Source organism: Crassostrea angulata, chromosome 2 (assembly GCF_025612915.1).
Source record: "Crassostrea angulata isolate pt1a10 chromosome 2, ASM2561291v2, whole genome shotgun sequence".
NCBI classification, from domain to species: Eukaryota; Metazoa; Mollusca; class Bivalvia; order Ostreida; family Ostreidae; genus Magallana; species Magallana angulata.
Window position 1 is genome coordinate 35638078 of NC_069112.1, and position 72089 is coordinate 35710166.

At 32.0% G+C, this 72089-nt stretch overlaps 1 protein-coding gene and 1 long non-coding RNA gene across 3 annotated transcripts; both read right to left on the bottom strand.

The window, feature by feature from the left end:
* Nucleotides 1-20331: 20331 nt before the first annotated feature.
* Nucleotides 20332-31028, bottom strand: LOC128173774 (receptor-type tyrosine-protein phosphatase epsilon-like). Of its 2 annotated transcripts, XM_052839441.1 has the most exons (20): nt 30827-31027; nt 30105-30356; nt 29830-29967; nt 27934-28049; nt 27486-27598; nt 27081-27157; nt 25547-25851; nt 25099-25186; nt 24580-24677; nt 24357-24488; nt 23653-23801; nt 22968-23103; nt 22598-22741; nt 22334-22421; nt 22113-22186; nt 21895-22029; nt 21640-21759; nt 21205-21350; nt 20708-20843; nt 20332-20523 (listed from the first exon to the last, which is right to left on the bottom strand). In XM_052839441.1, the coding sequence occupies exons 1-20, from the start codon at nt 30927-30929 to the stop codon at nt 20467-20469; spliced, it is 2607 nt and encodes an 868-aa protein (XP_052695401.1). In that variant the 5' UTR covers nt 30930-31027; the 3' UTR covers nt 20332-20466. The 2 variants fall into 2 exon arrangements, 1 of the variants encoding a protein (XP_052695401.1); XR_008242562.1 differs by lacking the exons at nt 20332-20523; nt 20708-20843; nt 21205-21350; nt 22113-22186 and adding exons at nt 24765-24801; nt 24900-24964 and having other exon boundaries at nt 30827-31028.
* An 18052-nt stretch (nt 31029-49080) lies between these two features.
* Nucleotides 49081-52923, bottom strand: LOC128173799 (uncharacterized). The gene is made up of 4 exons (XR_008242569.1): nt 52866-52923; nt 51393-51465; nt 49826-50053; nt 49081-49322 (listed from the first exon to the last, which is right to left on the bottom strand). It is a non-coding gene; the product is annotated as an uncharacterized LOC128173799 (long non-coding RNA).
* Nucleotides 52924-72089: the final 19166 nt, after the last annotated feature.

A 72089-nucleotide genomic window follows, 5' to 3' on the forward strand; every position in this document is an offset into this window, starting at 1 on the left:
TTTGAGCAGTGGGGAAAAGAAAACAAGAAGTTCGTTTTAACAAGAGCGTGCACAGAAGTAGAAGAACTCTGTAGAAAACAGAATTTGGTGATTGTTACTGGTCATTCTGGAGCAGGAAAGACGGCCATCATTCACCATATTGCTCTTAAATACAGAATTGAAGGATGGACTGTAAAGCCAGTAGCTGAACTGAATGAAATTATACATAGTATGAATTCAACAAAAGACCAAGATGACAACGGAACCCTTTTTGTATTAAATGATCCGATTGGTAAAGAGTCACTTGATGTTCTACAATTTAATTCATGGACACGACACGAGGAACATTCAGAAGCGTGTTTAAAGAAAGTCAAACTTATGGTTTCGTGTAGAAAATATATTCTGATGGATCCCAGAGTAAAAGGGGTTCTTACAAATAAGACAAACATAATAAATATTAGTACTGATCAACTCAAAATGAGTAACAATGAGAAAAGAGAAGTATGGGATATGCATTCATGCAATAAAAACATTTCTGAGGAAGAGTTGGAGGAAATATGTCAAACTGAAGCTTATTTTCCTTTATTATGCAAATTATATTCTACCAATGAAAATAAGCAAAACAACATTTTGAGATTTTTCAAAGTGCCCGTGGTGGTATTTGAAGAGGAAATTAGAGATTTCAGAAATTCATGTAAAGAAAAGTACTGTGCTTTAATTCTTCTTGTACTGTTTGGTAATACTTTTTGCGTAGACGTTGTACGGGAAAGCGAACAAATGAAAAAACAATTTAAAGTTGCTTTGGAACTCTGTGGAATGATTGAAAACACCTCGCTTTATGTTATAAAGGACACCCTTAAATCTCTAGAGGGATGTTTTGTCAAGAAAATTGGCGACACATATCATTTCTATCATGATTTTGTTATGGAAGTCACAGCTTACGTGTTTGGACAAGACTATCCGGTAGAAACGATTAAATATGCAGACATCAGTTTTCTCAGAAAAAGAGTCAAAATAAGAGCTAGTAGCAACGGTAATGACCAGTTTACCATATACCTAAGCGATCAACACATACATTATCTCGGAAAAAGACTTTTTAAAGATGTTTTTACAGAACATCTTCTAGATGTTGTATTTAACCCTTGTTTAAAAAATAAGAAAATATTTTGCTTATTTATACAAGAGTTAGATCGTCAACCAGAGAAAATTAAAATGTCATTTGAAAAAAAAAAAATTCAATTTGATAGTGAGAAATTCAATCAGACTTCAAAACATCTTTTCTTTTCTAAACTTGTCTTTCTGAACACAAACGAGGGAATATCACCTTTTTTAGCTTTGGTAGTATTTCGACATACACATATCTTTCTACACTGCTTACATGTTCTGAACAAAATGCAAGTAAGTATCAATCTAAATGACTATTTTTCTGCTGTGTGTTGTAATGGGTCATTTGATATATTTGCCATGATTTCGCAGGATTGTGTGAAAAAATTGAAATCAGTTAAATGGGTGTCATTTTATCCGATTCATATTGTATCCGTATTTCATAATTATGAAATTTTGCGCGAGCTGATTCGTGTTGGTGTCGATGTGAATTTAAAAACTGACCAAGATGACTATTGGACTCCCTTAACACTAGCAGCTGCAAACAATACAGAGGAAAATGATGCACGTCAAACCTGTGAATCAAGTCAATCGAGGCGCGATTCTACCATTAAACTGTTACTGGAAAATGGGGCTAGCGTTAATATATGTACAAAAAACGGCGTCAGCCCTTTATTTACAGCCTGTTTAAACGGATATGATAGCACTGTGGAACTTCTACTAAACAATCGAGCAGATATTTATATATGTTCAAAAAACAGCAAAAATTCGCTGCACGCAGCCTGTGGAAACGGACATTATAGAACTGTCAAAATGTTGTTGAATTATGGAGCAGATATTAATATGTGCATGGAAAATAGATTGAGTCCTCTTTTGCTAGCATGTCTTAGAGGACATGAAAACACTGTTCAAGTTTTGTTGGAGAATGGGGCAGACGCTAATTTTTGTGATGAAGACGGAGTAAGTCCTCTTTATCTTGCTTGTGAAACAGGATTAGAAACAATTGCAAATCTAATTCTCGTAAGTGGAGCAGACATTAATATATGCAAAGAAAACGGAGCTCGTCCTTTTCATATGGCTTGTCAAATGGGGCATGACAAAATTGTACAACTCTTACTGGAAAATGGAACAGACATAAATGCATGCATGGAACACCAGACAAGCCCTTTCTATTTAGCTTGCCAATTCGGACATGATAAAACTGTACAACTTCTATTGAGTGATGGAGCAGATATTTTTTCATGCACAAAAGAAGGATATAGTCCGCTTCATATTGCTTGTAAAAATGGGCATACAAACATTGTACTGATTCTACTGACCAATGGGTTAGATATTAATTCGTGCAATAGAAAAGGATGTAGTCCTCTTTATTTGGCTTGTGATGCAGGGCATCATGCTACCGTACAACTATTACTGAGTCATGGAGCAGACATTGATTTATATAATAATGATGGAGCCACCCCTCTTTATATAGCTTGTCAGAACGGACATACTAAAATCGTTAAGCTTTTGCTAAGTAATAAAGCAGACTTAAACTTATGGATCCATGAAGGAGGTAGTCCTTTACATATAGCCTGTCATAATGGACACGCCGACATCGCTAAATTATTACTACAAAATGGAGCCGAAATTAATTCCCAAGGAGAAACCAGTGTCAGTCCAGTTTGTGTTGCTTGTTTTCATGGTCATGATAACATTGCGCAAATTTTACTCGATTATGATGCAGACATAAATCTATGTTCAGAACTCGGAATAAGTCCTCTTTTTTATGCTTGTAAAAACGGACATGAAAAAGTTGTGCAACTTTTACTAACAAATGGAGCAGATATAAATTTATGTACGAAAATGGGAGTAAGTCCTCTTTTTATTGCTTGTCAAATGGGATATGAACACATTTCACAGGTTTTATTAAATAGTAGAGCTGACATTAATTTATGCATGGAAAACGGAGCCAGTCCTCTTCATATAGCGTGTCAAGAGGGACACGAAACCATTTTACAAATGCTGCTGAATCACCGAGCAGACATTAATTTAATCATGGAAAATGGAGCGAGTCCTCTTTTTATAGCTTGCAATAGCCAAAGAAATAGCAGTGTTCAACTTTTACTAAAGAATGGAGCAGACATTAATTTATGTACACTAGGAGAATATAGCCCTCTTCTGATTGCGTGTAAAAATGGATATGACAGCACAACTCAAATTCTACTCGAACATGGAGCCGGCATTAATTCATGCCAGAGAAACGGAACAAGTCCTCTTTTTTTGGCGAGTGCAAATGGATACGAACGAACTGTTCAAATTCTATTAAATAATGGAGCAAACATTAATGCATGCAAAAGCAACGGGGTCAGTCCTCTTTTCGTCGCTTGTATAAACGGGCATGAGAGTATTGTTGAACTTTTACTCGAAAACGGAGCCGACATTAATTTAAGCCCAGACCATGGTGCTGGTCCTCTCTTTACAGCATGTTGTAAAGGTTACTATGGTATTGTACGGCTTTTATTGCGCTTTAAAGCAGACATAAACTTATGTGATGAAAATGGAAGTGCTCTTCATGATGCTGTATTGCATTCGCATGAGCGTATTGTACAACTGCTACTAACGAATGGAGCAGACACTAACTTATGCATGACCAATGGAGCTGGTCCTCTCCATGTAGCTTCTCAAAACGGTAATCTTTGCATTGTTAACTATTTATTGAGTCATCAAGCAGACATTAATTTGTGCATGGAACATGGGGTCAGTCCCCTCTTCATTGCTTGTTTAAACGGAAAAGATAGAGTTGTTGAACTTTTTTTGAGAAATGAAGCAGATATTAATTTATGCACTGACACTGGAGGCAGTCCGTTAATAATTGCTTGTCAAAATGGACATGAGCGCACTGTGGAAATTTTACTTCAATTCGGAGCAGACACAAATCTTCATACAAAATACGGGGCTAGTCCTCTATGTGTTGCTTTTGCTTTCAGATATTGCAAAATAGTGAAAATGTTATTAGACAGAGGCGCAGATACTAGCATCGCAAATTTGTTTTGCTTCGACTTTGTATTGTCAGATTGTTTTGATAAAGATATTACAAGCAAGTTTCTGCTGCAACCAAACGCCATTTTTGATAACCTTTATGATCCCGATTCCTTTTTTTCCCTTTTTGTGTTTAGCAAAGTGGCAAACACAATAGAATGTTGTCGATTCTAACTCACACGCGTTTGCTGTAAAAATATTAATTATCGGTTGCAATAAGGCGGTAGGTCATATGATTTGAAAATAGAATGGGTTTGCATTTTTGAAATGTTATTTTTCAAAATTAAACAACATACTGAAAATCATTGCTTTCCTTTACGTAACTGTCGAGAAATATATAATTTTGTCAGTATTTCAAATTATCTTACTTTAACGTTAGTAAGGATAAACACACTTTATCATATATCTATTATATTTGTTCTGAATCAAAATCACGCCTCTTTAAAACTAATGACGTAAAACACAATAACAAACGTTTGATTTTTAGCACATTTTAAAAATATTTCTTTTTAAAATGACTTTGTGTTACATGTACACGTTTTGGGTTTTTTTAATTCATAAAGATAGAATTGTTCATATATTTTGTCTTTGAAGGGCAAAAAACAAATGTATTATCATAATAGCGAAAAACCAGATCTCGTTCGGTCCGATGATCCGCATCTGGCAACTTATATATATTTTCGAATCTTAACCCATAGGAGATCATCATTCAATCAAAATGTGTTTATGATTTCTTGTTTACTTTTTTGTAAAAGAAAAAAAAATAGAATCGGAAATATTCATTGAAGATTGAAATTTTATAACCGTAAACATAATAAGGTGTTTAAAAAGTGTTATTAATATTGTTTTTAGCTCACCAAGGCGAAGTCGGGGGAAACTTATGTTATATCCCGGCGTCAGCGCCCGGTCCTCGTTAAAGTTTTTGTTGAAGGTCCTTTATCTAAGTTCTTATTTGTCCTATTTTTTAAAATAAACATGAATTGATTATTCATATGGACCTATTAATAGACTTGAAAGACTTGCATGCTGAATATTGGCCATGGATTGCAGATACTAGAGAAGGTTAATTAAGGTTCTTCACACACCTGGCAATAAGTTCTTCCTACAAGCCCATTCTTCAAAATTACTTAAAGATATGGATTTTTAGTATGTGTTCGAATTACTCTTTGGGGAAAAATCACTTTTTTCAATTTTACCGCTATTTATGAAAATGATAATCTCTGCAGTATTCGAACTCGGGACCTGCAGGTTGGTTGACCGAAGCAATACCTACTGCGCCACAGAGATGTACTTTAAAGTGTGGGGGTATAAACTGTTTAACAATGCGCTTTAATCGCCATGTTGTGACGTTATGTCATAAGAAGTAGAAGTCACAGGGTGTCAAGGATCCTTAAGATTTTTAGAGCTGGTTCAATCTTTTGAGCAGGTGCCCTCTGGTGATTATATCTGAATTATTACTGGTCCTAACTTCACCAAACTTGCATAGATGATGCATCTTATGATACTGACAGCTGACGGGCTTGCATGCTGCATCTGATTCCTAGGATGCTGGAGGAGGTTTTGGTGGGTTTTTTTTAAACAGGTCATGTGTTTTATAGAAAAAAAGCACTTTTTCAATCTTCCATAGTTGATTAAACTATAACATAAATGAATCGCAGAGGTATCTTTAGATGCAGAGCCTGATCTCTATTATCAAGGATGCTGAAAAATATTATCTTAGTTATTACTGGTCCTAATTTCATCATATTTGCATAAATTGCGCGTCTTATGATACTGATGCACCTGCCTGGCTTGAATGCTAAATCTGAGCCAAAAGTTTTGGATGCTGGAGAAGGTAAAGGTTTTAAGAGCTGGTTAATTTTTTTTGGAGCAGGTACCCTCTGATAATTATATATTTGCTATTATTGGTCCTAATTTCGCTTAAATTCCATGGATGATGCGTCTTGCAATACTGATGTTCCCGACATGCTTGAATGGTAAATATTAGCCATATGTTTCGGATGCTGGATGAGGTTTAGTTTTTAGAACAGTTTTCATGTTATTAGATAAAAGTGATGTATTATTTTAAACTTCCGTTGTTGATTTAACTATAATATAAATGAATAGCAGAAGTGACTTTAGATGCAGAACCTGATTTTCATTATCAAGGATGCTAACAAAATCTCTATCTCACTAAAACTTGCTTGTTAGAATTGTTAAATGATGTAACATGATTCCTATGATATAGTATTGTATGATATGAAACAATATTGTTTTACATAGTTAAATACTACAAGTTATTTGAAACTATATGAAATGTATCAATTTTTTGTACATTCTGAAATAGTTTTGATTGTTGATATTGTTATTGAATATGTTGATACAATATTGTATAATATGATATTGTATTTTTTTTAAAATTGCAATATGTAATATTGAATTATATAATGCGATAAAGTATAATATATGACATCGTATCATATTATATGATATTGTTTAATATAATATTAGTTTATATGATATATTATTATATCACATGCTGTTGTATTATATGTTTTTCGTTTTATAGTTTATTGAGATGGTTGACGGTTTGTTATTGTCATTTTTCATGATTTTGTAATAATTGATACTGTATAATACACTGTTTGATACGATATTGTATAATGTGATATTGCATTGTATAGTATATTACCATATCACATGATATTGCGTCTTATGACATGATACAATGTTGTATCAAAATATATTGTGTTATGTGATACAATACCATACTATATATCACATATGATACAATATCATGCAAAAGAATATGATATAATATTATACAATATTATACAGTCCCTGAAACCTTTTACTTTCTCATTTTTTCGTACGTTCATCGGAGATTAACTTTCACTCTCCGCTCCGCTCCGTTCGCACTCACTTTGCGTTCACAAAGCGTTTACTGTTTATTCATCGTTCACTTATCGTTCAGTCCATTTTCATTCATTTTCATTCGGAACTCCAAAATGAAAGGATTAGTCTTTGCGACTTACAGCAAAAAGATAGCAGAACCCGTGCGTAAAGATGCAAGGAAACTTATATTACACCTAAAACATCATATAATAAAAATTTAATCCGTAGATTCTTCTTCAGGTCCGTTTGTTGTTGTTTTTTATGACATAATACAGCGATAAATTACTACACAAATAATACAACTGATATATGTTAAGACATCAGTCGTTAAACAGCAGAAGAACTTTATCACAAACTATTCGGCACATATATAGATAAACAAAAGTATAAAAAAGAAACGGGCGTTGTATTTTTGGACTTCTCACGAATGATAAAAAATGTAATCGCTCATTTGGTTATTGAAGTAAAAATTTACACTCTGCGTACAATTTAATATATCCGATGCACTTGTATTCAAGTTACCTCGTTTTAAAGATTTTCGGTTTCATATATCAATAAGACATTTTTATTAATACATTAGTCGATTATTCGTTGATAAAATTAGTATTGTCTTAAGTTTGGTTTCATTAAACTGTTATTTCTAAACATAAATGGTTTTATATTAGATATAAAAAAGATACATATTATTTGTAGGATATATGATAGGATAGGATTGTTTTGTTAAATTTCACGATAGCAGCACAGTGCATTTTAGTTCATTAACTACCGACGAAATACAATGTAATGATAACCCCCAAGGCACTCCGAATAAAGCGCTCATCTTGCTTTCACATATCATTCACCGTGCGTTCATCGTTCACTTTTCGCACTGCGTTCGTTCATCGTTCACCGTTCATTAACTTTCACCAAACCCGTTCGCTCAAAGTGCGCGCACTGTACGCTCAGAGTGCGCTCGCCGCTCACTCACCTTTCAAGTGGGAAAGTAGAACGTTTCTGGGATTTACCATGCGTTTTGTTGTATGATATTGTATCATATAATACTTTGTTGGATCATCTAGTATCATGTGATCAAATACAATAATGTATAACACGATACAATGTCATATCATTTTTTAACAATAATATATTTTATTAATTATTTATTACAATATTAATGTGTAATACATGATATATATTGTAAGTATCATAGGATGTAATATAGTATTTTATATAATTGTATTGATGAAAACCATGAATTTAAATTGTCTTATTAGAGTATATTTTCAAAAAAATACTGATTTTAATTAGCAGTGTCTGATGTGAGGTGTAATTTTCTCGTATTTACTATTTCTCTCTTCGATAATTTATACGTTTTTACGAAAATAGCTCACGCAACGATACTATAGTGCATTTCCTTTTTTAGCTGAACGCTGTTGTAAATAAAAAAAAAAATTGAGTCAAGGATCCAAATGACATAAATTTGAAGCTGACACTACTTTTATTTCTGTATCGTGATTTTTTGAAGTTTGAATAACTTTTTGATACATATAATATTAAAGAAAGATATAAGACAAGTGTGAACGTGTCACTCAATGTGTTGATTTGATTTTGTTAAAGTAGTGAAGTCGGGCATGCTATAGGTGTTTAATAACAATTATAGAAAGAATTTCAAGTTTACAACTTTTATTTCTATCGACCTTTAATTTTAAAAAAAAACAAATTGTTAAGGTTACTTATTACTTTTGAGGAAAATTGTTTATTTTATTGATTGAAATAAAAATAACGTCACTTATTTCATATGAAATGATGCGTAGATTGGTTACAAGCACGTCGGACATTTAGTACCAACATTTTAATAACTTTTTATAACCAACAAAACTATATTGATATTCATATGACGCAATTAATATATGTCATCGCAATTACGGCATCATATGATTCGTTCGGTGTTTATGTTTTTAAATAAAACACTAACAGCCGCTGAACGGATTCTAAAAATTAAAGAAAAAGGCAGAAAAGAGTGCAACAAACAACAGAATGGAGAAAAAGAGTAAAAGAAAAAAATTAAAACTCGAAAATTGACAGTGGATTTAAACTTAGTCTATACTCTGTCCCAAGATATTTTGGATTCACGTTTGGCTTAATTGTTTGATATCTATAAATACCAGGATTCAAACGATGTTCATTCAAAAGTATCATCAATTTCCAAGATTTCTCAGTCGAAACGCCCCTGTTAGCTTATCAAGAATTCGTTATTTCAAATTCAATTTGTTAAAACAGATTTCAAAATTTGAAATAACGAATTTAGCGAATTTGTTATAACAGATTAAATTCGTTTTAACGAATTCCTAAAATTTGTTAGTACAAATTTAATTCGTTATAATTCGTTATTTTTTTTCTTTCAAATTTTTAAATCTGTTTTAACAAATTAAATTTGAAGTTGGTATTTAGGAACTGTTATATATATAGAATAGATAAGCAATTTCCAAAAATCAATGCTGTCAATCAATGAGCATGCTGATTTTTTAACACAAAACTGCATTTTTCAATTCATTACATCAACAAACCGTGAGATTACGCCATACTTTAAAAGAAAGATGAATTCCACACCGGTCTGGTAAAGAATTGATGTAAGAGTAAGAAATCATTCTTTGGGTATTATGAGGTGATAATATTGGACGCCCCGACTGATATTATACATTAAAGCCCGAATGGCTTTTTAAAAGATAGACGACGCTCCGACCGAATTATCACCTAATGATATTCAAAGAATGATGCCTTATTACTTATATTGATATTACTTCCAAATTTTACACTTCAAAACAATATTTTAAAACAACTGCTTTTTATGCATAGCACAGCTATGTATTATTACGCAACGCCGCCAAAAGCGTTTTTTGGTAATGTTGTAGGACACGCCCATTTTGTGTCGCTCATTTTTTGGGAAATTATTGGGCGATAGGTTTCGAAATTAATTCGTAATGTTATCACAGTCAAAGACACTTGGAAATATAAATATAATGTTCAAGCAATATGGGTTGCAATTTTCATTCTGAACTTTTTTTTTAAACGAAAATGTTATTTTTTACTAAAATGACAAAAAATATCATGTTTTTTTTTTAAATTTTTGTGGCAAACGCCAATAAGAAATATAAACTGAAGCAAGATTGAATTATTGTCGTCCTTTACAAAAACTAAATTGCTATATATTCCTTAGAAGAGAAATCTTTCTTCTGACAAAAATCAGTGATTTTTTCAACTCTTTTTTATCGTAAAAGTTTAAGTTACATGCATACTAGCAGGCTTTTGCAGCAAAAATACAGCCCATATTGCTTTAAATTTAACGTAACCAGGCATTTTAACCAGGGTGTGCGCATGCGTGAACCAACTTTCCGTTGGGATCGGTAATTGTTTGGGAGGAATTTGATAGCCTCTTGGAGGAACATCAAGCTGATATATGTGGAAAAAAGAGAAGGAACACGCGATTATTATATCATATAGTCATTAAAAGTTATTTGAATTTTATGTACGTTTGGTTTACATTAAAGAGGTTAATTGAATATTTGAGAGAATAATAAAAGCAATATTATAGGAAAACAATAGACACGTAGCTTCAAAAGGGGATAGGATGGCAAGGAGACAGGGAGAGGCCTGCCCCCTTTTTTTTCTTACATCAAACATTTTCTTAAACTTACACATAAAGAAGAAAATTAACAAACAGTCCCCCCCCCCCCACCCCGCTTTTTCGAAGCATGTAAATAATTGAAGTGAAGAGGATGAAATAAAAAGTAAAATTGAAGTTTAAGGTACACTGACCTTTCTATAGCTACCCCAACTGTGTCTTTGATTTTTGAATTTTTGAAAAAAAAATGTGTATGTCAAGAGTTTTTAGGCTATCTCCTTCTCCACCCCCTTTTTTTAATTTTTTACGATGCCACCTGTCTGAACAAAATATCACGGTTTCCTGAAATATACCAGTAAGAAAGAATTAGGTTTATATATAAACCAATATTATCCTGAGCATTGTACCATTCACCAGAAGAATACCTTATTGTTTTTGCTTTGTTTCTTTTTCATTATTATTTTTTTCCCCAATTTTTACATGGGTATTTTGTGTTCTGTCGTTCTCCTAAACTACAAGCAATATTAAGCTCAAACTTCTACGGTTGGTAAGGAAAAGATTGAACTTTTGCACGATTGTTGTCTTATATGCCTAGCACTACTGGCGCTAAAGCTCGCTAAGGCTAAACAAATTGAGGTTAAAAAGCGTCGTGAATTTTTGTACGTTTCTTTCTTTATCTCTTTTCTGGAAAATATTTTGTTAAAACATGTAATGTAAAAAAAAGTTTAAATTTACAAGACCTTTCAGCTGATATAAGAAAAAGAGGACTGGTCCCTCAAATTAGGAACCTAAAGGGCTCTAAAGTCTTTTACTCATAGCTCTTTACTGAGGGTTATTTTGTTATAAACTATATAAGCAGATATGTTTATCTTACAGTTATGAAGCCCAACAGTATTATGATTTTCTCATGTGTTCCGTAAGAAGGGGTTTTTAGGGGTCAAAAGTTAAAAATGTTGATCACCTATATCTCAAAAAGAAAAATATTTTCAAAAATGCAGTATCCAAGAAAAGATGCTTAAAAGGTTAAACTTAACAACATGCAACCTTCAAAATTTGGTTCAGCGGCCCCAATAAGGAGAAAAGTGAACTGCCCCTGAAACATTCTTTTTCAAATATCTCAAGCATGGTAACGAATTTCTAAACAATTTTTGAACAAAATGTCTTTAAAATCAAGTGACGTTTTACTTGATACCAAGAAAAAGGGGTTGGCCCCTAATATTAAGGACCTAAAGGGATCTAAATCTTTACTCATAGCTCTTTACTGAGGGATATTTTGTCATAAACTATAGAAACAAATATGTTTATCTTACATTTATGAAGCCCAACAGTATAACAAATCTCATATGTTACGTAATTAGGGGTTTTTAGGGGTCAGAAGTCGAAAACTTTGATCAACTATATCTCTAAAAGGAAAATATTTTGAAACGCAGTATAAAAAAAGATGCATTAAATGATGTACTTAACAACATGCAACCTTCAAAATTTGGTTCAGTGGCCCCAATAAGGAGATTCGGGACCGGCCCATAAAAGGTTTTTTTTCTCAGATATATCAAGAAGGGTGACGAATTTTTAAACACCTGTTGAACAAAGCTCTTACACCTGAAACAAAATAGTACCTGACCCTTAGATTGTAAAATCTGTTTTCTTGTTTTAAATCATGTTTAGCTGTTAAATAGCAAAATCAAGATCGAACATAAATCTCAAGTTCCAAAATTCAGACGGAAGACCTCCTCGTTTCTCGCAACGAGATCATGTCTAGTTAGTTTTGTTTTTCTTTTCGTTTCAGGGGTTATTGGGGAGGGGTTGGAGTGGTCAGGACACTCCTTGTAAATCTATCCTTGCATCTCACCAAGGTTTGTATACCCATCACCATGGTCAGAGTACATATTACCTGGGTCAGTACTTATGACCAGGGTCTGTATACGCATAACCAGAGTCAGTTTCCCCATCACCAAGACGCCAGGATCTCAATATCTATCACCAGGGTCAGTATACGTATAATCAAAGTATTTGTTCCCATCACCAAGTTCTCAATGCTTATCACCAAGGTCAGTGTACGTATCACCAAGGTCTAAATGCCTATCACCAGGGTCTGTTTACTTGTATTTATTAATAGGGTCAGAGTGCACATCACCAGGATCTCTATATCCATATTAAGAATCAGTATACCCATGACCAGGGTCAGTTTACCTATAATCAAGGTAAGTGTACGTAACACAAGGGTATGTACATGTATACACATAACCAGAGTCAGTAGACCAATCACCAGGGCTTCAATACCTATCACAAAAATAGGCATTGAGACCCTGGTCATGGGCACTCTGGAGTTATGTATACCGATCTTGGTTGTACGCATTGAGACTCTGGTGATGGTTCTACTGACTTGGTGAATGGAACGTAGACCCTGGTGATACGTGCACTGACCCTGGAAATAGATATAGACATCCTGATAATCGTTAAACTGACCCAAGTAATGGATATCATAGGCGTCGGAACCCGGGGGGGGGGGGGCTGGGGGTGGGGGCTTAGCCCCCCAACTTGTTTTGCTAAGTTAGACCTATTCATAAGGCACATAGCAGAATAGAAGAATAGAGGGTTCAGCCCCCCCGCCCACCACTTGTTTCCGCAGGAAACATAATTGGTTCATAATGTACGTTTGAAAGATTGAAAATTGAAGTCAAAAACATACCACCCCCCCCCCCCCCCCCCGATTAGGAAGTTCGTTATTTTTGAAAAAAAGAAAATTTGGTAGGGAAGATTTTTTTTATTGGAACCATAGTTATACCCCCCCCCCCCCATCTACGGATAAGGTTTTTCATGAATGGGGAGGGGGGGTGTTATGGCCGGAAAGATTTTTTGTTTTGTAAGGATAGGATTACACCCCCCTCCCCACGGATTAGATTTTCATGATTTTGGGAATTAGGTTTTCTTCTCTCAATATTTCTGAGGATCAGTCTAGCTACCCCCCCCCCCCCACACACACACACACACTTTCAATTTGCTTCCGACGCCAGTGGGTATACAGTATCTGGTGATACGTATATTGACCCTGGTAATACATACAGCCATCGTGATAATCGTAATACTGACCAAGGTTATGGGTATACAGACCCTAAGGTAACCTACACTGACCCCGGTGATACCTACACTGATCCTGATGATACGAACACTGGCCCAATCTATTGACATTACTGGCTCTAAAAACCCCTGTCCGTACGAAAATCTACTGTCTTCCCCTGTCACCCCATGTGTTTCACTGTCATCCCCTATGCGCCACTGTAAGCCCCTGTCACCCCCTTTGCACCCCTGTCATCCCTTGTAAGCCACTGTATACCCATGTGCATGTCCCTGACATCCCCTGTACGATCTTAAACTGCTCGTTAAGTAAATAAATAGCTTTTAATTAATTCGGATTATTTAATAGTTCAGTAACTCATAATATACATTTATCAATCAAATAAAACTTGCTTTGTATTTTTATGATATGAGAAAAAAAACCCAAGGTATTTGTGTAATTGATATGTGTTTTTCTTCATGATATAAGTTGTTTGTGAATTGTTTACATACAAGCAACAGTGGATTTGAATCTGTTCTTCTTGATATTTTCCGGGCGTTTTCCTATCTCGCAGGTATGATAAGGCAACTCACAGCGATCAAATTCCTCTGATCGATATGACGTCACAATAAGCAGCATGATGTCATATTTTACTCAGAAACATGTCGATTTTTACTTTATCTCTGGTTTAAATGATAAAAACTACAGACATAAAATATCACTAGAAACTCTTCTAACTGAATATATATTCGATTTCTCTCTATTACGTATAATTATCATTGATGACGTCACAAGCATGTTTAAAAGAGGAGATCATGTCGGGAGACAAATTATCGGAATGCAGTGTAAACAATGCCAAAATAAGACTTATTTAATACAGATACCTAAGATTTAGATGAGTGTCAGTTAGAATATTATCAGGATAATACAGGCATGGATATTTTGTTTAATCAGCGAGTGTTATAAGGTAAGCGGATCGACATTTATATGGCTCGACCAGCCTTTCCTCTGTCAGTGTGTACAAAAAATGGCAAAAGTTTAACACTACCCCGGATATAGGAAAGATGATTTTGGTAAATATCAAGGGTATATGACCTAAACTACCTGAAAAGTGCTGCTAGAATCGTGTGCTTTGTGGTTTTAAACGAAAAATACGTAGTATTTTCAATAAAATTTTAGAAGTTGAGAGGGTTTCCGATAAATATTAACAATATTTCTTTTATGCGATGTACAATAGGATTCTAGCAGTAATACTAATAAACATGAACTAATTGCCAATCGAATTATTGTAGCAAACATACAAATGAACTTCGGGGTAGTGTTACACTTTTTGATTTTTTGTTAAGGTAAAAAAGTGATCTATTTTTAACTGTCACGAGATACCATGGCACGGCAGCTTCAAAGGTTGAGTCGATTCCGAAGTAGAAAAATAATATCTTGGTGAACTCCTTAATATCCCGCGCTGTTTTCATAAAAATAAACATTTTTTAAATTGATCATAATTTTGACGGTCATTAAACTCTGAGTTGCCTTAACCTACCCGCGTCACACGAATGTCTTGGTCCACACAACAAGGTCTATCGTAAATTGTAACCAATTAGTACCAACTATTTTCAATTAATCATAAATGCTTTAACATGATTTTATTATTTTACAGAAGATTTTCTTTTATGCCTTGTTTTCATATATACTACTACTTTATATTATTCATAAATATGTAAGATAAAGCTAGATCATATGTAAAAGTCTTGTTGTTTCGTTGTCCAAATTCAGAAGGTTATGTCAGTTATAAACTGAATCATGATGTACGCAACCAATATTTTCCCAAATTTCATCGAATTAATTTTATCTTCCCCTTTCCCCTAAAGAAGCATTTCTTCCAAAAATAGGCTGACAAATTCCGGCCTAGGTTTATATAACCTATGAATAATATTTTCTTCATCTAATATTTATGTATCTTGTGTCATGCAATATTCAAAATGTTTTAGGAAGCAAAAATGTAAAAGAGAAATGCACAGTAATTATATACATTTTACATACATAATATTCTTTTTTAAAACCGTCGTCTTCGTTTTCCGATTTTTCGTCAATCATTTTTTTCTAATCTGTTTTCTAAAGTAGTTTCTTTTGGATCCAATTGGTTTTCGTGCATTATGATATACCCATTTATATCCGGCTGATTTTGAAGTTTACTATGTGGTGTGTTTATCGATTCGAATAAATCTTCGTGATCATCTGTTTCCTTATTGTTATCAAATGTAGATAAATTCAGCATTGTGTTTGAAGAAGCTAAAAAAGAGAGAAAAAAAGGTATCATATACTTAGAGATTTGAGTAATGTCAGATATTTTCACTCGCTGCTTTTCTCCAAGTAATCAATGATCTTAATATACTCACTGTATCTAAGAGTACTGTTTGTAATACCAATTACTTCGTGCTTGCTGTTCCTACATTTGTCACAACAATATATTAATTAAGATATTGTATTAAGAGCATTAATTTGATAGCGATACTAAAAGAATAATACAAGTGTAATAAAATATGAGTTTGATTTATTATCTTTGCCTAACAAAACATGATTAATAAGCAAAAACATGTACCTTCTATAGAGCATTAAGACGAAAAAAGCAAAGCTTAAAAGAACGCCAACCGTGGTTATTCCAATGGATAATGAAACCATTTGCTGTGTTTCCGACCAAAATTGCAAAATATTTACAATTTCTTTTATTAAGCATGTTTATGTAAACAACAATATAATAAGTAAATTTCTCAAAGTATTTAATTTTATGCCAAATTTATATATTATAAGATAACTTCATTGAAAAGAAATCACATATCTTTTCATTCAAAAATATCACACATCATTAAAAAAAAGTACCGTTCGATAGGAAATACATTTTCCAGTTTCCGGATGACACATTTGATTAACGCAAATTTCATCACATTTTTGTGTGCAATTGATTCCATAAAAAGTGTTCCTGCAAGCTGCAAACAAGAAAACGTGTAAATATGAAATGAGGCGTGTCGATAAAATAATGTTGATGATGTTTTATGACAGAGTTGACAGTTGTATTGGTAAATATTTCTTATGAGATAATTTTAGGATTTTATTATCTATTAAATATGCCTCACCATTCCAATATATTTGAATTCCATATCTATTTTGCATGTAAAGTGTCTATAAAGATACTGTAGTTACAACACCGTAATACACATAGAGTAATTTAACGTTAAATGATGAGTTGTATTATGACGTCACAAACCATGAACACTGTTAAAGTGTAATTAAGTTTGTCTGCACGATTTCTTATAATGAGGACGTAATAGAAACTGTAATCGTATTTAAACATTTAGAATAAGCAATTGCAGATTCAGTGTTCATCATTGGACCCTGAGATAATTAGATGTACCAGATCAATTATATGATGTACAAGAAAGGGAATATAAGTACACACATTGTACATATACATGTATCATAATGCTATCTTATTTATAAGGCTCAAATTATTTTTTGAAAGGGTTGTACAATTTAGTCGATCAAAATCAAATTATCTATCTATCGATCGATCGATCGATCGATCTATCTATCTATCTATCTATCTATCTATCTATCTATCTATCTATCTATCTATCTATCTATCTATCTATCTATCTATCTATCTATTTTTGTATGTCTGTCTTTCTGTTTTAACATCTGGATTTCATAGTGTATTTGTCTGTTTAACAGTTATAAGAATCTTTGGACAGACTTTAATATAGTATGTCGAACAGACACCATCCACAGAATGATCATAAATACCTGAAATTAATTTTACTAGGATCCAAATGACGTTAAACAAATCCTTTATGATGCATGTTCTTATCTACTTAATGAAACGAAGGGACAGTAAATACTATATGAAATTCTAAATAATCACACTGATACCCTCAAAAGCATGATAATGTAAAAATCACATATGTTATTTAATTGTACAGGTAAACGTTAGAGAACACTCACCATATACCTCAACCTCACACAAATCGCTGTAAGCAAGACGTGAATAAGTGCCTTCTAACATGTCGTTGTAGTAAATGACATATTGTCCATACATAGGGCAGGTTGTGGTAAACACAGCAGGTATGGTATCTTCTGTAAAGCTGTTGTCCTTAAAGCATAAGGTCCCATGCAATCTATCTGTTGTATTACACACATACACAGAGAATCCCAGAAAATGGATTGTGAAGGTATTTGAAGAACCTGTATCAGAAAAAATGATATTTTCACTACTAATAAATGAAAAGTTTGGAATTTTGAAATATTAAAAAAAAGTAAAAAGGTTACAAAATGAAAAAAAAGTAGGAAAAAAAGAAAAAAAACATCCAAACAACTAAATTATAATCTCTCTGAAGAAATTTATGAGCTGAAAAAACCTTTAAACAAATTCAGGTATATCTGTGATTTTTTTTTAAATATCAAATTTACGGACCTATGAAGCTTCCACAGAGCTACATGACACATTTTTTTGTTTTGGTTTCTTATAAATGTCATTTCTTTTTGCAGTTTCTTTATTTTACATATTCCTACATCGATTTTTTTATCTTATTCGGCATATATAAAGTCTTAAAAAATAAAGAGAAAAACGAAATTTTAAATGTTTTATTATGTCATTTCGTTTGTAATTAAATTCAAATCAATTAATCAACCCTGCAGTAAAAAAGTAATTTTACCCCGTGTTCTATTATCTGTCATAAAATAGATGGTGATGTGATGAATGCTGTGTACTCTTGTTAGGTTCACCCACCAGGTGGCGGCTTGATTGCCATTTGAAAATGAACACTGACCACCATCCCAACTCAGGTCTGATCTTCGACCATCAACAGCGTTACTGGCGTGGAATTTGTCGTCTGTGCCGTTTTTTGATATGTAAGGGAACTGTTGGTATGCTGGTTTGTTGAGCGCAACATTAACTGTCAATACATTACATACTCAGAGCGCTATTATTCCAAATTGGAAAAAAATTAAATAGTTTTCGATTAATATTACATATAATGACAAATACGTTTTGTATATATGGGTTTAACTTAGAATATCTTTGAAATACATATGCTCCAAAATTGATCTCATACATTTATTCGATGCAAATAAAATGAAAAATATTTTTTTTTAAGTTCAAGATTTACTGCTGTAAGTTTAAAAAAAAAAATTTCTTGTAAAATATAATAGTGTACATAAAAATAAGGAAAGCACTGAAAACTCAACCTGTAAGACGTTTCAAAAACAAAATCAATCATATTAAAATGTTTTTGACCAACTGTGTTTTAAATTTTTTTAAGGTTGCAGAGATAAATTTTGGAAAACATTACAGCCGACTACATTTGAACTTAGAGTGACATATATTTTTATGAACCCCCCTTTCTTTGGATTCTGAGGTTTGTGGGATTCATGTAAGTCATCCTAAACATGAACTTTGAATGTTATTTAATCATATACATCACTTATTTTTAAACGTTGCATCGTGACCCATTATTTATATACATGTAACCAGCTGGTCCAACTAATATTTCATGAGAAAATACTCAGAATGTGATCTAAAGGCAAAACTATTTTTAAAAAATAAAAACATGCAAAATATGTGAGTATTGCATTTCAACTTGAAATTTGCAATTGAACTTACCATAAGATTGTGCCACTGCAAACTGACAGCAACACACAGTAAAGATGTAAATATACCACAGAATATACCCAGAATGTAGGAGCATACTCGCTGAATGATCACATATGACCTACGTTCTTCTAAAAACACACAATATAATGAGGGCGTATAAAATCTCCTAATTTAGTTGTTCACCAGGAACTCCGATGAACAAGGAACATTTTTTTTTCAATGTTACGCAAAATAAATATTGAGTATAGGCAAAGCCATTTGCAAGCACTAGTGCACGGAAACAGATTAGAACTATTTAATATAATACTTTTTTTTTTAAATATTTAAATGCTTTATTCTATTCGTTTTTTAGACAAGTAAAGTATGAGAATAAAATGTTTGTTAAATAACTATTTAGTAGGTATGATAAGGAAGTATATTTTTTTAACTAACTTCCTAAATAATTGGATAAAATTAAAAGTGTGACTAAACGTTGGTGTTGTGGTTATTTTCAGAATGTTACCGGAACTGTTTTTCCCGGAAGAGTGCCGTACTACAAATAACATTGAACGGCCCCATCCTTAAATTTGCAATTAAAAAGGTTTTCTTTCTTCTTTTATTATCAATAAAAATAGCATTGACTAAAAAAATTAATAACAAGACAAAAGAAAAATAAAACATTAAGTATTTACTACAAGTATATAAATGCATGTGTTAGAATGTTATTATGAATTTTTTTGATTTTATATAACTCGAAGAAACAGATTAAAGGAGCGGGAATGGCATAGTATTTGTTCTGTTTGTACATGTAGCCACAAACAAAGACACAAAAAAAGAGTTCATAAAAATATATCAAACTCATTCTAAACACAAATTAACATCTCTCTCGAGTTAATATAAATAATTGCATAAAAAGAGTTCATTACAATAATGAAATAACATGCATGGCTTGATTGCAATAGCATTAAGGTAGACAATCTATTAATAATAAATCATCACAAAAAAAAAAAAAAAAAAAAAAAAAAAAAACACATGCATTTATCATGAACACTAGTAAAGTGAAATCTAACTGTTTACAACACAAATTTAGAGTTCATTTGCCTTTAATGTTTGTCTTAACAAAATTAAAAAAAAAAACGATAGCTATTGGTCTCTGAGTACATGTAACTACTTGTATCAGTAGCACATGACTGGTTGTGTATGGTATGTTCACTTGTTTTTATCTAAAAATCTCATCAAAGCGTCGTGTACCATGGTGTAATCATCCTGCAAGTAAATGAATTTATGACAGAAACGCTGACTCTTTGTGAAATGGTAAACATAATTCATAATAAAGTGATAAATTGTGTAGATACGTGTATTAATATTATCTCTAATGAAATATTTATCACGTGTATAAAATTTTAAGAAAACAGTGAATAAAAATACAATCTGTAACAGACTCATTTACCAAGGTTGAGCACAGTTCAGGACGTCTAGTTTGTAGGAGTCTGACAACAGAGAACACGTCTATCTCCTCGTCCATTGTCAGTTGTTGTATCAGGTTGTATACAGCACAGAACACGCCACACAGAGCGGCACCATCCCTTAGAGTAAATGAGAAAATGTAATTGTAACGATATTGTTATAATTTCATCAGATCAGCAGTGTATCGGATATTGTGACAGAAGCTTTAATGATATGATACAAATAAATTACTGTACAAATAAAAAGGCTTATCGATTGGATTATTTTTGCATTTGTAACAATGAGGAAAACCTGTTCATCAGACACTTTGTGGACAAATCAATTCTAAAGCATACCTTTCTAATTAGATTTATACAGATTTGGCATTTTTGGTGAATACAGAAACAAAAATTCATTTTTGACCCATTGGTATACAATTTACTCAATTAGGGATGAAGATAACACTCATCAATACATTATACATCATATATCGCGCATTACCTGCTGACGACAATGACCGGGTTGTCTGCTTTAACGTTCTGTACAAAGGATACTAAGCCAAGAATTTGTGATGTCGTCTGAGGATTGTCCTGTGAAAGGATGCTATTTGGGTCAATTATTTCAACCACCCAAACTTCATCACTGGACTGGTAAAAAATAGGGGATATTAATATAAATTATCTGAATATACCCACACTGAGAAGGCTGGAGGAGCACCAATTCCCCTTTCAATTTTATATATGATATGTTTAGCTTCAATATTTTATTGAGTAAATGAAATTACTAATATATGTGCTATGCAATTTATTTAGATATCTTTCTCTATGACACAGATAAGTGCTTCTGCAGGAAATGTATAAAGTCATAAAGAAAAAATACCTACGCAATCAGGCCCTCTTAAAAATGTTCAAAAAAGAAAGAAAAGTTGCATGTTACCTTTTCTTTGGAAATTTCAAGTTTCCTGCATTTGAATCCCGTTGGCAATTCTTGTTGTTGTTTAATTGTGTAAGGTGACACAGTTTTAGATTCTGTTGCAGTCGGTAGCCACTCATTTGCCTAATAGACACAGCAGATAAGTCGATTTTGCACCATAAAATCGAATATGATTATTCAATTTCTGGGCAGATGTAACTTTTAGGTAAACGACAAGGGAAACAAAATTAGATAATTGATGTTATAAAATTTTCTTACGAACTCTACATGGCAGAGAGGATCCATGCAAACAACTACTTTAGATTCATAATCGGTAATCAGTCGTATAAAGTCAACAGAATCTCCTGTGGTCGGATAATGGGTGGCGATAAACGCGTTCTGACAGGTTAAAGACTACAAGAGAAAAATAATTGTTTAGTATCATATTAAAATTTATGTTTGCTAATTTCATTTTTAGGGTTTGTTAAAAAACTTACGGGCAAGAATATTGCGTTAATGTAGTTTCCACGTTTTGGAACACTTGAAGGCAAGAACACTACGTATTTGTCAACTAAAGCATAAAAATGGTATCAAATGTACATTTTTAGAAAGCTATTAATAAAACAAAAGAGTAATAATTTATAAATGATGTGAATACTCTTTTTTATTACATCAAAATAAAAGAACCAGTTTCTTTTTACATAACAGTTTTACTTACGAGGGAGAATCGACGTTGATAATGATTTGTACTGCAATGCCATTTTGAAATCGTTTTCTGAGTACTGATGTCGAATCGACAGAAGCCTCTATAAAACGTTACAGAAACTCGTTTAAGATGTATTGCTTTTAAAAAAAACTCTTATTGTTTAAATAGATAGATGCTGTCATATTCGAATGATTTAAAAAAAAAAACTAACTATGATTGTTTGTCGAATTTTTTTTTTTTTTTGCAAAATAACAAAAAGCGTATTTATTCACCCACCTGAAACTCTTCTCGTAATGATGACACATATGCAGGATAATTACTTTTTGCCGATTGTGATTTTAGGTAGTCATTTCTTGTATGAACGTCAACAGGGGCTTTAAACATTTCGTGCAGAGTCAGAAATATTGTCTTGTATTGTTCCTGTAAGCAAAGTATACTGTTTTAAAAAAAAAATAATGAGAAAAAAGTTTCATGGATTATTTTTTAAAGATCCCAGAAAATAGGTTTATAGATATTGTTTAATATGCTCATAATTTCACACATACACAATATACTTAAGAAGATTTATAACGTTTCTATCCGCAAAGATGTAGAACAGAACAAATGTTTTAAATGATATACACAACAATGAAAAGGTTATGTTTACATAAGTTTGGACCATATTCATTCTCTTTTCTCGCATTTTCCTCACGTATTCTGCAATGTTAATTTTGGATTTTTGTTGGCCCTCTTCGTATAAAGCATCAATCGCTATAAAGGTTCCTGTTCTTCCAATTCCAGCACTACATTGATATAAAAAATATAATATTCGATAGAAGTACATTTGGTGCACAAACGTCAAGCACAGAATATAGGTATGTCATTATGTTATTGATTTGAACATATTTTATTGCATTATATATTGCAATGGGATTGAGCACAAGTTATAAAAACTTAAATCGCCCTCTCCCATTATTCTATTGAATATGTATATAAAAGAAAATAGGTTTCCCTAAAACATTTTTAATACAGACCCTTGTCCATTTGGAGGATAAGATTGAATATAGTACGTGCTAAGTTATTGTATTCGTCATATTTGGGCAATTTTAAACAAAACTACACAAACCCGATGAATGGGTTCTATTGAAATCAACTAAGGAGAAAACTTGCAATATTTTGTCAGAGACAGATTATTTTTTACCCAAATCAAAGGAACAAAAGCAAGAAGGGGGCGTTTTCCGAAGAAAACTTTAAATTAAATTAGGTTAGAACTAGGACGTATTTAAAAATGTCAAGCAATTAAGCACATGTGCTGAAAAGATATCTTCGAAATAAATATAAACAGGAATTACCTGCAGTGGACTAAAGTTGGAACTTTTAACTGGCCTAATTTTGTTCTTGTTACGTGGTTGTGGAACATCAAGAGACAAAGCGGATCGGGTGTACCGTGATCCGGCCAGGCTGTGTAATGATACTGTGTAATTGTTCTACTCTCATTCTGCTAAATATATCAATTAAGACACATATAAACTAGTACATGTAATTACAACATATACAGACTCATCGCCTTCTTAGGAAATGTTCTAAAGAATCTCCGCTATATTCAATTAATCTTACATTAAAAATATTTCTGAAAGTAATTGTTTGTATTTTGAATTTTTCATATATATATATATATATATATATATATATATATATATATATATATATATATATATATATATATATATATATATATATAGATTCATAATGAATGATTCAAAATTTACACCTGATCTTATTATTCATTATACGTTGAAGGTTTAGCAAAAGATTGCATGTATCCAGAATAAGGAACCATCTCTACTTTGCTTCAACAAAACGTTTACATAAATTTTGCACTCTCTACAATTTGTGAATAACTGTTTAAATTGCCTTAAGAACAATTATTATAAAACTTTGACGAACCTATGCCATACTATAAAAAAGTTTATCAGTTTCCCTTTAGTTACTATACAATGAGAGAGTCCCATTTTGAGATATTAAGGTAACGTTATAAGGAAGTTGGTAAACGAACCTCCTCGTTATATGTCAATCGCAGTTTACGGATGCTGTAACAAGCATAGTGTCGCTCTGTATCTGTATGTAATGTGAACATGTCACAGACCATGGTTTCTTCTAAATCTGGCCAATATTGGAAACATTTTGACTATGAAAAAAAAAGACAATTATAAACAACACATCACTTTCATAGTTGATATTTAACAGAAAAAGGCATAAAATGAATAATAACTATTTACCTTTGGTCCTTCCATCAGATTTGTAAGCATGACAATTTGTTCAACATGTTCTTGCCAAACCATTAACCAAAAGTCTCCAACAGTGTTTTGAGTTGGGCCTTTTAAAAAAGATACCCTTTTATTTCACGAGAGAAAATGTTCATTCTATTTTAAGTATTACATTAGTATCAGGAATAAAAATTCACCTTGTGTTGCGATGTAGCGATTTTCTTGGCAAAAACCCTGATAAAGAAGTGATTATGAAACATTTATAAATATACATAGCAGTTTTCAGCATTAATATAAGTAGTTTATGAATTTCATTATTAGATTATACTTACATCAATATAGTTAGCATTGATGTAGTCTGACTCTTTGTTTGCCAATTTTATCCTTGAATGATCATCTGCAAGTTTCAGTATTAAAAAAATATTTTTTATATTTCCTCTTGTGTTATTTTTGTTTACTGTTTAAACATTTTACCATCAGTATAGTTCATGTTTATTGATGTTATCTATTTAAAATACAGTTGATACTTACAGGGAAATGTCGTTTTGAATCTGTTCTTTGTGATATTTTCAGGAAGTTTTCCTATCTCACAGGGATACCTCTCGCCATATAATAAAGTCTATAGGTATATATAAAGAAAATAGAAAATAAGTTTGATCTATATCTGTGTGAAATGTATAAATATAAAAATTTGAAAACAAATTACTCATAGTCTCTTACTATAAATCTAATTCATGATATTGAAACGAAATAACCTGTAACCAAGTTTACTAAAAAGCCATTGGTAGTAGTATTGACATAAACATTGAATGTTGGTATCATTTTTAAGATACTTTATTTTGAGATTATGTTTCATTACATACTGGACACTCATTTTACACAATTCTTTGTTTCAAAATTTCATATATGTTCTGCATTTAAGCGGTTCTTATGAGTTAAATGCCTTATAGAAGTGCACTATTCTTACACAATTACATACCGAATAATTCTTTTTAAAACAGTCGTCTTCATTCCTTGAGTTTTCCTCAATGACATTTCCCAAGTTATCTACTGCAATATCGGGTATTGGTTTCTCATTTATATACAAATCTCCATACGGGTTTTCATCGTGTATTTTTTCACCAATATCGACATCTTCACCACTTAGATCAATGCTCTGGCTAAAGTTCTTTGTGTCTTCACCGTGTGTACTAAGTGATTTTGAAAACTCAGGCTGAGCAAGACTATCTTCTATGTCATTGTTTACACGTGTGTGAGACGAATATAACCTGGAGTTTGGAAACGCTTAAAAAAATTAAATAAAACGTTGAAGAAACGAGAAGACAAAATATGTATAGCTTATTTGAAAAAAGCAATGGTTCATTAATATGCTAACTGTTTCGCTACTCTAAGAATTTATTCATTATCAGTTCAAAACTGCAAACAAATACATCAAGGTTATTTTAAAAGGAAATATACCGTTACCTTGTTAATGGTTTGTTCGTATTGTAATCATATTATTACTACCTATTTGGCTTGTTACTGACTGACTACGAAAATATATCGGATTGATCAATTTCATGAATTTATGTAGATTGGCCATACGTGTACATCTCGTAAAATTTTAAGAGTCGAACCATTCAAAACTTTTATTTTACTTTTACTTTTAAAATATTCGATGCACTCTCTATTCCATTTCAATGTCTTTGTCGTACTTATTTTAAAAGTTTTCTCTTTTTCTTCCGTAGAGGTTTGGCAAGTTTCTGACGCTGCCATTCTATTTTGCTCGAGAAACAAGTAAATGATGTATTTTTAAAAGCCAACTACCCTAATTTAAAAGTCACTTCTAAGGAAGTATGCGTAAATACTCCAAACAAAAGAAACGTGTATGAAACGCGGTTTCTTATTTTAAAAACGTACAATGTTGAGATAGGTATGTGAAACGTCCGCCATATTAGGAAATATAACATTTCTCCAGCCGGAAATAAAAATATATTTGGCACACTCGGGATTTTTTAAATCAACATAAGTGTGCCATTTTCGTCCGAAGGAAAACAAGTGTACAAAAAGCAGATTCTTATTTAATCTAACACTGACATAACAGTTACAAGTGTATCATTTAACTGAATTTGCACATTAGGCACAATCATTTTAACTGAATTTGCACATTAGGCACAATCGATACTTTGTTTTATGATTTAAATTAGGTAAAGTTAAATAGAGACATTCTGATCGTAGTACGGTTTATTCACAAGATGAAACTCTGCCATTCAGTCGACTGAATTATAACTAATGGTCTGGAAAGATGACTGAATGACATAGGTATGTCATTCAGCCACATTTCAGTTACCTTTCATTTAACTGAATGGCAGAGATTCATCCTGTGATTGATTGCGTATTATATCGCATTTTATCGTCTTTTGTTGGAATTGGTGAGGTGCAAGGAATGTGGGGCCAAAAATACCAAACGAAATTTTTAAAACCAAATTTCATTTTCATTATATAAATTATTCTTGAAATTAAAAACCGCTTACTATTCTTCGTTGTTGACTCGGTTTTCTTTTCTTTTCTTCGTTTTGTTTCTTCCTGCTCTCCCCTAGTAGTTTTTGTTCTGATAAACAGACATAATGAATCATCGATAAGTCTTAAACGTTCGCCAATTGTAAAATATTTGCTTTTATACCCGAGATTCTAGCAGTTAAACTCAATTACAAAAAATTTATTGAATTCCAAATATAGAAAAGTAAAGAGTATGGTTGAATAAGTCGATTCTTAATATGGCTCAATAAAAACAATTCCTTTACAATGAACAAGGAAACAAATTTCAAAAGAATGGGGGAGGGGGATTATAAATAATTTACAAATCAGTTAAAATAAGTTGTAATATACTATGAGATATCAATACCTCTCAAAATGCCATTAGCCATGTAAAAACATACCTCTTGTACAGAACTATTGCAACAATGGCAATTATTATAATGATAACTGCCGCTACGATACCACAAGCTATGAAAATAATGCTAGGCCCAATTTTCTCAGTATCGCTAGTTGTCTGTGATGATTGAAAAAGAGGGAATAATAATGTTGTTTACTATAGCACAATTAAATCAATGTAGACATTAAGATCATTGTTTACTTTATATGACTGTTAAAATTATATCGGTTTACGGCATGACATCAATTAACCATTAAATATAAATACAGCCTGAAACTCGCTTGGTTTTGCTTGATTTTTTGAAGTTTAAATTTCCACACTTATTTGTGTCTCAATTTAGTTTCTGTCAACTATTTGCACGTTAATTTTTTTCGGCAATCAAATAAAGTTATGAATAAATAAATAAATCAAACAAAATAGTTTAAATATACAAATACATAAAATAAATTTACCAGGATCGATTTATTGGTAATATTGATTTTTGAAAAGCAGTTTCCGGTTCTTTGATGACAGGACTGGTTTACACAGTCTGTGTCGCATGGATCTGTGCAGTCATTGTCTTTACAAGCTGCAAAAATTGAATGACATAGAGAATTTGTTTTATAAAACGTAGTTTTTAGATACACAGGTTGTTATTTTTAACCAGTTAACTTTAGATTTAATCATTTTTTTTCAACAAAAGGCTTTGCTAATACAGTTAAACTCGGTTATAGGGAAGTCCTAGGGACCAATGGATTTTCTTCGTTATATATGTAATTAGTTATATCCGAATAACTAATTCGTAATATTAACTGTAGCGAATTTACTATATGCATGTTTTCTATCGGATTGTAAACCGAAGAATTTATCTGAAAAAAAAATGCATCCAAACTATTATGGTAATTGGTTGTATAAACTGTTTTTTAACTGTAAATCATTCGTTTTAAAAGTGTAAAATCGTTATTATTCATCTTTTCGAAATTCAAAATCAGTTCGCTATATCCGCAAATTCGTTAAATCCGAATTCGTTATAACCGTAAAATTTGCAAAGATTTCTGAAATATTTTTAACCGGGGACTCAAAAAAACTTCGCTGTATCTGAGAATTCGCTATATCCGTGTTCCTATTAAACGAGTTTAACTGTATGTGTATGAATCTCAGGCTCCGATTAAACTAAAATGCGTTTGTTGCATATTAAATACACGTTATAAAATATGTTTAGTCATTCTTATTCAAATTTTAAGAGTAATTTAAAACTTTAAAACGAGTAATAATATTGTTTATCTATTTGATGTATCATCGGCACTGCAGGGAGGTATTTATAGGTCCTGGGAACAGTCGGATCAAGCTCTTAGAAATAAAATCTCTAGAACCATAAACAGATATATTTTTTAAAAAAGCCTAAAAAAAGTTTTTATAAACATTTATAAGTATCAAGTCCTTAAAACTTAAAGAGGTAACATACATTGTTACATTTTGTTTCATAAGGTTTGATTGTGCGTTGGATCTCTTCTATTTAAAATCATGTTTAGACAAGAAAATTAATTGAATCGTATGCATCAGCTTTGCTTCTTTTACATTTATAACTTCTGTATTTTTAATCACCGATCTAACTATTAAAATTTATTTGGCTTTAGCTAATTAATGCATACGATTCCAAACTGGCTGTGACAATAATTGTGCATTCGACAAAACCATAATAATGTCTAATTAGTATTTATATGTTCTAATGATGAGTAAATAAGCTAGTCTTGTCAATCAACGCCTTTTTCTTTGTTATCAATCGTAAGGAAATGAAGACGTCGGGCTAACGTTATATTGAAATTACAAGGTTTTGCGAAATCTTTTCAATCTTTAAGGTTGTTTTGCAAAAAATGGGCGTTAACACATATTGATTACTTACTATGAATTGATTCAAAATTATCTATTCTGTTATTGTGTTGAGTAAAATTAAGTTCGTTTAAATCGTTTAAAAGTTTGAATGATAGTTCTGAAATGGGTTTTCTGAATAGGATATGCAATTTGCAATATATTTCATTGAAATGGCGTTGCTCAATTTTATTAGCGACACTGTGTTTGAAATACATTAAGTTATTACATTATAACATTGACATTATGATCACGAAGACGAATCTAAAAAAAATTTAGAAATAAAATTTTGAAACCTATGGATCTCGCAGACAAATGTTCATGATAGGTTTTCTCACAATCAGTAAACCCGCGAGCTACCTTAAGATTATACTTTCCTGATCAGAATGAGGAAAAGGTATTGCTGATCTAATAATTACTGAAGACAGTTTTTGAATATTTGAGAATAATGGCCGCGGCATCTTATGTAGTAGAATAGTGCATCAACCGCGTTTACTTACCCTGGTCACAAAGTGGTTCCTGATATCCGAGAATACATTTGAGGCAGTGACCTGTGTTAATGTCACATCGTCCCTCCTGACAGTTTTTTGCACATCTATTTTTGCCGATCTCTTCGTTGTGTATTGACACATTGCAGCCTAAAATACAGAAACAAAATATAAACAAAATCGTGTTATTCAGTTCCTGTCAAATAAGTAGTAAAAAGGGTGATAATTCTTAAAAATGACGCATTGTTGTTATTAATAAAACAGGAATTCCCGTGCATTAAGCTTACCATAAACCTCCACTTCACACAGTTCGTTGTAGGCATACTTTGAGTAGAAAACAGGATATGTGATATTCTCTCTACGTTCATTGTAGTAGATGACGTAGCGTCCGGACACAGAACAGTTGATGCTTATGTCCTCAATTATCATTTCTTGTTTTGTTTGCTTTTCATGAAAACAGAGATGTCCGGTGTCCTTTGAAGTTGTGTTGGAAACGTACAAATAAAATCCAGCCATCCTTCTAGCAAATACCGTTGGCACTTAATAAATAAATATGTACGTTCAAATACGAAAAATCGTTAACAAAAAAAAAAGAACAACTTGAAGTCCATTTGAAATATTTCTTTTTTGATGCTTTTTAGCTATCTGTTGGAAATCGTTCAACCCCTACACACATTTGTGTTTTACAAAATACTTTTTCTTCGATTGTTACGTACGCACACATGGATACAGTTTCTATCGAATATTTGAATTACATATTGAAAAAAAAATATATTAAGGTAAAAATAAGAAGTTAACATAGTAAGCGAAAGGTTAAATACACTGACATGTAATCATAAAATAAAAAAGATATGTTCGTTCGAAGAATAAAATTATCTAGAATAAAGAAAACATAGTAATATTGTATAGAATTACATTATGGTTTAAACGTATAGAAACCACTAAATAGACCTTATAAAGCAGTAATTAATAAAGATATATTTTTTCTAAAATAAAGATTTAATCATACTTGGCTGATTATCAGTTATATAGTAGATGTTGATATGGCTGATGCTGAACACATTCCCCAGGTCCACTCTCCACTCAGCTGTATGTTGATCATCTGCTGACATTGTACATTGATGTCCACCAAGGGAACGATCAGTGTATGAACCATCCACTGCATTATCGCCACTATAGTAATTAGGATCAGACCACGGATGTTCTTGCCAGGTAGGTTTTCCAAGTGCTATATTTTCTTTAAAGAAATAGTGTACTAAAATGAACACAAGAGGGAATTTGAAAAACAATAACACCTTAGTCAATATGTCGTTATAAGTTTGTTTATATTCATGTCTTGCATTAATATCATTACTTATATAATAACACTCAAGGGAATGACACTTAAATACAAGAGGCCCATGGGGCCACATCGCTCACCTGAGCAACAATGGGCGTTCAAAAGATATTGTGCCATATGGTCCCTCGGTAGAATAACAAAAAATAAATATTGTTAAGTATTCGAATTTTACACCTATTTTTGCAAACACGTAATCTTTGACATTTTACCTTCATGAAATACTATTTTTTACCAGAATAAGAAATTCCAACGCAAGATATAAAACTAAACATTTGGTAGGGGTACACTGTTAAGTTGTCAACTTCCAATTCCCTATATTTTCGTTCTGCCCCCCCCCCCCCCTCCCCCCACTTTGTAAAGCGATCAAAATATATGAGAGCATATAGGTACATTTTTTTCATCAACTACTTACTTGGTATTGTATTTTTTAAAAAATATAATACTTATTGTATTTTATTTAAAAAATCCTACATGTATAGATGTGAAGAAGAAAAATGTTCCTCAATGTGCTCAATTCCTCAAATTAAAAACATTCAAAAATTTAATGTCTTCTCCATTATAATTAAATGACTGTTATTTACCTCGCGTACAAACCAGGATAATTTTCTGCTGTGATATTTTCTTAGGAATAGCGATAATTATTTTATCCCTGCAACAGAAATGTGTCAGAACTATGGAAACTGTTTTAAAGATGTCGTTTTTATTTACTCGTGTCTGGAAAAATATCAAAATTGATGTATTTCACATTATTTATTGTATAAAGAGGGGGCCCCAGAGAGTAGGTATATACAGAATATCATTCTTTTATTTTGTTTGTACAAGTATTTAACATACTCTAATTCATATAGAATTTCTAATGTTCAACCAAAATTTCAGCGTCAATCGTAGAATTATAAGCAAGATACAGAGCTCACAGTTCCCCTAGGGTTGAGTCATATTTTGTTCACACGAGTTTATTACATTCAGCTTAAGATTTTTAACTTGGTATTTTCTATTCAGCATTTAAAATGGAAAAAAAAGAATGGCCTAAGATTTTCAATTCTTTTATTCACTCAAGACCAGTTCACTGGTATATGAGGTTCAAAATCAGTTTATACAAATGTACACAAACACAGTCAAGGATCACATGTACAGTAGGAGTAATAATGACGAAAAAAGGTTAAGTTTACAATACAATAAGTTTTTAAAGTTGGTTTCTGGAAGAACAGACTGAACATTTTCTTAATAAATATTTACAATTTTTTTACTTTTTTAATCTTTAGTTTTTAAGATCTGTGTACAAACATAGAATTGTGAGCAAATCTCTGTATCTTGCTTAAGATTCGAAGCTTAACACTCAACTATGGTTAGTAAATAAAAATTGTAAACAATTAAGCACAAGAAACATGCACTATAACAAATAAAGAACACAATTTAGTTTTTCGAAATGAATCATATATATACATTTATATACCTACATATTTCCGTCAGCGATATCAAACTCTATATAAACTGAATAAACTCGAGAAAATGCCAAGCATCTCAACAAAACTTATTGCATTAATCTACCATTACGCAAAAGATAATGCCGAATTACCGATAGAATGAATTGTATTTCAGTACATTTTTGAAACATCAGATTTTGCATAATTTGCGCAGGTAAACAGTTAACTGTTTGATTTACCGAAGTCTCTGTTTGAATTGATACGTAAAAATCACGAAATACAGACGAGAGTTCCCAGGTTACAAAGCATAATGAAAACGAAAATCAGAACAAGCTAACACCAATGTCATGTGTGAAAACTGTCAACGCATTGAATTATTTAGCCTCAATTTACTTCACAAAATCGGCACCACTATATTTTGCATGAATCAAAAAAAAACTCCCTTCATACGCGAACTGTTGAATAACAAGCAAATTCATCATAGTCAGATCGACCCTTTTTCGTCTAATGTCATGGCTGCTTTAAACAGAGAACCTCGTTTTAGAAGTATGGAATACGAGTCTTGGTAAAATGGGTATGCAAACCCTGCCCGTGGCAAAATATAAGCCGGGGCAGATCGGCAATCGTCAATTCCAAGTACGCATTATTTTACAGCGATAATAAATATTGGTGGCAGGGGATAGTTTTTTTGGTCGAGGAAATGTGAGGCAGATAGTGCTCATATATGAGATTTAATTTTTCAGTGGATTTTTAAATTTGCTAAAATTGGTTTGGATGCAGGGGACACATGGTCCCAACTCTTGAGAATTTTTAAACATTTCAGAATAAAACAAGTACAACTTACATATAGCACTATAAAGAACAGCCAGGGACGGTCTCAAAATTTTCTGAAAAATTGCCCTTTTTTCACATTTTCACGGGTCCAGAACCACGCTTCAGTCCCGAGCAACTGCCATAAACTACAATAGGATTTGTAGCTTAATGTATACCCATGCAAATAATCACCAATTGATGGGGGGTCAATCACCTTCTTTTCGAGTGACATTTCGTGTTCTGAACCCACCCTACTTTTCAAGCACAAAACCGAAAGTGAAAATGTTGGCCTCAGTTTCGCATTTTTATTCCATATCTGATGAAAAGTGCTACCAGTATTAAAGTGTCATATATCAATGAAATTGGCATGAGCTCCTCTATCCACAAAATGAATGCAATAAATATTCTACCAATTTATACCCCTCAAATAACCAGCCAAACCCCAGGTTCTCCCTTTATTTCAAAATTTTGACCGGGTCTTTCCTTCGAAACTATCCCCTGCCACCTATTACTGGTCCATCAAATATCCTGAAATTTTAATGAGATTGGCAGATTAATAACTGCTAATCTTTTGATTTGCCCAGGCCAAGTCTTGCCTACCCATTTTACTGGATGCCGAACACGCCTTTCCTTTATTATTATTTTCGTAATAACTCTAAGTAGTTCTTGAGAAGAAGATTTTTAAAAATGCACCCCCCTTTTTCAAGGTTTCAAGTTTCAAGGTTTTCTCCGCTTTGAATACAGATCGGACTTTTATTTCTGCAATTTATATTTGCCATTCCATAAGGATGCTTTGTGCTAAATTTGGTTGAAATTGGATAAGCGGTTTTAGAGAAGAAGTTCAAAATGTAAAAAGTTTACAGACGGACGGACGGACGGACAGACAGACGGACGACGGACAAAAGGTGATCAGAAAAGCTCACTTGAACTTTCAGCTCAGGTGAGCTAAAAACCACATTAAGACATTAATAATGTTTTCAACAAATACTCGAGTAATGTAATAATAAAAATGTCTTAATAAATATATAAAACCGAAAATCTTTAGAACGAGGTAACTTAAATACCTGTGCATCGGAAATATTAAATCGTACACGGAGCATACACTGTTACGGAAATAAAAAAAAAAACTAGATACGATCTCGTTACGAGTAACGAGTAGGTCTTCCGTTCAATTTTTAAACGATAGCATTAAAATATCAATGAAATTTCAGAATTCCCCTCAACCACTCCCTTTCAGAAAATGTAAACGATTGTCATTATCCTTTAAAATGCTTTACAAAGAGTTTTGCTTTTTCTCATACAGAACATTAAAGATGTAAGATTTTTGTCCCCTAAAATCCCTAATTACGTCATGAATGGGTTTGGAAATGATTTTTACAAACTGATATTGTTACGATCAATAACTTTGTTCCTACAATGCATTACAAAATCTGTATCGTTTTTAAGTTATCTGTAATAGAGTTTACGACAGTCCTGGCCCCAAAATAAAGGGGCCAGCCCCTTTTTCTTGAGTTCATTCGAAAGGTCTCACGAATTATAACATTTTTTGTTCTTACACTTATCTAGAATTGTTGTTCATTTTATAATTACAAATGATAGAATATTTTAGGGGCCAGCCCTCTAGATCTTTAATGGGGACAGACATTGGTGTTTTGATTAATGGAATCGATTAGAATCATCAATACAGATATTTTCTCTTCTACAATGATTAACAAAATATGTCTCCTTCTCTAGATATATTGCGTCAAAGCTTTAGTACTTTGGCCAATAAAAATCCATAATTACGTAATAAATGGACGTGGCAATGATTTTTCTGATAGATAATGTAACGATCAACAACTTTGCTTCTATAATGCATTACAAAATCTTTATCGTTTTTACGTTATCTGTAATAGAGTTTACGAGTGTCTTGGCCCCTAATTTAAGGGGCCAGCCCCTTTCTCTTGAGTTCAGTCGAAAGGTCTCACGAATAATAACATTTTTTGTTCTTACACCTATCTAAAATTGTTTTTCATTTTTGAGATACAAATGATTGAATATTTTAGGGGCCAGCCCTATAGATCCTTAATGGGGACAGACAATTGTGTTTAGATTAGTGGAATTGATTATTTTTATTAAGACAGCCATTTTCTCTTCTACAATACTTAAGAAAATATGTTTCCTTCTCTAGTTATATCGTGATAAAATTTTAAGTACTCTGGCCCCTAAAAAACCCTAATTACGTCATAAATGGGCGTGGCAATGATTTTTCCTGATATATATTGTTACGATCAACAACTTTGCTTCTATAATGCATTACAAAATCTTTATCATTTTTAAGCTATTTCTCATAGAGTTTACGAGTGTCTTGGCCCCTAATTTAAGGGGCCAGCCCCTTTTTTTGATTTTGTTGAAAAGAACTTTTGATTTTCTACCACTTTTGTTATATATGACTTAACAAAATACCAACTGATAAAAAGATACAGATCAAAACGTATAAAAATTTTGGATAAAAATTCGTACCCATTTTTCGTGCCCAGGCGAGCTCAAAGAAATGGCGCCACTGGCGTAAAACAAAATTATAGTGCATAATTTCAGACTATAGACTACATATCCTGAAAATTTCATAATCATATCTCTGATAGTTTCTGAGATCAGCTCTGCACAAAATAGGTCGTAAAAACTACAACATGGCCGATAAATCGGTACCGGAAGTGACGACAACAAAAATTTCAAAAACATATAAAATTCAGATCATGACTCCTCATCTCTGAAAAAATGAATGAAATCGGCTGAATAGTTTTCGAGAAATCGCGTGCACAAAATTTGGAAAAAAAATAATAATAATAACTAGATACGATCTTGTTACGAGTAACGAGTAGGTCTTCCGTTCAATTTTTAAACGATACGATTAAAATATAAATGAAATTTCAAATTTCCCCCTCAACCACTCCCTTTCAGATGATGCATACGATTGTCAATATCCCTTGAAATGCTTAACAAAGAGTTTTGCGTTTTCACATACAGCACATTTAAGGTTTAAGATTTTAGTCCCCTAAAATCCCTAATTACGTTATTAATTGGTTTAGAAATTCGTTTTACAAAGTGATATTGTTACGACCAACAACTTTGTTTCTATTATGCATTACATAATCTTTATCGTTTTTAAGTTATTTGTAATAGACTTTACGAGTATCTTGGCCCCTAATTTAAGGGGCCAGTCCTATTTTCTTGAGTTCATTTGAACGGTCTCACGAATACTAACATTTTTTGTTCTTACACTTATCTAGAATTGTTGTTCATTTTTTAGATACAAATGATTGAATATTTTAGGGGCCAGCCCTCTAGATCCTTAATGGGGACAGACATTGGTGTTTTGATTAATGGAATCGATTAAAATCATCAATGCAAGCATTTTCTCTTCAACAATGCTTAACAAAATATGTCTATTTTTCTAGATAAATTGTGTCAAAGTTTTAGTACTTTGGCCCCTAAAAATCCCTAATTACGTAATGAATGGGCGTAGCAACGATCTTGCCTGAGAGATATTGTTACGGTCAACAACTTTGCTTCTATAATGCATTACAAAATCTTTATCGTTTTGAAATTATTTGTAATAGAGTTTATGAGTGTCTTGGCCCCTAATTTAAGGGGCCAGCCCCTATTTCTTGATTTTGTTGGAAAGGACTTTTGATTATCTACCACTTTTGTTATATATGTTTAAACAAAATATAATCTCATAAAAAGATACAGATCAAAACGTATGAAAAATTTGATTCGAAATTCGTACCCAATTTTCGAGCCTATGCGAGCTCCTAGAAATGGCGCCACTGGCGCTAAAAAACTACATTGTGCACAACTTTAACCTATGGTCTACCTATCCTGAAAATTTCATATTCCTATCTCTGATAGTCTTTGAGTTTATGTCTGCACAAAATGGGTCGTAAAAACTGACAAAATCGGCCGTAAATAGGAACCGGAAGTGCCGATTTCAAAATTTCAAAAAACTTCTAGAATTATGACCACTGGCAATCATCTGTGAAAAAATGGTCGAAATCGGCCGAATAGTTTTCGAGATATCGCGTGCACAAAATTTTGGGAAAAAAATAATAATAACTAGATACGATCTCGTTACGAGTAACGAGTAGGTCTTCCGTTCAATTTTTAAACGATACGATTAAAATATCAATGGAATTTTCAGAACCCCCCCCCCCCCCATCCACTCCCTGATAATGTATACGATTGTCAAAATCCTTTAAAAAACCCAATAAAGTGTTTTGCTTTTTCACATACAGAACCTTGAAGATTTAAGGTTTTGGTCCCCTAAAATCCCTAATAACGTAATAAATGGGTGTTGCAATGAGTTTCACAAACTGACATTGTTACGATCAACAACTCTGTTTGTATAATGCATTACAAAATCTTTATCGTTTTTAAGTTATTTGTAATAGAGTTTACGAGTGCCTTGGCCTCTAATTTAAAGGGCCAGCCCCTTTTTCTTGATTTCTTTGAAAAGGTCTTAAGAATACCAACATTTTTTGTTCTTACACCAATCTGAAATTGTTGATCATTTTTGAGATATAAATGATTGAATATTTTAGGGGCTAGCCCTCTTGATCCTTAATGGGGACAGAAGTTCGTGTTTTGATATGTGGAATCAATTTAAATCATTAATTCAAACATTTTCTCTTCTATGATGTCTAACAAAATATGTCTCCTTCTCTAGCTATATTGCGTGAAAGTTTAAGTACTTTGGCCCCTAAAAATCCCTAATTACGTAATAAATGGGCGTGGCCATAATTTTTTCTAATAGATATTGGTACGATCAACAACTTTGCTTCTATTATGCATTACAAAATCTTTATCATTTTTAAGTTATTTGTAATAGAGTTTACGAGTGTCTTGGCCCCTAAATTAAGGGGCCAGCCCCTTTTTCTTGATTTTGTTGGAAAGAACTTTTTATTATCTACTACTTTTGTTATATATGTTTTAACAAAATATCAACTGATAAAAAGATACAGATCAAAACGTATGAAAATTTTGAATGAAAATTCGAACCCAAATTTCGTGCCTCTGTGAGCTCCAAGGAATACAGCCACTGGCATAAAATTTAATAGGGCCTAACTTCAAGCTATACTCTACATATCCTGAAAGTTTCATACTCATATCTCTGATAGTTTCTGAGATCAGCTCTGCACAAAATAGGTCGTAAAAATTACAAAATCAACCTTAAATCGGTACCGGAAGTGACGACGTCAGAAATTTTAAAAACATATAAAATTCAAGTCACGTTCCATCATCTGTGAAAAAATGATTGAAATCAGTTGAATGGTTTTTGAGAAATCGCATGCACAAAATTTGGAAAAAAATAATAATAATAATAATAAGAAGAAACAGTACGAAAACAATAAGGTCTTCCGTTGGAAACGGAAGACCTTAACTAGATACGACCTCGTTACGAGTAACGAGTAGGTCTTCCGTCCGATTTTCTGTTTATTTTTAGTTTCAATGATACCATGATATATCGATACAATTTCAAAGTTACCCCTCCCCCCCCCCAAGTTTAAAGATAAAGAATAAAAACCCTAATTACGTCAAACATGGGCCTGACGATGACTTTTTCAAACCGATAATGTAGAGATCAACAACTTTGATTTTAAAATGCAAAACAAAATATTTATCGTTTTCAAGTTATTCGTAATAGACTTTACGAGTCTCTTGGTCCCTAATTAAAGGGGCCAGCCCCTTTTTCTTGATTTTATTGGATAGAACTTTTGATTTTCTACTACTTTTGTTCTATATGTCTTAACAAAATATCAACTGATAAAAAGATACTGATCAAAACATATGAAAATTTTGATTCGATATTTGTACCCCATTTTGGTGCCTAAGCGAGCTCCAAGGAATAGCGCCACTGGTGCAAAACAACTAAATAGTGCACAACTTCAAACCATGCTCTACCTTTCCTGAAAATTTCAAAGTCATATCTCTTACACTTTCTGAGATCAGCTCTGCACAAAATTGGTCGTAAAAATTTACAAAATCGACCGTAAATCCGGACCAGAAGTGACGACGACAAAAAATTCAAAAACATATAAAATTCAGATAATGTCCCATCATCTGTGAAAAAATTGTTGAGATCGGTTGAGTAGTTTTCGAGAAATCGCGTGCACAAAATTTGGAAAAAAAAATAATAATAAACAGTACGAAAACAATAAGGTCTTCCGTTGGAAACGGAAGACCTTAATAATAAGAAACAGTACGAAAACTATAAGGTCTTCCGTTGGAAACGGAAGATCTTAATTAACGATTACATGTTTGTTTTCATTAGATATATGTATAACAAACAAAAAGAAATCACGATCTTTTATTTATTGTTTAAACAAACATTTATATATATTTTTTCCCAAATCATATAGTAATTAAATGATTTTAACGGCTGATTCGTTCCGCGAAATATGTAACCACGATTGGGGAAATTATAATTACTTAATAAATCATTATAAAAGCATCGCATTTATTGATATATTGTTTATTTTTGATGTTTATCTATAAATTTACACGCATACATTATTAGCTAATATTTCTTGAATTTATCTGTTCAGTTTATTGCCGACCATGGATACGTTTGCGATCGGACATCAAAGGAAATATATGAATCGTGAAAAGTACACAAATACAACGCCCGTTTCTAATTCCTAATTTTGTCTATTTATATGTGTCAAATCGTTCGTTGATTAAAACCTTCTGTTTTTAAACGACTGAAGTCTTCAAATAAATCAACAAATATTATTTGTGTAGTAATTTATCGTTGTATAAAGTCATAAAAAACAACAACAAAAATACGGACATGCTCAAGAATGTGTACTTTAAATTCTACGGATTAAAATCTTATCAAAATGATGTTATATGAGTAATATTAGATTCCTCCAACCTTTACGCACGGGTTCTTTGATAATTTTTCTGTGAATCGCAAAGACCGATCCTTACATTTTGGAGTTCCGAATGAAAATGAAAGAAAACGATTTGAACGATAGGTGAACGCTAAACGAACGGTGTACGTTTTGTTAACGCAAAGTGGGCGCACGGTGAGCGCTTTGTTAACGGTGAGCACGCACGGAGCGGAACGGAGAGCGCAAGCAAACTCACAGTGAACGCACGGTGAGTGCACTCTGCGCACACGGTGAACGAACGAAAATGGGAAAGTAGAACGTTTCAGGGACTGTACTTGATCAAACCAAAAATCAATACAAACCAAAAATCTGAGAAAGTTATACACTCACACATCAGCAGAATCATCTCCTGTAAAAGATTAAATAGTGTGTGAAGGAAGTAAAATAATTCTGTATGAATATACAAAAAGATACCCAAACAAATTTTATACGTCTTTAGAGAGTGGAACCGTTTGTTCTTTTCCCAAGATTGATTTTTTCAACCAGTAAGTTTTTGTCAAAAACCCAATTTAAAAAGCTTTGTGAAAAATGTATACAGGTTTATATTTGGATTTTCAAAAACACTTTCGTTATTTTTAGCAAATTAAAATATCGTGATAAAATCATATTCGCCTGGACATCGGGCTACTCCTATCGAACTCCTGCCTTATCCTTTTATGTGCAGTATATCAAACACCATATTTTGTAAAAACAAAATTTACATAAAAATAGAAGTAAAAAAAAGAAATCCTTCCATTTTTAATGTTCACGAAGTACATGTACTTGTGAATAAGTGTAATGTTCTGTATAATGCTACGTAAATGCGGGAAACAAACTTCCTGATCTTATACATGTAGGGGTTGTATATTTATAACTGGTTTCTACTGTCTGGTAAACTAAGTACAACCCACGAACCAATGGATGAAGCCTCTTTCAAAGATATTAACTGAACTAATCAAAAAAAGATAAAATTAGTAATTGTAAGTAGAAAGCTTTGCCTAAATTTATCTTTGATAACCATCACGAACGATAATCGACTAAACCTAAAAGAAGTAAAAAAGTAAAAAAAAACAAAAAAAAACCCAAGAACCCCCCAAAAAACGCAAAAAAAGAAACCAGAAAAGAAGATATGCGTTTTTATCTTATATAGAAATATTGCCGATTCATACGTTAGTCTTACAAATAATACATTTTTTGTCATTTGGGGGACCTTGGTAGATTTCTTCTTTTTAATCATTAAAGGAGACATGGTTAAGCCAAAATATCAATAAATCGAGTACACTACTACGTACATGTATGAAGTTGGTGTTCCTCCGTTGGGTCAAGTTAGCGATTGACAGTAAAGAATAATGTACGTGTATTTGATAAAAACATATTGAAATATATAAAACTGCTTTAATTGGTGGATCATACAGACTGCATGACCATTCATAAAAATGGCACGTACTGCGTACTAAGAAGTTCTATGAACTATATTCACCTCTTTTACGACTACGTATTATAAAAAAACTGGTTTTTGTTTACATAAATAAATGGCAAATGAGAAAACAGTATTTTGATTTCATTTTTTAAAGAAAAATATAAGCATTGTTTTAAAAGCATGAACTGTCATATAGAAGCAAAAAGCGTCTGTACACGTAACATAATGTTCAACTCTTTCATTTTTTGAAATTAAATATGCAAGATATAAATTCAGAATATTATTTTAATATGTCTCACCCAGATATATTCTTCAAACAAACAGCTTTTTATACATAAGGGTCATTTGAAAATGTAGACGACAATGCATCATCAATTCTGGGTTTGGGAATCATTTACATTTTTGTCCATACTCATACATGTATGGTTTATCACCAGGCATATACATACTGTAAATGTACTATATTTGGCGTGTATGGTATTTCGAGGAAATATGATTTTGTTTAAGATTCTGTGGATTTGAATTAGCGCATTCCTGAATATGACTTTATATATATAATATATATATACAAAATATTAAGCGATGTACTTCATTAAGCGGAAACTGCATTCCGCAAAAAATGCAAAAAAGGATACACAGCCAAATGTAGTACGTTAATAGTAATCAGAAATATATATAATTTAACCGTTAAATAATATAATAAGATCTTACCAAAGAATATGAGTTTCCAAGTTCAGAAATAAGACAACTTGTCTGAACACTTTTTTTTTCATTGCAGCAACGGGAAGTAATTTTGAGGAGTGACATCTCTTACATGTAACACTTATACTGTGTATTTCCTTAAGAAATAAAAAAAGGCAATACTTTGTTTAAAAAGAAAAAAAGTTTGTTTTTTTCCATGAGCGAATATATTATTATTCTAGAACAACAAACGGCCAACTAAAATAAGATTGTTGTTTTATTACGCATATCTTTACACCTATTATGCTGAATGTATAAAGAAAAGTACTGTTATGGGATTCGTTTGGTGTGAAGAAAAACAAGATGTTGTTTATAAAATATATTGAATGTCTTTCAAAATGGCAAAATGCGTCAGTGCAGGGTTTTTTGAAAGGTATAAAAATAACTGAACCCTTTTTTCAGGCTAAGAGGTTTTAAGTTAATAGACTAGGTGGTTTTCAGGCTAATTAACCATGCCTTATTCAGGATTTACTAGTAATTCAGCGTTCCTTATTCAGGAAATCTTAGCTCTTATTCAGGGCTGAGCAAAGCAACGAAATTCTCAAATAAAAATAATCAGCACTTATATAGACAATAATCACGTGACAAACATAAATCTACATCTATACAATTCCACAATTTACACAATTAAAGGATGATAGTTAAAGAACTACATTTACATTGATAATAAAAATATCCTACGTATTGTTCATTAAAAAAAAATCATAACATAGAATACCATATATCTTATGTTAGCGAAAATCATTTCCAGTGGGTGTTCTTGACCTTGTGTCATTTGAACCCAGTAAAATGCATACAAATTACTTATGTATCTGATAAAAGGCTACAATAGTTTGTGTTTTAAGTAATAAGTGGATTGTACAAAGTAAAGTTACGCAATTAAGAAGGGTGGAGGGAGCAAAGCGACCAAGTCCCTTTTTAATCGCGTGTTTCTTAATATAATTTAACTTACTAAGAACATAAACCATTTTTTATTGGCTGATCAAAAAAGTCCGTGAAAATCAAATATTATCTCTTTTGATTACGGTTATCTTACCTGACAATTGGAATGTGACGTCGCTGTGAACTTAAAGAATTTCTTAACAATTATAAAGATCTGTTAACAGAGTATTAAGCGGCTGCTAATTAAGTGTAAAAAGGGCTACGTTCTAATTAACTTTATTTATTGCAGAGCTTATTCAATGTAAATTGGATTTCAAAATTATCCATCGTAGGTCGGATTAAGTTTTATTCATGATAATCAGTTATATGCTTATTTCAATAATTTTCAAGTTATCAAAAATATTTGTTAAGTGTTCTAGAAAATGAGGTTTTCAATTTGTAAAATTTAGCTGCCTGCTTTGAAAGTGCTAGTGTTTGACATAAGAAAGTAAAAAGCAATTGTACCTCAACGCCCAGCTGTCTTTCAATTGTTTTTCCATGTAAGTAAACGCCCGCCTTAATCTAAAAATATTAACTATGAAATAATATAAATACATTGGATCGTCCAAGTAAATGTACTTATCTTAATTGCTTATTTAAAATGGGATATCAAAGGAAAGTGGTTATACACTAGTCTTGTAGTTCTAAAAGCTTCATTACAATTATGCACTCAAGTATCAGCAAAAGAGCGCACACTTTCTAAATGGATAATTGCCAAATCTTAAAGTGGATCAAATGCAGGCACGGTGAATGGTCTATATGAATCAAGAACTTTCCTTTGCAACAGCAGAACCAATCAGGTAAATTAGCCAATGTTTTGAAATGTGCAGTTTGAACCGGACGCAATGGAAATAAGTTAAACAACCTTGATATTTGATAACATATAAAGCAAAAAGCAGCGAGGTCATTTACAACGCTAAGGCGGTAATATTGGTAATGACATTGTAACTTCATATATCAGTGCTTGTATGGTTTTTTTTTTCGTTTGAACATCAAAACTAATGTGTATTTTTAAGCATGATTAAAAACGTATCATTTTATTCGTCATGGTTAAAAAAGTTTTAGCTTGAATTAAAAAGGCAACTAGTTTTTGGCTGTTTTAATTAATTCATCCGAAAATAGAACCTCAAACTATAATGTGCATCGAATTTAACAACATTGTAAGGGCTCAAAGAACTGATATTGAAGTGCAGACTTTAATCTCATTTAAATAAAGTTTAAAAGTGCATTTGCCATGTAAAAATGGAGAATGTGTCGTGGTCTGTATCATAATAAGTTATCTACTCTTTATAAGCTATACACATCTTGTGTTTTAATATTTGCCAGAGTCATGTGAGATTGTATATGAAAGCATTTCTTGTTGTACATAAAATTTGTTGTTTCGAAAATGACTTTCAATTAGTAGCTACTTATAATGAACCCATTGACTTTTAAAAGTGTGCTATCGTTATGAACAAAATGCATGGGAAATATTACCTCTTGATGTCTATGATATTGATTGTAAAATATCAGTTAAACATTATAAGTAAATTTTCACGGGTTGCTAGTGCCTGTTGTATTTCTGTGACTGAATGTAAAAATATTACTGAGTCATTATAGTAAACTTAAAACATGTTAAAAAAATTAAAATATTACAAATTTGCAAGCTAGTAAGCTACATACATGGAACCGTTTTTGGGAAAATAAATGAAATGCAATATACGAAACATATGAAGTCTACTATATATAACATTTCCATTTATTAGAAACATTACCCTAATGTATCTATTAAAACTATTCACAATAATGAATTCCAATACATAGTTACCAAATGATGGAACCGAGTGCTCGACACTGCATTTACGTATAAATCAGCGAAACAGGCTCATTATAACAACTTGACCTATTTGCAATTAGTACAATATTTTAGATATTCTCTACACAGTTAAATAATACATATACTGATCAACATTATTTACACTGTACTGTATTCAAAACATTCTATCTACACACTCATACGTATTTGCTAACGTTATTAATTAATTGTTTTTAATCTTTAACCTATAATAGCATAAAATTGTATCCGTTTAAAGAATTACATTCCAAAAAAAAAATAACTTACAGGTCTGAGTCTGTATGCTTAGTCTCCGTTTGAACTTCAATACCACACCTGTCTGATAAGCAAGAAATACAAAACCGGAATACCAAAAAATACCCCCCGTCAAACACTGTCAGAAGTGACCAATACTGACCAATCACAAACCGTAAATCTAAAAATACCTATCTTTAAATGGAATAATCCAAACCACTGAAATAAATAAAGAAAACGGTCAATATTATCATTAAGAATATTGATGTTTAAGTTTACACACACACATCTGTTAGTAAAATGCAGCGCAAAGAGTGAAAAATGGACGAAATGAATGAATGAATGAATTACAAAATAATGCTAAAAATAAAAGTAGGTCAAACTATCACAAACTTCCCCAATCATGAAAAGACATCCCCGTCATTACAGACGGATAACTCAAATACTTACATGTATGATCATAAAAACAGTATACCTACAATTAGCTAAAAATGTCTGAATTTTAACCTAATAAAATATTTCTTTCCCTTGACCGACTCGTATATTCTAAAATGTGCTTCAAAATACTCAACTCTTTCCTTCGCCTGTCGCAAAACTGATACAGCTGATAATTTGCAAATTTCTTTGACAGTCGTCTAACTCATATATATTTCCTCAACTTAATCTCAGCATCAGGTTCAGAGCCATTCTCCTCCTCATCTTCGGGTGCAATGTCTTCCGCGGCTTCCCTTTCTGGCTGTGTAACCTCTTCTTCTACAACTCTTACTGGTTCCTTGAAATCTCTATGGGAGTTTTTTGTACCGGCACCTTTACAACTTGGATGTCATATTCTGAATTACTATCACAGGTATCTATATTAACCACATCATTCTGCTGCTTCTGTGTTTTTCATTCTGTTTTGTGTACTTCTGCTGCTTCTTCGCTCTTGGTTTGGAAATTGGTTTCTCCTAAAATTCTGGGTCTAAGCACTCTACTGGCAATAGAAGGTTCAGTTGAAGAGTTTGCTTCTTTCCGGTTCCGTCCTCTATCTTTACTACCTAAACTGGTACTTCTTTGTTTTGCTGGCGCAATACAATGTATGCTATCTCCTTCCACTTATCAGCAATCTTGTCCTTACAATCGAATACTACAACCTTTACAAGAACTTTAACTCCTTCATGAAGACAAATGTTCTTTAAAAGGAATTTCTAACTGGATATATTGACAATCTTTCAAACAGTCATCTGAAATAGAAGAAACAATATTAGTAGGTTCAGTTATTTTGGGATTCCATCTGCATCGTTGTTCTTATATCCAGGTCTGTATTGAATATCTAAATCAAAATTAGCTTGAGAAGCCAACCAACGATGACCTGCAGAGTATTACTTGGCTGAGGTCAAGACGTAAGTAAGTGGGTTGTTATCCTTCAAGACTTTAGTCTTACTCAGTTGTAAATAACCCTTTAATTTATCGCATGCTGCCCATTACAATCCTTAGAGTTCAAGTTTGTGGGCAAAATTGGTTTGTGCTGCTTTAGTGAGGCTCCCACTAGCGTTACTGACCACTGTCTTTACATCTCCATGTGTCTGATACAAACATTTTCCCAGAACAATCTGGTGTAATCTGCATAGCAATGTATAGGTGGGGTTGCTAATGCTCCCTTCAGTCTGTCAAACAGCATTCTGTTCCTCCCCATTTCCAGACTTTCCTCTTTTCTTGCTTGATTTTTTACTCTCTGTTAGTATGGATATTACCTCTGATAAAGGTCTTGCTATCTTGCTGAAGTTTCTGAGGCATTTTGATAAAACCTAAAAATTTCATAACTTCTTCCAGAGTTGTAGGTGTTAGCCAGTTTAGAATTCTGTTTGTCTTATCTTGGTCTGTCGCAATACCTTGCTTAAAAACTACTAGTATATGACCTACATACCTGCCCTTCATACCTGAAAGAAAGTACACTTCTTAGGAGAAAGCTTTAACCATGTTGTCCTTAACTTTACAAATTCTTGTTGAAAACTATCTAGGTTTTCTTCATAAGTTCGTGAGAAGGTGATGATATCATCAAGAAAAATTAAACAGATATTAAGGTTCAATTATATAAGAAAGTCTTCCATTAGTCTTTGGTATGTGGTCAGGCTGTTGGAAAGGCCAAAGGGCATCCTGTTGCACTCAAGGAAGCCCAAGGGGCCAATAGGAGTTTATGTTTTAGTTATCTTTTGATCCCCTCCTCTCATATTGTAAGAATGACAATTCGTGAACCATTTTCTTTAAGACGTTTAAAAAGGCAAACTATACTGTATTTAAAAATAAATCATATCTTGTGTAACAAACATTTTTAAATAATTCTCAAAATATATATCAAACAATCATTTGAAATCTTGCACATTGCATATGGCTATGTTGATAAAGATTAATCAGTATTTCAGATTACTGCAGAAACGTTAACACATTGGCGAATAATCAATTGCCTTACGTATTACAGACATGCATACATTTGAAAATAAGTACAACAGATTGTTTAATTAACTTAACTGTTTGCTTAACTGTTTACTAAAGTTTATCGTTTCATCGTGTGTGTCATGAATTTCCTTTCGTTGCTGCATCTTCATATAAAGTTTGTTTCAGCTATGCTGCAATGGTAAGAACTGGTCAGTCATATTATTTGCTTCGGATAGTCGGCTTTGATATGGTTATGTTTGACATGCGGTCTCAAGTTGTTAAAACACGTAAACATTCCTTGACACCCTCTGATCTTTACTTTCTATAACAGTTTGTCACAATATGACGAATTCAACTCACTGTGTAACTATTTATGTCATCAAAATTGGATGTTTACATCTGTAGCGCAGTGGGTACGACTTCGTTCTACTAACATACAGGTCCCGAAATCGAAATCGAAGGGTCTTTTGTTTGTTTTTCAATAAAAAAATGTAAGCTATTTTACTTTTTTATTGATGTCTAATTCCATATGCATGTCGTTGATATACAAACTATTTTAACCGGGGCTAATATTTAAAACTTAACTGAATAAATGCAACATGTTAGCAAACATCTCATCACATATAAAAACATAAGTATGCGGTATTAGTTAACAAGATTTGAAATATTTGTCTCTATTTCACTTTTGTTTATGCTAAGAAATAAGATAAATTTATGGTCGGCATATGGTTAACGTTGCGTAAATTGATTATTGTATCCCGCAGTACAAGTCCAATGTCCGAATACCTATATAATGTCATCTTATTCATTACATTATCCTTTGCATGGTATCTGTTTCAACGTCTAGTTATAGGCCTACCGTTAACCAGTTCGTCAAGATTTTATAGCATACAACAGGATAAATGACTGAATAATTTCTGCGGCATCTAACTGTAGCAGAATAGTGTCTCAACCCCGTTTACTTACCCTGGTCACAAAGTGGTCCCAGATATCCGAGAATACATTTGACAGTTTTTTGGACATCTATTTTTGCAGATCTCTCCGTTGTGTATAGACACATTGCAGCCTTAAACACAGAAGCAGAATATTAAAAAAAATGTTATTCAGTTCCTGTCAAATAAGTGGTAAAAAGGGTGACAATCCTTAAAAATGACGTATTGTCGTTATTGATAAAACAGAAATACCCATGCATTAAACTCACCATAAACCTCTACTTCACACAGTTCGTTGTAGGCATACTTTGAATAGAAATCAGGGTACTTAACATTCTGTTTACGTTCATTGCAGTAGATGACGTAGCGTCCGGAAACAGAACAGTTGATACTTATGTCCTCCAATATCATTTCTTGTTTTGTTTGATTTTCATGGAAACAGAGATGGCCGTTGTCCTTTGAAGTTGTATTGGAAACGTACAAATAAAATCCAGCCATCCTTCTAGCATTTTCAGTTGGAACTTCATAAATAAATAGTCTTTGCATTATGAAACTTTTGATACATTCATCAGAAACGGTTATGTATTTGTTATTACTTTGTTTCATTGCATATCATATATATGTATGTTCATATACGAAAATAGGCAAACACTCGTCAACAAATAAAAAATCAACAACTTGAAATCAATTGAAATATCTATTTTTTATGAATTTTAGGTATGTGTTTGAAATTGTTTAAACCTAGCACACTTTTTTTTTGTTTTCCAAATACAATTCGTTTGATTATTACGCACACACTCGTGGATACTGTTTTTATCTTATATTTCAAATACATATTTTAAATAAAATATATTAAGGTTAAAATACGATAAACATAAGCATAAGAAAGCTAAAATACTTCGACCTGTAATGATAAACTTTATATAAAAAAATTGTTTAAACTAATAAATGCCACTAAATAGATATAATGAACTGATGATTAATAAATATATATTTCTTTTCTTATATAAAGATTTATTCATACTTGGCAGATTATCAGTCCTGTAGTAGATATTGATATGACTGATGCTGAACACATTCTCCAGGTCAACTCTCCATGTAGCTGTATATTTATTGATTCCTGACACTGAACATTGATGTCCCGCAAGTGAGCGATTCGTGTAAAAACCATCCACTGCATTATCACCCTTATAGTAATAAGGATCAGGCCAGGGATGTTCTTGCCAGGTAGGTTTACGAAGTGCTATATTTTCTTTAAAGAAATAACGCATTACAATGTACGCACGGCGGACTTTTAAAACAATAACACTTTAGTCAATGTGGCAGTGTATGTTTTTGCCAATAAACCAACACTCATATTGTCTTGCGTGAAATTCTATAATAACACTTATCTTTTGAGTCACCAACATATATATGTAGTTACATATTTAAAGCTAACAAAAAATTAAAATTATGATAAAAAAGATTTATCTTCGTTTTGTTAGTTTTTTTTGGTCTGAGTTAATTGAGCTTTTATTTTTAATCATTATGTTTTAAATTGGTTTTTTTTTTCAATAAAGCGTTGAGCTTATAGGGGCATGGTCAAGATTTTGGTCAAATTCTTTTTTTTTCTGTTTTTATTATTTACAATGCTTTAGAAATGCATTTCTAATGATCAAATAAAATTTGAGAGTCATTTGTAGAGTTATAAGCAAGAAATATGTAAACAAGGCTCGTGTTCTGTTTTTGTTAACATAGGTTCAATATACCATTTAAAATCTTTTCCCAACTTATTTGTCTATCTATTTATTTTTAGCGTAGATAAACAGTTTCTTACATTTAAAACATTCGTCTTAGGTTTAAAACTGAATTTTTTACTTCAACGCTCAAAATGTAATCAAACTCTTTGTTTACATCGCGAAGAATCTCAAGCCCTGTAACTCGCTTATAACTCAACAAATGACACTCAAATTTCTTTTGCCTATTAAAATGCCTTTCTAGCTTTCTGCAGCATTGTAAATATTAAAATTGGAAAAATAATGTTTTACCAAAATCGTGACTATGCCCCTTTAAAAGGACTTGGACACGATTTGACTAAAAAATTTTAAATTTAATTTTTCCATTTTCAGCTAATATACTGATAAATATAGAAATTTATAATGATATGTCAAAATTTGAAAGTCAAATATTAGGTTATAAGCAAGATGCAAAGTTCATATTTTTTTGTTTTGTAAACAAAGTTCAAATATTGTCATTTTTACATACGTGTTGTATTTGTGTTAGTTTCACTTAAATGTATCTTTCTTTTGTTGATAATAGTATTTATGAAGATATTAAACAAGTATTTTTTGTTAAACAACTATAAGACTCCAGCTTTGTTTACATAACATTTAATTCTTACCTCTGTATCTCGCTTGTAACTTGGCTTTAACATTCAATATTTTGGTCAATCATTTAAAATGCAGTAAACCATTTTATATATAAAACACAAAAAAAAAAATAATTTTTGATCTCAAATCGTGTCAAAGTCCTTTTAACGATAAATTGAATGCAAGCACGATGTGTTTTAGGCACAATGTTTTGCATATATATACATGTTAATATGAACTTACCAGTATCGAAAGCGCATGTTGTGAGCGGCGAAACTAGGGCGATGAGGAAATACATTCTAATACATCTTGAATACTAAAAAAAACATATATCATTTATAATGAAATGTGTTGTATGTTTTTGACAATTTTATGTTTATATTCCTACTGATGGTTTTTTTACACATTTTTTTTTTCAGACTAACGCTCATGCCCGAAACTTTAATTTTCTTTCCCGACATCTTTTCTTGACATCGGACAACTGTATACAAGGACGAATTTGCGTCTCATCCTTTTATGTACAGTATATTTAACCTTGGTTTTGTACATTTTCCCACATAAAAATATCTCCAAAAATCACTTTAAAAACGTCCTTCCTTTTTTAATGGTTACAAAGTAAAGCTTCTTCAAATAAGTGTAATGTTCTGTATAATACGACTTGAATTCGTGAAATAAACTTCCTGATCTTATAGCAGTGGATTCTTAATTGCTGGCTTTTATCATCTCTGAAACATAGCACTAATTACCAACCAATGAAAGAAATTTATTTCCAGTATACTACCGGATCTCATAGAAATGTACTTAAAATGAATAATAATAACCAAATGATATTATATCTTAATTTATCATAAATATTTGTCATGAACGACTTAACATTAAAAAATATAAAGAAACAGAAAAGAACATATGAGGTTTTCCTTATAAACAATTCACTTATTCATAAGTTAGTCCTACAAATAATAAACTTTTTATCATTTGGCAGCTCTTGATTGATTGATTTTTTTTTTATCATTAAATGAGACTTGACAAAATATCAATATACCGACAACACTATAACGTAAATATTTGGTGTTCTTTTGATGCGTCATGTTGTTGATTGACAGTAAACAATAATTTATGTTCATTTGCTCGAATAATATGGAAATTAATAAAACTGCTTTAATTAGTGATCCATACATACCTGTATGATCATGCATAAAAAGGCTGCGCACTAAGAAGTTCTAAGAATTATTTTCTTTACTTTTACAAGTACTTATTAAATCAAGATTTTTTTTGTTTATATAAATTTGTGGCAAATCAGAGACCAGCATTTTAAATTAATATTTCATTTTCGTTTTTAGGGCAACAAGAGCATTGCTTTAATAGCATGCATTTTTTTAAAACCGTCCTTACACATAACATAATAACATAAAAATGTTGACCTTTACATTTTTCAACTTAAATATGCAAGATATAAATTCAAAATATTTTTATTTGAGGTTTCCCCCAAAATATATTCAAACAAACAGAGTCTGATACTTAACGGTCATTCGAAATTTCACCATGTCGGGAACGATAATACATCACGAATTCTGGGATTAGGCAGCATCTACATATTTGACCATCCTGATTTATCTTATGACTTATGATTGTATGGTTTATCACCAAGCAAAAAACATAACCAGAAAAACACCTAATTTAACCATTGGATTATAAACAAAAATTATAAAACCCTACCATCAAATATGAGTTTCCAAGTGAAGAAATAAACAACTTGGCGGAACACTTTTTTTTTTCTTTGCAGCAATAAGGAAGTAAGTTTAATAAGAGCCATTTATTATGAAGTGGTGAAATTAAACCATCACACAAATTTACTGTTCACACTAAAACTGTGTTACTCCTAAGGTAATAAAACATGAAATACTATATAAAAAATTGAAGTATGTTTTGTTAGTTTTCCATGAGCAAATATTTTTTTCTTCTAGAACAACAAACAATCGAATTGTCAGTTTGTTGTTTTACTACGCACAACTTTACAAAAACGATGCCTATTTTGCAGTAAAGCATCTAAATGTATCTTACCTAATAGAGATTTGATACGAAACTAAGTTTAACTGTTAAAAGAATTAGCTTTTCAGTTTGTTATTGTTGCTTGACTTTTAATGAATAGTATTGTTTGACCAGGGATTTTATTAAACAAAAAGCAACTGTACTTCAAACCTAATTGCATTTCAATTGTTTTTGTCGTCAAAGTAAACGCCCGTCTAAATCTTGAAATATTTAACTATGAAATAATATAATTGCATTGGTTCATTCAAGTAAATGTACTTATCGTAGTTGTTAATCTGAATGCGATATTAAAGGAGAGTGAGTATATATACTGTAATCTTGTGTTTCTTAAAGCTGCATTATAAGTATGCACTTAAGTATCAGCAATAGTGCGCACAATTTCTAAATGAATATTTCCTTATTCTTAAAGAGGATGTAGTGCAGACACGGTGAATGGTATACATGTGTTCATAACTTCTTATTACAACAGCAGAACCATTAAAGGAAATTAACCCATATTTAGAAACGTGCAGTTTGAACCCGGATACAGTGAACAAAAGTAAAATCACCTTGAAGTTTGAGAACATATCAAGGAAAAAGCAGCGAGGTCATTTACAACGCTAATGCGTAAATATTGGTCATGTCATTTCAACTAACCTAAACTACAATTGGTTTCGATGTTGTTAAAATAGTTAAGCTTAAATTAAACAAGCAAGTCGTTTGATGTTCAAATGAATTCTTTCGAAAGCTGTTATAGTTATTTTTTAAAATCTATAATGCACATGGAAGTAAATAAAAGTTGCTCTAGCCTGACTAGTTGAAAGCACGCGCAAGTGCGGGCAATAACATTTTTCACCTGAATCTCGATGTTCAGATAAAAGCCTGTATTTACAACAAGTAGGAGATAATCCCCTTTCTGATCTTGATGCAATGTATGTTCACGTTTTTTGCGAACATCTTTTATTATACTTAAAAATGAAGACATTTCCAATCAAACATTTGACTTTTTTGAAAGAAAAAACTATAGCTACGTAAATCATCATATTAGTGTCTACTAGTTTAATGGACAGCATACCTCACGGATGAAAGTTTTTTTCTTAAATATAACGCCTTCTCCAAAATTTTTTGCTCGGTCGTACAGTCTTCTCAAGTCAAATATATATATTTTTTTTAATGGGATAAAAATGAAGATTTCAGCGATTTTCAATGTTTGATTTTTTCACTTTGTTGTCAGCTATTGTTCTTTATTATAAAAAAAAATAATTAAGATATTTTCTTGATATATAATAGTAATGGTTGTCTAAATATCCGATGCAAGTATATATTTCAATATTAAATGTCTTGTAAAGAAAAATATGAAAAAGATCACGTCTACAGACTCTAATGATTCATATATGTGCAGGAATATTTTTCTTGAAATAAATAATTTTTACTTGTACTCGTACTTATGATTGTGTCACGACAGAGTTAAAGATTTCTTGTATTACAATTCATTAAATTATATAATTTTTTAAATTGATATGTCTAATATATATCTTATCACACACGAAGAAGAAAAACGAACAATACTGTACTCTTGGTTTTATTAATCAAATATGACAAAATTATAATCAGTTTGATACATTTATTTTAATTTGTAACATTATGATGAAGTTCTTCTTAATTATTCAGAATAGTTGAGTCTCTGCTAGTATTGATATGTTGTTATGAATACTGCACTAAGCTAATTATTTTAAAATATGATGAACACATGAGGGAGAACATCTCAAATGCACAAGATTTCTTGCTGAATCGTGTTTGAATATATATACCAGTGGACAAAACTTAGTTTTTGCTAGAATTAAACGAAGCATGTAACAGACATGCGATCAATTTACAGTTGAGACCCATTACGTAAGACAATATGCCACAAGGATAATGTTTCAAAATAACATACCTAATTAAAAATTATAACTTAACATATGTATATCTTATACAGATTTACAGGTGCATACAAATTTACTCGTGGTTTTCAATTTAATGATGATGAAAAAAATAGTGAATTAAAAATTAGCTCTACCATTTCAATGATGCAAAAATTATTAAATGTTGAGCATATTTCAAAATCACTGAACACAGGCTCTAAAAAATGCATTGCATATTAAGAACTTACACATGCATTACTTATTATTGCATGAAATATCCTGCTGGTTAAAAGTTTATCGTTGTCCCATCGGTAAAACGTCAAGACACTTAAAATTCGTGTTATTGTATTGACATTTTACTTCCAGCATGAAATTTTTTTTTTCAAGCAATATTTTCTACCAGATATAAACTATTTTTATGTACCTGGATCACTTATAAAGATCTCGATTTATTCAAGTAACAATCAACAATTACGATATATACATATTAAGTTATCTGACTTTATTGTTCTTTTTACTTTATAATGTCTATTGTTTACATTTCTTATTTGTGTGCGATTAGCATGGAATATACATAAAAAATTACATTTCAACATTAAAAAGTATAATTATTTAAAGAAAATTGATTATTCATACAAACAGGCAGACATACATTGTATGTAAATTTTTTTGTTTCACTAAAAAGCAACATCTTATAAAAATGTTTCAATTTGATAAATAATTTGCGACTTTTAACAATTTATTCCAGATTGTGGATTTTTGGTCATATTTCAGTCATTGATCTTTGACCTTTAATTATCTTAAATTTTTACCATAGAAATTTCTACGACCGGGTTAAAATTACTACTTGATACCATATCTTCCCCAAAAAAGTACAAATTATCCGTGAGGTAGGGTGGTACATTTAAATCAAATTTTTGATGGTATTGTCACTCCACTACTACGGGTACATGTATTTATGCTTTTGTAGAGGGTACTTTCTGTACAAGCACGGGTATAGGAGAAATAATAGGAAAGGACGAAATACTCATTTGTATTTACTTTTCTAGCAAACTTTCTTTGATTGTCAAGTTAAACAAAAGTTAAACCACACATGTACATATGCACACGTGCGTGTGCGCATGCTTGCACAATAAAGCACATACACGTATACACCAAACACAATAAATTATGCGTTATGAAAGTTTCAAGAAAATTAATATGATTTTTTCTGATCAATTTTTGTAAACGTTAATACATGTAATTGATTAAAAAACAATCAAACACTATAATATAAAAATATTCTATATAATGGGAAAATACTTACACTCAATTTTTTTAAACTCTGAAATCAAAGCCAGCAAAAACTAAGTAGTTATATATTTCAATATATTACCCCGGTTCTATGTAACCGGATTTGTAAATCTTATAATATACAGGTATTAATTTGTTTACATTTACTAACATACAAGAGTATATTTATTAACGATTGGTTAATTTTATATCAGAACTTGCTGGATACTGCTTATTACTTTCTTATTCAACAAACTCTTCGTCAGATGTCTTGCTCTACCAAAATGATTCGGAATTCTGATGTTATTAGCTCAAAAATATCTCATGGGACATCTAAAACTGCCAAGTAGATTGAAACACAGTACAGAAATTGTGATCCAACATAAATTAAAGTGGCTATTGGTCAATTATGTTCAGAATATGAAAAGCTTTGCAAGAACAAATTTAAAACTGACGGCAGCAGAACGTGGAATTCTTGGAAATAGAGTTTGCTCCACCCAAAACAGTTCAGTCCAAATTGCCAGAAGCTACATGTCTGATTAACTCTAGCGGCGATGTCACGTCAACTGCCATATCTATATAAAACTTTCTTTGTATTAAAAACTAGAATCTAATTGAGGAAAATATTACTTTAAAGTCCGAGTTGTCTGAAACTATACCTAATTTGCAAACCCTGAACATAAAGTCTAAAAGCATATCAAGGAAAAACAAAGTGCTACAAGAAAAACTTGTATCATCAAACAAAACAGTCAAACGCATTAAACGTAGAGAGGATTACTGAAAAACCAAATGAACAAAACAGACAACAAGACAGGAGACAACAACTGACACAACAAAAGAACACTATTAATTATTTATGAACTGCGTGCTGATAATGATCTACAAAGAACGACTCTCAATTACCTTCAAACTGCTTAAAAGGATCAGATCGCTTATCTCATCAAACAGCTACAAGAAGGGGCTGAAACGAGAGTCATCCATCTATTTGACAAGAATGAAGAAGCATTCTCCCATGAACTGCATTTATGTGTGTACTCTCAACACCAAATTCTGAAATCAAAACCAAACATATTAACACTGGCTATCGAGGCGTACACTCTCTTCTTAATGAACAATCCCCCATAGGGAAAATATCGAAGTTCCTGTTTCAGAAGCAAGGAGATCAGTTACTAAGATATTGGCAATAATGAATACTCCCTGTACAGTACGTCATTTCCGTTACGTCACAACTGGCACAAAAATTTATCAGTATCTTCATCCGGTTGCCAAAGGCAAATCTGCTATTATGAAATGCATCATATGAAAATCTAATATTAAAGTGTTTTATCTTCATAAAGAATTGTATATTTAAAATTAAAATGTCTATCTGGGCCTTCTTTACATATTCTAATGAATATTTATATTAAGTATTTATTAACGGCAAATATTAAACCATAAAATGCCAAGTTTGCAACAAAAAAAATTTAAAAAAAAATCTAAAAAAAATTAATTTCTCTGAAAAATGCATAAAAAAATCTTATGAAATAAGGTTTTTCAATGCTGAAACCCTAGTGTTAAAGTGATGTCCTAAAGATCTATAAAAGAAAAATCAGAGGTGACATTACTGCTCAACACCTTTATATATTAATAAATTTACGACAAAAATGGCGCGTGGCCATACGAAGAATGGACCCCCGGACGAAGCGGTTATGGCAACCAGGAAAATACGATGTTGTGTGTTCCTCCCATTTTAAGGACAAGGACTACAAAATCACACTATTAGGTTGGAATATATTTTTTTCTTAAACGAATATTATGTTTTTATTAGTTATTTGTGATAAAATATTTTTCATGGGATAAATTTTAATCAACTAGGCCTATAATAAACATGGCCATATTTTTGTGAACAAATGCATGTATACTACATGTATGTTTACCAATGTTTACATTGGTGAAAACCGCGAGCAGAGTTATTATTCACCTCAACTGATAACAATTATAAACAATCAATTTAGGACTGTGGATGTTAAATCCTTTATTTGATTATTTTTAAATTCAACTTACTTTGTTCATTTGTTTACATTTTATTTCAGTTATTATCCTTTTATTTTGGCTTTGTTTGCTTTGTGGTTTGTTATTATTTTTCAGGGCCTCAATTAACAGAATTTTGATGATAAAGAGCTGGATTTCAACTTCCTTGAAAAAATATGATAATCCTTTTGTTCCATGAAACATAAGATTCCAATTTTAGTTCAGAATTTTATCTTCATTTTGACAAGCTTTTGACATTTCATGGATGTATTCTTGTTCTGTTATTATCACTTATTTTATGAATTATACAGTTCATTTGTTCAAATGAAAAATATTAACTGAATTATATGCAAGAGCTTTAAAATTGAACATAACATTCATTGATATTATGGAGCTCTTTAAGCAGAAAAAACCTTTTTTTTTTAATTTAGGTGAACGTCCAAGACTGAATAAAGGAGCAGTGCCTTCGATATTCCAATTGCCCTTTCTTTATCTAGTAATGATTTCCTGAATGATGGAAGCCCTAGATGTTTAAGGAGGAAAAACAAAGAAGGCATGCTTGCTACCAATGACCAACATGCATCGGTATGTACAGAAGTTCAGAGTGTTGTCGAAGTAAAAGACACTCCCGAGATTCAGAATTCTTCATCAATCGAGACACCTCAGGAAGACCTGCATGGACAGTTTGATCAGAGTGTGCAGTGTGAACTGAAAACATTTGGTAAATTTTCTGTCAAAATTTTGAAAATGACCCGAAGATGATGAAGTATTACACTGGCTTTTGTGATTTTGAACAGTTCATATTTTTTTTCAACTACCTTGGACCTTGTGTTTCTGAACTGTCCCATCAAACAACACTTATGGATCCTAAGGATCAACTTTTCACGGTACTCATGAAGCTGCGACAGGCTAAAGAAGATGAAGATGTAGCGTTAGCTCTATTTTTGGCATATCAGAATATTCTGTGTCATGCAGATTCAATACATGGCTAAACTTTATGTATTACCAACTGAAAGAGTTATGCATATGGCCATCATAATTATATATTAATAATAATTATAAATAATAATAATTATTAACCTATTTAGAAACACTTGCAGTACTTAAACTAGGCACTTTAAAACTTATTTTCTCTTTTTCATCAGAAAGTATAACAAATCAAAGAGTAGAAGCAAATAAAGGTCTGAAAAACTTGGTGTAAAATGTTTCAAGTTTTGGAATAAGTGACCCAGTACAGTATTCCTCATCATAATTGATTTTCTCAACAAACAAGTCACTGAATGTGTACACAACAAAGTAACATGATTTCTTTTGACAAATGTGAAGTTGCCCTTGCACTTGATAATAATGATTGCTTGTCCGTTTCAAAATAATTTCGTTTTTCTCATTATAGTCTAAAAATCTGAAATGCTTGCCAGGAAGAATCTTCTTATTTCTTCCTGAATATGGACATTTTACTTCCACAAGACAATCATCATGCAACAATGCATCTGGTGTTGCACCTAAAAGGGTTTAGATCTTAGATCTTCAGTGCCTTTGACTCATAGTTTTTACCATGTGCCAAGGCACTGTTTTGCATAGCTTTGTTAACAGACATCAGATTTTAACATAGTTTTGTGATATTTCTTCATGAAGTAAGCTTGCAGATTTCTCCAAAATCTTGAAGCTGTCAGACGCCAGGATCTGTGATGAAACCATAATTTCGATGATGCTTGTTGTCAAGTTTCTTTTTCGATTCTCCCAACATCTGCTTCAGTTACCTATTTAAAGTTTGAAAACAGTGCATTGTTCATATACATATTTATTTTTTTTATTTTTATTTTTATTTATTTAGCTTAGCAAAGATCTTTGATTGTTTGTAAAAAAAAATTTTTTTTACCTTGTTTGCTTCATCTACCTAGTACTCTGTCATTGGAATTCTAGTATAATAATGGTCGACAGCTGCAACATTAAAATTAAACATTTAAGTAAAATTGGTAAGAATTATAAACATGATGTTTTAATCTTTAGGTATGTATCTGGTAAAGTTTAAGCTTGAGCAATAATCATTGGGACACATTCAAACAAATATAACTTTTGGCCAGTTAAGATTTACTTGGTAATAGGTTTACAAAAAAATGAAAGTGTTTTTTTTTAACGTGTCAATACAAGGAGCTAGATATAATGCATGTTAAAATAAATTACTGTATAAGAATGGCAGGCAAACAAACCTGTACATTGGCCTTTCCGAGAAATATCGGAGAGCAATATCTTCTGATGTCATTGAACAGTAGTTGATTAGTAGATTTCTTACATAATCTTGGTAACCTGGCACTTTACGGAATTTTGCAGGACGCGGATCTTCCAAGGACTCATCAGAAGGCCTTTTCCTTGATAGGATACTTTCTGCATCCACTGGTACCCCTAATAAATACAAATCATACATTTATTTCATGTACAGAATGATATTGGTATTTATTGAATTTAGAAGTACTTAACTAATAAAGAGTATTCAGTTGAGCTGCTCTATAAAGTTAAAATGACAATTATACAAATAGATATTGTACCTATGAACTGTTTAAAATTCTCAATAATATAGGTCACTCAGAACTGATGGAGAAAGAAATCAACAGTAAAAATGGAAAGACTATGTTATAAATAATCTTTGGGATACAATACACAAAATAAATATAACTTGGACTTTGGTAGTTAACTTGGATATCTTCCGGTACATTCCTTAGTTAATAGTGTATAATATGTGTCCTTAGTTAATAGTGTATAATATGTGTCCAAATAAAATGAAAATATCCTACTACATGTATATATACCAAACCTATTTTTGTCTATTGTCCTTGCCATGATAGGTTGCTTTTGGCTTGTGAAAAAGCTGCAGATTTTCAGTGCAGCTTTTGTCTATTACAACACTTCCTGTGTCTGTAAAATGCTGCAGCATGAGTAACACAGCAGCTAAGAGCTTTCAGGTCCCATGGGGTCCTTTTCCAGCTTGACACTCGCAGTCACAATTCAAGATATCACCTGAACTTTTGTCCATTTTCAGTTTATAGTTATAAGAAACCTATAAAGAACATTATTGTATACAGATAGTGTCAGATACATTGGTTTTCCATACGAAATAATTCCCTATGGTCTATCAAATTACCCAATTATTTCATGCAGCAATTCTGCAACTTTTTAGAATCTCAATAGATTACTGATATATTATGATAAAGATTTTTCAAAATCAATTTTAGGTCTTTTGAACTTGCTGGCATGGAGGTATAGGTCTGTTGGGTGCGTCTTTTTACCCCAATGAACCCCATTGATACCCTAATGATACCCTAATGATACCCCAATGAACCCCAATGATACCCCAATGAACTTTGAAATACCCTAATGATACTTAGTATGTTCATAATTGATACACTTAATGAATTTTATGTAACAACATGTTACACAAATGAAATGTCAACTACGTGCCGTTTTTTCACCGATTGGGCCATATCTTGTATTTTTATACTTTCATGTTAAATACTGAAATCTGATTGGTTTAAACCAGTTGGTAATTCGTTTTAATACCCTCAGCTTTAGCAACACATTTGGCAACGGGTAACACAACAAATTGTTACATGTGCGCAAATCTTGCGCGTACGGTTCGCTATAAAATCCACGTCATTTCCATTTAAAGCAGTAAATTTTCTTTAAAACTAAGACATTCAATATAATAAAATAAATAGTGCCTGTTTGGGAGGGTAACTGTAAAAATTGACACCCCTCGAAAACCATTGTCAACCTCCGCTTGGCGTCGGTTGACAATGGTTTTCTCGAGGTGTCAATTTCAACAGTTATCCTTCCAAACAGGAACTATTTATAAAATGGGAAATGATTAGAATTTTTAAAGCTAAGATTTGACTCAAAGATTGTTTGTGACCTGTAATTATGTCCTGATGGGAGCTTTGGTAATTTGTGCTAGTTCAACATAACTTTAAGAAAAAGAGACATATCGATTCTTTTCCATTAGAGAAAGACTTCAGTTTTGATATTTTCATTTGTGAGCTTACTCGCAGTACCTCTAGTTTCGTAAAAAAAAAACGCCAAACATTATCAATATATGTATACATGTATACATGTATTAAAATATACAAAACATCCCCAATATCAATAACACAAGGCACCTTCAACGTGTCGGGTCTAATGTATAGATAATATTATTCAATAATAAGTAAATTGTTCCACGATTTCGAATACGTCATTACCAATACACCATTTTTCGTTACATTTGATTTTGCCCTTATTTCTAAAAACTACAATTTTTGATTTTTCAACATTTATACACAAGTTCCAAGTTATGCAATAGTGTGACAATTCATTTAAAAGTAGTTGTAGACCTTCAACAGATTCAGAGAAAAGTACCATGTCATCTGCATACATTAGTACATGTAGAAGCAAATTTAATGATAATAATTCGTGCTGTATGCATCCAGATTTTTAAAAAATCATTTAAAAATCATTTACATATAGATTAAACAAAATTAGAGATAGCACTTCACCTTGCATAAGACCGACATTGTTACAAAAATAATCGCCAAAGCGCCCATTCACGACAACACAAGATTTAACATCATTATATAAAGCTTTCATAACATTTACATAAAACCTTACTACTTTAAGAAACCCTCCTATTTCAAATTTATCCAGTTAAGTTACATGATAACTTCAAATCTATTCAGATTCAAATATTTATTGAAAGTTTTGAACCTGAGAGAGAATTTCGTATTTTTAAAATATTTTTTGTTAATATCTTACGTAGATTTACATACGGTATATGTTACATGTTAATAATATTGTACACGGTTAACTCACTCACTCACACACACACACTCTCTCTTTCTCTCTATCTCTCTCTCTCTCATTTATACATGTACATTCATTCCACAAAATTACCTAAAAGAATTTTATTTTTATGGAATCAGACCTTCTACATATTTTATACAAGTATTGTATTTTATATATAGAGGATCTGAATTTTTAACAAATTGTTCGTTTAAAATGAATTCTGAATAAATGGAAAGCCCTTATCATCAAAATTGATATTAAAATCTGCTTTTGATTAATCACCCATTATCTCTTCACTTAAATTCCTCATTAATACTTGTAGCAGAGTAATTTTTGGCAATGAATGAATAAATTAGATTAGAAGAAGTCCCGGGGATCTATATACTTGGGGATGGGGGTGGAAAGGGGGGGGGGCGACCCTGTCTTCAAGCACCCCTGTGTCCATTTTTACCTAGTTTATTTTTGTATTGTTCACCATTATATGTGCTATAAGACGTATGTCTTTTGCAAAAAAGAAATTGAATAGAACTAGAAAAATTTCACAAGATGCAAAGAAAATTAATATTTACCATACAAATGTACAACAAAGATCACATTTGATAAAGTAATTGACAGACAGTAATCAATTAGTAATCGAGAACACAATATTCATTGGGCGATTTTACGTTTTGAATATTCGTAAGAATATTTCTAATATTTCTGCAAGGCAGAGGGTTTTGGTCAACATGTTTATCTTGCATGTCGACATACTTGATAGAAAAATAATTTTCACACAAGGGGCAGAGATATGCCTTGAAAACTTCATTTCCACCCTACAAATCTCTAGAATCCAGGAGCTTCCAAGGGCGAATCTCTAAATCTTTAAAAATTCTAAATACTTCTATTAAAGATATTTTTAAAAAAGTAAAAAATTCGAAGACTTTTCCGTACAAAATTTCTATAACCCAGAAGCTTCCAGCCTCAAAGCGGCCCCAAATCCCCTGCCTAAACCCCCCCCCCCCCCCCCATGCATGTAATGTTAAAGTACCATCATGTAATGTTGAAGTATCAGCACGTAATGTTAAAGTACCATCATGTAATGTTGAAATATCAGTATGTAATGGTGAAGTACCATCATGTAATGTTGAAGTACCATCATGTAATGTTGAAGTATCATCATATTATGAAGATTACCTATATGAGGCAGTTGAGGCGTTCCATAGGAAAGGGGTGCGTAATAACAATTGAAGATTGTCGGTGGGGTGTGTATAAATTTTCATGAACGCGGATGTTTAAGGCGAGTTAACAATTGGACTGATGCTTTTAACTATGCACACATTTAAGCAAATCTGATGCAAATAAACACTCATACGCTAGCGTTTTATAATTTCATTTTATACCATGACAGACATCTTCCCAATTCAAGAGTTTCTGATCCGCTCCGCTATATATAAACCGATTTTTGAGAAGCGTTGCGGATCAGAAACCCTTGAATTCGGAAGATGCACGGCAGATTGGTAGTTAATACTTATACTTTATTTGTCAACATTGAACGGATTGTGTTCTACGTCTTTACGAATAAATGATGAATGCAGAAAACGGGAAAGTTGAATGGGATAACCCCTCTCTCCCCAATAGCTTTTTAATTTTACTCCCCAATTGCTTTAAATTCTTATTTGGGACAGTAATAATAAATTATAGAGAAATTTTACCTTGGAACAAATGGTATATATCATCCATTTCAGTGTGGATTTTTTAAAACCCTGCCAGCTCCTCTAAATATTCAGCAATGGTTTGGATTTTTTATTTTAATTTTAAAGAATAGTTTTTAAAAAAAGAATTAGGAAAATTTTCGGTCAAAAATGAACAAAAACAAAATGGAAAAAACACCTTGATATCAATTATATACATTTGCGGTGTTTATTCACACGCTTGCGCAGAAGATCTTTTAACTATGCACACATTTAGTTTCATTGGGGTATTAATATTTCAAAGTTCATTAGGGTATCATTGGGGTTCATTGGGATATCATTTGGTATCATAGGGGTATCATTAGGTGTATTTGGGTATCATTGGGGTATCATTTGGGTAACATTGGGGTTCATTGGGGTATCATTGGGTTTCATTGGGGTTCATTGGGGTAAAAAGACGCACCGATGTTTACAATATTTTGCTAAGCTTTTATGAAACTGTTACCTTGTTTTTCATTGCTGCCCCGACAATCCCTGTGAAGAATATGCATTGTCTTTAACAGTAACAGAACATTCCTGCCATCTATTCCCTTGAAACATGGCATTACCCTTTGACACTGCCTTGATGTCCTTTGTAAATTGCTTATCACCTGAAAATATTTAAGAAATGTAGACATTTATAAAGCACAGAAATATTACAATGACTTAATTATCACTGTGAACAACAACAAATTGAATGCCTTCGGGTATACTATTGTGGCATTTTAGGAGGGACAATTTTTGCAGATTTTGTCTTTTCATCAGTGTTAATGAGAAATAGTTTTGTGTATCACAACTGAGTATATAAACTATTGACCATATAAATTAATTAAAAATGATAAATGGTAAAATCAAATCCATTTGTCAAAGATATAATTTAATTTGTGAAAAAGATTTAGGAAATTGAAAAATTCTCGTGATTTTCTAGTAATTACAGGGTAACACCTTGAAGCTTCTCATTCTGTATTTTAACTTGTTACCTGCCATATGGTAATCAAAGTACTGGTCTATTTGTTCCTTTGTTATTTTTGGCAAGAAAACTTTGTGTTCCTTGTGTAACTGCTGATAGCCTGACACTGGCCAGCCAACGGATACAGGGATAGGGACACTTTCTAATGGAGGGGGCTGAAAATATCTGTTCCTGTCATAGGCTTTCAATTTACAAAATTTTAATACCAAACGGTCTCCGAATATTTCTTTTTAACATTACCAATAGTAAAACTCGCCTTAACTGGATGTGTAAATAAATAAACAACATAAAATAGACCTAGATTTAAAACATAGATTTTAAGAAAGCGTTTTTAGTTCGTAGGGTTGCATTTGTAGAGAAAATTCGGGGTTGTGTATAAACACAACAAAAGCTACTGCAACAAATTAACGTCTTTATAAGAAATAATTATATTATGATAAGTTTTCAATATACAGTATACGTTCTATGGTGACGATATTTATGTTAATTAATGCAAACAAGCAGGTGAAGTCGTTCGTAATGTATATATGTTTACTACAGTGCATGTTGCATGATTGTATCGAACTTGTCGGGATGAAAGAGGAACATAGCCATAACAAACTTGAATATAAAAAAAAATACATTTCAATAAGATCTGTCCTTCTGCCACCAACACTGGCACCCCTTGTCCCCAATTCAGCCCTCAATTTTGCAACGCTTCATGTCAAATATGATCGCGACGCCATACTTGTATAACCGATAGTACATGAGCGCCATTTAACGCATAATGACGTGGGCGAAACCCATTGTACCTATCTTTAAATGAATTTTACCTATCTTCAAATGAATTAAAGATAGGTATAATTCAATTGAACCTATCTTTAATTGAATTGATTAATTCATTTGTACCTAGGTATCAGGGATGGGGTAATTGAAAAAAGTATTTGTAATTGAGTCTAATTAATTACATTTTTCAAAGTAATTGAAAGTAATTTGTAATTGAGTCTGTCTTCAATTACAAGTAATTGAATGTATTTAAATACATTCCAAAAATATTGTGTATTTTCAATTACTTTTCAATTACATCTCAATTACTTTTTTTCCAAGTTTAAAATATCAAAAGGTGTCTTATAATGATAAATAGATTTTATACATGTTTGGCATGGACTTTTGTTTATACAATAATTATATGTCCCATAATGTTTAATATGTTTTTACAGCATAACACACTGCCCAGGGCAATAGGTAAAGATCTAATTTTGTGGAGGTGTGAACTCCTCTAATACCCAAGAACCCCCATTGATTTTAGACTTAAGGGAGTCAACATATCTCATTTTTGTGGCAATTATTATTTATACATTTATGCTGTACTGCCAAAAGTTGTACTTTCTGAATAAACATAGTTTTAATATGTGAATAAAAATTAATTCACTATAGAGAAAATATTATTCAGAACCAAAAATGAACTCAATGGTACTTAATGAATTTAATTTAAAAAAAAATTCTAGAAATTTTCAAGAAATCTGATCTGAACTGAACTATACAACCTTTAAAAACATAACCATACATAAAGCTCTGTATATCTTAATGCTGTTAATATATGTATATGTTCTCAAGATTTAGAAAAATAAAACTAATAAAGTATTTGAAATGTAATTAATTACATTTATCAAAGTAATTGAGAGTAATTAATTACATTTTAAAAAATCAATGTAATTGTAATTGCAAGTAATTGATAAAATTGTCAATGTATTTGAAAGTAATTAATTACTTTTCAAAGTAATTGACCCCAACTCTGCTAGGTATAATTATTTAGAGATAGGTATAATTATTTACACCTATCTTCAATTCAATTGTACCTATATTCAAATAATTGTACCTACACATAAAGCTACCTTTAAGCTATCTTTAAGGAGAACTTAAAGATGGTCATTCATCCTGTGAATGTACACAAAAACAGGCCACAAGCCTGGTTTACATAGCTCTGTATCTTGCTTATAGTTCTACGACTGACTCTCAAGTTTTTGTTGATCATACGAACTGCATTAATTAAGCCTTGAAAACAATTAACTATAAATTTAAAATTTGACAAAAATCGTTCCATGCCTTCTAATTTATCAACGATTAATAATCTACTGCAAATTCTTTCTTAAAACCATCGTCTTCATATTTTTTGAGTTTTTACCAACAATCTTTTCCAAGTTGTTAATATCAACACCCGTATTTGTTTCGTCTTTCATACATAAATCTTCATAAAGATTTTCCTTGTGAATGCTTTTATTAGTATCAATGTTTTTTATATCAAAGTTTGATATTTTATCATCTTGATTTGATGTGTTACTACAAAAAGGAAATGCATTGTTTTTGTTGTCTTCTATATTTTGACAAATGCGTAAATCATTCTGTTCTGTGTTGTAGGCACCTCCAAAATCTAATCTACAATATTGTAGATATTATTTTTGTTTAGATTGATTCAATCTATTAGCAAAAAAGCATTATCTTAAAAAAATTAAATCATACAAAACCCACTGTTGATTAAAAAATGTGTTGCTACATCAGCAGATAACACGAAAATTATGATATAATTTATGTATCTTTCATTAATTTTAAAAATCAATGATACTAATGTACTCTGTATATTGATCTTTTATTCTAGTAAATTATAAGTATTTAAATTTCTAAAGACGTTTTCAATAGTAATTTCACTGCCCGTTTCTTTCTAAGATTTTTGTTTTGTTTTAGACTTAATGTATTGATACGTAATCATTGACGTCTTAAATTCAAAGCTTTATAGCAAAATTAAAATATAATGTTACTGATTAAATAAAAAACTCCTGAAATGAGACATGTTGCGCTTCCCTTGAACAATAAAACCCATAACATTCAATTTTGTCAGTGTTGATAATTATTCACAAAAATATATTTTCAAGAAAACATAACCTCTTAAGACATCGTATTTGTCGCTTGGTTTGGTAAATATATTATTATTATTATATTATTATTATATTATAATTATTTAAAGTTCATTTTATTTCATTGTAAAAACTTCCTGCTACAGTGTGCTATATTAATTGATAATCGACAAAAATACACCATAGGCAACAGATTGAAACCAAGGTAATTGTAATTATGAGATGCATTGTATTTATTTTTTCATCACGGAAAAGCAAGGTCTGTCTCTTTACAAATATCGATTTCGTAACAATAAAAACTAGTAACGAAAATTGGTTGGTTTGCGTTAACAATTTTGTGACATTTCTATAAAAAGTGTGTTTTGTTTTCATTTAATGGGTTTCTTTCGAATTTTACGCATATCTAACTCACGTCGAGTACAGCACTCACCATTGGAACTGAATTATATTACAAAGGATTTTGATTGCATGGTACAGGGTGACAGATATAGATTAAGTTAGAGATTCAGTTGTAAACGTCAAATATATATGCATTCTACTTTTTAAAGGCTGTTAAATAAAGGCAATCGTATAGGTTAATGTATTCGCACATATAAGAAATTATTAATACTATCCACTTCCCCACACTCTGTAATAGTGAAAGCATTTAAAACACAATCAGTATTTTACCAGAACATTTGATAATAATATACATGAAAATGAGTTTCATTCATTTTTGTGTAGTATAGAACAAGAATAAGGTGATCTCGCCGTTTGAAAATGAACGTTTCTGGTCAAGGCGGTGTTTCAATGTAAAGTGTATTAATGAGAGAATATAATTTTTAGTATATACTTACCGGCGCATAGTTACTTACATTGTTATGCACACAAATTCAATATTGCAGTAAGAATGTCCATGTGGCTATAGCAGGTGACATTATCAACAGCTTTATCAGTTCAATGCACGTACATGTTATCAAGCATTATATTGTTCTGGCTTTTAAAATCGTTGTAATATTGATGTACCTACTGTTCATTTAAAGATACTTTGTGAAACCTTTTTCTTTTTTACTAAACTGATTGGGTCTTCTTCAAGAGGAAGAATGATGATGAGTAACAAAAGCCAAAAGGGAGCTGCAGGGTTGATTCCCTTTCTGACATCCAGGAAAGTCGTCAGAATTGGTACTTGGAACACCAGAGCAATGTAAGAAGCCAGGGGAACAGCACACGTGGCGAATGAGATGAAGCGCTACAACACCTGTCTCTTAGGACTGAGCGAGATGAGGTGGCTGTAGCCGGGACAGATAAGACTAAACACTGGAGAAACGCTCTTGTATTCTGGACACACTGAGGAGGGAGCCCATCACACAGAAGGCGTAGAACTGATGTTATCCCTGGAGGCACAAAGAGCTTTTATTGGTCGGGGACCTGTTAACTCCAGAAAAATAACAACAAAGTTCAGCACTAAGAGTAGCAAGATCAATTTGAACATCATCTAATGCTACGCCCCACCGAACGACGCTGATGATGAATAGAAAGATGCATTTTACCAGCAATTACGGACAGTTCTTGATAAAGCAGAGAAGAAAGACATGACAATACTAATGGGCGATTTCAATGCCAAGATTGGAGCCGACAACACTGGCTACAATGAAGTCATGGACACTCAAGGATTGGGCCGCATGAACGAGAATGTTGAGAGATTTGCTGATCTGGGTCCGCCGCCATAAAACATTCTTAAGTCTGAGAATGTTCTCAAGTCTGAGAATATTTTCAACTCCACAATTCTCAGATTCAGCCCCGCCATAAAAAAGTTGGGCAAAATAAAAATTCTCAAATTCTGTTTTATTCTCAAATATTTGAGTCTACAAAAATGTAGACTTAAGAATATTTTCAAGCAAACAAAATGGCTGCCCTTACAGAAGATTGCATCGAAATCGAAGACGACCTAATGTTTTAGTTCGTCCGAGGGTTTTCAGATATAGAAGTAATCCCTTGGATCAATTGGAGACGATTGAGGAGTTCGAAATCTATAATCGTAATAGATTTTGCCAGACACCATTAATTTCATCTTCAAAGGTGTTTAGGATCAGGTGATCACAGACACCAAGAGGGCTTCACTTCTGCAGGTCTTACTGTGTTTTGTTGCGACTGGGGCCCACCTTCGCCTGATTGTGGACAGTCTCGGAATTTCAGAGTCATCTGTTGGAAGATCCGTCAGAGCTGTTGCTGCCGCCATCGTCGCTGTTTTTGCCAGATCCCAAATCATCTTTCCTGTCGGTGAAGTGGCAACAAAAGTAAAGGAGCTAGGGTTTCAAAAGAGTTGCAGGTGCATGCACACACAATACAAACACTATATCTTGCTTTTTCAAATAAAATTCCTTGTCTCTTACACTGTACATATTCATTCCAATTTTTGATAAATACATTGATTTATATAGATATATCTATATATTTATGCAGTCTCTCTCTCTCTCTCTCTCTCTCTCTCTCTCTCTCACAATAAAAATTTAAAATGTTTATAAGTAGGATGAATCATATGAAGTACATGTACTTGTATTTAATAATTTACTTCAGAGAGTGCATCAAGTAAGAGAAAGCTTGAAGAATTGGAAGAAATCAACTTAACTTTAGACAACCAGCGACTAGAGGAAGAGATTCTTAAAATCTAAGAAGAAAAGGAAGTGTTAACTCTGAAAAAAAGTTCTACTCCTCAAAAAACAGAAACTTATTTTGGACATTCAAACTACTTATCTATCTGTTCTAGCTGAAATGTAGGGCAATGCGCATTCATAATAATTTAGTCAACTCTCCGATCTACATACACTCACATGCTAAATGTCGTTAATTTATTCTTTTTTCTTTTAACATTTCATTGAAAACAAATTTAATTTGCAATTTTGACAAACATTTAAATAGGTTTTTGTTAATAGTTATCCTACTTTGGATTGGTATCAAATTTGAGTAACAGAGAGATGTTAAAATACCTTAAGTTTATACATGTATTATTATGACAAAAGTGGAGGTAGTGGGGGCCACCACCAGTCTTGGGACGCTTCAGCCCATCAAGCTTTTCTTTACCTTCAAAAAGAAAAGATGTGAAACAATAAGAGTCTTTTAATAATAATTCATAGTTATCTATCATTGTCCTTTAAACCTGGAGTGGCTTTTTTTTTAACTTTATACATTATATTTTCATGCATAAAAACATTCTTAATTGCCATTTCATTAAATTATTTTAATAAATAATGAAATATATATTGTCAGTTATCCATATCATTGGTATATCGAATACTTAATATGATTTGGTCACTCGATCGATCCAGTTTTATTGGAATGCTATCATTTTTAATTATATGACTTAG

What these genes read in the sequence shown, in the direction of transcription:
- LOC128173774 (XM_052839441.1), bottom strand. Translation starts at nt 30,929, where the DNA reads ATGTCAGCAGATGATCAACATACAGCTGAGTGGAGAGTGGACCTGGGG. An exon ending in GATTGACATATAACGAGGAG is followed by an intron (nt 23,802 to 24,356) that starts GTTCGTTTACCA and finishes TGATATATTTAG; the next exon opens with CAGAATGAGAGTAGAACAAT. An exon ending in TTGAAATTTCCAAAGAAAAG is followed by an intron (nt 21,351 to 21,639) that starts GTAACATGCAAC and finishes ATTTTTTACCAG; the next exon opens with TCCAGTGATGAAGTTTGGGT.